The sequence below is a fragment of the Sprattus sprattus genome (assembly GCF_963457725.1).
Source record: "Sprattus sprattus genome assembly, chromosome: 2".
Classification (NCBI taxonomy): Eukaryota; Metazoa; Chordata; class Actinopteri; order Clupeiformes; family Clupeidae; genus Sprattus; species Sprattus sprattus.
Window position 1 is genome coordinate 63288682 of NC_137921.1, and position 72089 is coordinate 63360770.

Sequence of the window (72089 nt, forward strand, 5' to 3'; positions counted from 1 at the left end):
CTGGCCAGACTTCCCCGGACAGTAAATGTCTGTACCTGGGTACCACTGGTTTCTGCCAGTTCTGAGCTGATGCCACTGCTTGAAATCTTCTGATTTCAAAGGTAAATAGGCTTGATGTGTTTTTCATCAGCTGCATTAAGTTTCCTTGGCTGACCACTGCGTCTACGAACCTAAACGTCTTCTTCAAAAGAGCTTGAACTGCACATTTTGAAACCCCTGTCTGCTTTGAAATCTTTGTCTGGGAGAGACCCTGCTGATGCAGTATAACTACGTTGTGTCTTGTTGCTGTGCTCAGTCTTACCATGTAAATGGATAAAAAAATAAACATTTATTGTTTACATTTTTCAAAGCATTCTTAGTTCATAGCATTTTTTCACACCTGCCTAAAACTTTTGCACAGTACTGTATATTACACATAAAATTATTAAAGGCCAAACTTATCAATGACACTGGTCATACTAAGGCTGGCTGAAAATATTCCACACAGCCTACAGCTCATGCAAACAAGATTGTCATGAATTTTAGACCACCATTGCAAGTAGATTCAGTAGGCATATTGACAAGAACCCACAATTAAAGAAAAACTCTGGTGGTAGATAGGCCTGAAATGGCAGACAGGAACCATCACTGATAAGAGACCGTTACCTCTAGCAGCTGTAAGCTGTCGGCTATACATCTTGTGGTGGAGAGAGTAGCTTGCCTTAAGTCAACAACTACAGAGACCAAGCTTTCCTTCTCTTGGCTTTCGCTGTTGAAGGAATAAAACGGTTAGAGCTGCATAAAATGAATGTCAGGGTGAGGCTACATGTAGGTCAGCATCAAGCAGCTATTATCTGAGGCCTCACGGTCATGCAGGCTAGCTTTACATACTTGTGCAAACGTAGAAAGTAGTTTATGAAGCCATTAATGTCTTCCTTGGTGAGATCGGAGAGTTTGTTTTGTGTCTCCACTGGGAACACCACCAGTGGGCATCCTTGTTGATCGAATGCACCTGTTAAAAAAAAATAGCCTAAATATTATTGCATTGCAGATGTAGGATAGGCTACTGCAGGACAATTGGGTTACCAAATCGACTAATGAGATACGAAAAATGGACACACAGAAAACATTACAGACAGAAAATAAAATGTATTCTAGTGATGAAAACAAAGTGGAAATTTTACCGGGAAAGTTCACAGCTCCCGAGTTCAACACATGATCCGCAGGCAGTGGTATAGAGGAGGAGGACCTCTGGATCGCTGAAAAATATTATGAAAACTTTTTTCCCCAAACTTGCCAAAAAGGAAAATACCTCGGCTACCCCCACCCATTCCTCTCCCTTCATTCCATCTTGAATTTTGGCGACGACTACACGTTCTCAAACCACAATTGATTTGGCTCTTCCGTGACCCAACATTTGAGAGCATTGCAGCAGCATTCAAGAACGAATCTCTAAAATATGTAACGGGACAAACTTAAGTCACCATGTTAGATAAAGAAAAAAAATTATGTAAACCAGCTTAACAAAACAGAGACATATAAAGGTCACAAGAAACAAACTAGCCAATCGCCCAACTCATCAAGGACGTTTCACAAACATGATGCACTTGCCTCGGCTTCTTACCTGTTGCAGGATTACTCATCTCAAGGGGTTTCTCAATGCGTTTCTTCTTCGCTTAAATGTGATATTGGCTTCGTGGTCCGCGGGAAGAAATAAATATGACTAGACATATCAGAAACTTTCGCTACGTTTTCTTGCTTATCCTCTCAAAGCAATAACGCGTTTAGTGCAGGGTTCGGGACACTGGGTCGAAATACTTGCTAGCCCCTTAGTTTCCGCCATGTTGAGCTCATTCCGATGAGAATCACACAGCTGAGCGATCCCATTGAGTAAGGACGGAGAGGCTAATTTATAACTTCACAAACAGAAGGGGCGGGATAACGTACGCTCACATGATGCGTGAGTGAGAATATAACTCCCTCCAGTTGTAAGTAACCTGATATATTTTAATATTTTGCATATAAGCCTGCATTAATTGAAGAGAAATCCACCTTTTACACGAAAATGCCTTGATTCCCCACAACCCAAGAATTACAACAGGAGGCCAATATAGCCTACAGCTTCAGATGATCTGTTCCCCTCACATACAATTGTGAGGAATGTGAAACATTGTACTATATGTGAGATTTTAAGTCAAGCATGTCTGCCAATATGTGAAGTCATCAAGCTCAGGAAACAGTAGGCTACAGGCAATGCCAAAGGAAAGTACATCTGAAATTAAAAAGCAGATGAGAGAGAAACAGACGTGCATTTCACAGTCTGTTTTGCTTGTTAGTAAAATAAAGATAAGTTAGCAAATAAACTCTTGAAAGAGTGCTGTTATTACCTTATATATACCGGTCAATAAACAGTTCATGCAGGTTCTGGGGAATCTTTTCTAGAATGGGAGAGCATCCTGGTTGTGTGTGTTTTGATCACAGATCTCCCATTTCAATGTGGAGAAGTTGGGAGTCTTCCTGTTCCTGCCTTCTTGTTAGTTCATTTTCCTGGTGATGCTACAGAGTAGCACTGTTAACATTTCCACTAGTTCTAGGAAACATCCATTGTGATCAGGTTAAACATACATAACTGAATTTTTAGCTTACATATGCAGTCAGAAAAATACCTTTCAACCTTTAAACAGTGATGAATTTGAACAAAGGAACCTTTAAGGCTTCATGAGTAGGCCTACACAAGTAGTAGTGAACATATAAACCAGACAAGCAATATTCACTATAATCCCAGAGAAAAGATTAACAGGCAGGGGGATCCAGGCTAGATTTATGGTGGCATTTTTTATTAAAATCGTTACTGAAATGGTGGCTTTTCCCTTTTTTTCCATCAAGAAGAAGTCCCATGTTGCACCTTTAAAAGTACTATTCGGGTGAAGGAGTCTCTGTCTTGTTGAATCTCACTGTCCAAAAAACAACAAACAAACCCTCCATTGTTTACTTCCCTCATCTTTGAATCTTTTCCAAAGTAGTGGCTGCTTCTCTGGATGCCTGCTCCTCCTCGCTGGGAGCTTTAACCACACACTCTTGGCACACGCTCCTGCAATCCTTTTCAGGGCATGTTAACTATCTTTCCCATGGTTGTTCATAGTCTATACATTTCAGCCATAGCCAATGAGTCCTACTTTGAATTTTTGCCACTTTCAGTTTCCATCATATTTAACGGTATATGAATGTGAGATTTCCATAGAGAAAGTTCCATTAAAGGGGAATGACTCTTCATAACGTAAACATGTTTAAAGTTCTAAAAGGCCTCGGCCTACAGTAACTGGAAAAAGAATCCATTAAAAGATACTCTGAAGCCATGAAAAGATAACCATTTTGTGTCAAATACCACTCCGTCCACTTCCAAACGAGCATTTGTGTATCCCAGTTGCATTTTAACTACTTTTGGTCCTCTAATTATAATAACAGTAATTACAAATTCCTTTTTCAGATTTTTTTCTTGTACAAAGTAAAATTATTTCAGTGGATTCTTAGGATGTGATTGTGTTCATGAACGGTATGTATTTACCAACACAGCATCAGCTTTTGCTTTTGCTTTTGCAAGAACTATCTCCTCAGCAACCTCAGAACTCCGCTCTTTGCCTGGTCACTGGGGGAAGGGCAGGTCATGGAGGACGTTTGAGAAGACTTAGACACAAGTCATATGGCACAACTTGTTAGTGAAGGTGTATGCAATTAGTAAAGAATTATTTAATTAAGTGATTCATATATAGTCACCGATGGTTAAGGTAAGGCGTAGGGCTAAGGTCTAGGATATGACCATATGAGTTTGGGTTCATTGAAAGATTGTGCTTGGTCAGTAACAGTGACGAGTTAGTATGGGGCTTCAATAAGAAGGAACAAGGCACTCAGCACAGTCACCTCCAGTGGCTAACATTCCCTTCAGGGCCCAAGGGCCTCTTGTTGGTGCACCATTATGATGTGTGTCAAAGAAGACACAATGCGTAGTCAGTGAGATGCAATGAATCTGTATTAGTGAAATAAATCAGTAATTTTAAGGCAGAGTAGATTGTTACATAATCAAATCAAATCAAACTTTATTTGTACAGCGCATTTCATACACGAAGGTAACACAATGCGCCTCACAGTAGGAAGGAAAGAAAAGGGGGGGAGGGGGGTTTATAGATACTTGTAAAGAGACACAGATAGGAAATAAGTCAACGTTACATAAATGTTAAATAGATACATTTTACCTGATACCAGGGCACCACACTTGATACCAGTGTGGTGGGATTTAGGGACAGAATCATTTCAGTGGTGGCAATAATGTATATGTAACAGTCTAAACACGCACTTATGCTGTGCAGGAAGAAACGAGTCAATCAGCCCAAACCACACCAAAAAGAAGCTCTCAGCGCACCTTTCTTTTTCCACAACAAGCTGGCACATGAGTAATTGAGTCGGCTCCTGGCCACGGTACAGCATACGCTGTCTATAGCCCAGTTTTGTTGGTGAGGGGCAGTGGTTAAATTGGGCCGGGGCTGTCCGGGGCGGAGCCCCGGCACATAAGCGGCCGGGTCTGGAGTTCTCCTGCGCAGCAGCTCCAGCCGATTTTGGCAGTCTGCCTAGTCAATTCACGAGCAATGTTGTCCTACTCATTTACAACTTTTCCAGTGCAAATCTATGTTGTTTTAAAACACAATTCTAAATAATGGTAGGGATAGGCTGGCCTAGACATCTGGAGCATTCATATGGATGTGAATCAATCAATACTAATACAACTTTAACGGTGATGTGTTTTTTGTTTAATTTGGCAATTTATTTACTGCATAATCCACGAAAAATGTGTGAAATTTGCCCCCCCGGATCAGAGCCCCCCCACATAGAAAATCCCAATTTAACCCCTGGTGAGGGGGGTATTGCATGTCTTTAGATGTGTTTTAGAATAGGCACCACATTAAACGACACGGATGAGTAAATAAATAAATGTTTCAAAAATGTTAAGTGAATACCTTTTTACAGTGAGTGATAAGCCAGATCAAAGAGGTATGTCTTAAGTGTATGTTTAAATGTTTCAACCGTTTCAGCCATTCTTAGGTATTCTGGCAGAGTATTCCAAAGGCTGGGGCATAGAAGCTAAAAGCTGCTCTCCCATGTCTCTTAGTCCTGGCTGTTGGTACTATTAGGAGATCAGTGCTGGAGGACCTCAGGGTTTTACTGGGTGTGTACCTTGAGAGCATGTCTGTTATATATTTAGGTGCTTGACTATGAAGTGATTTATAGACTAGTAAGAGAATCTTGAAATCTATTCTTAAACTAACAGGTAGCCAGTGCAGGGATTTTAATACTGGTGTGATGTGCACTCTCCGTCTTGTTTTAGTGAGGACTCGCGCTGCTGCATTCTGTATCGTTTGTAGTTGACTAATGGCTTTTTTTTTGGTAGACCAGACAAAAGAGAGTTACAGTAGTCTAGCCTGCTTGTGATAAACGTGTGCATCAGTCTTTCGGTGTCAGCCTGAGCAAGGAACGGTTGCACCTTAGCAATGTTTCTTAAGTGATACATAACTTTGCAAACATGTTGCCTTTCCAGACATAGTCCTTATTCACCCTCCTCATCAAAGCATCAGGCTAGTCAAACTTGTCAAATCGTTTTTGGAGCTAATGAGTATGAATGTGATGGTAAACTCAATAAATTAGGACTTTCGGAGGATATTTGTTACACAATATGAGCATCTCACCATGTTTGAGCCAGCCATAAAAGAAATCTAAAATCAAAGTCCTGTCCACTGTATCCTTCCCACCAGTCTCAGGCATATTGGCCACATGCCTGGGACTTGTCACAGCCAGGTGGGCCTGTCCAGATAATGACTTTGGTCTTGAAGTCACAGGGCTCACTGTAGCTCACGATGCTGCAGTACTGACAAAGTCCCCGATGGTGTCTTCTGGAGACTGATTGCAGGTTCCCATTCGACTCCTGGCAAACATCAGTAGCCTTAATGATGTCATTCTGCTTCCCTTGCTGTGAGGGTTCCCCGATGCACAGTAGAATGTTACCACCCTTGCTGTGAGGGTTCCCCCATGCACAGTAGAATGTTACCACCCTTGCTGTGAGGGTTCCCCCATGCACAGTAGAATGTTACCACCCTTGCTGTGAGGGTTCCCCCATGAACAGTAGAATGTTACAATCCTTGCTGCCGTTCTGCTGATTGCTGCCCTTCGCTGGTTCGAAAGGAGCCTTGGAACTCAAAAAGGTTTTCATCTGCCTCCTCTTCTCACTGATTACATAAATCTGGCATGATTACAATCCTGCCTGCATGTGATGCATTGTGAATAACACTACATTTTGATTATACCTTGGCCATAGCCATAGCCAGTTTGAGATCTCACCATACACCAAAAAAGTAGAGTCAAAATGCATAGAGCCTATATCAAGGAACACATATCTGACAGGTTCCCCAAGTGACTATTTATTTATCCCGTACAAATACAGAACATTATTGAAATTAAACTGTTACGGAGATCTCGTGTTACAATGTTTCAAATGTTCATCGACTCGATCTTCCTCCTTGCATCTTGTTTTCATCATTAGGCAAGTTCAGTCCCATGTTTTCATCATAAGGCAAGTTCAGTCCCACTTTGTGGTTTTTCTCCTCATGTACCTCTCCCCTTCGCTGTCAATCGCTTCATACAGCTGTTGATCATTCTCTTTAGTTGCGTGAAGGTAACCAATGTATGCTACGCAGAGGGAGATTGTCACCAGTCCAAAAGCCATGACTGGCTTGTTCTGCAAGCAAATAAAACACATTAAGCTCATTAAAGGAATAAAGTAAATAGCTGAAGCACAGAGCGTTTATGTAGATTACTGACGCATGTCAAAAATAATGGCTGACATTCTAGATTGACGATGTTTACTGCTTGGTGAAAATGTGAAGTTGTCTTACGGGTCTGATGAAGAGCTCCGGGTTAATGGCTCGGAAAAGAGTTGTGGTTTGAGCCCCCTTTAACCCTGGGGTTCTGAAGCGGCTCTCTTTGGAAGTTGCCTTCTCAGTTTCTTTTTCTGGAGATGACATCCCAGGTCTGCGGCACCTTGACCTTAGGCGAGCGCTGAAGCTGAAAAGGTTTATTTAATGGTGTTCCAACTCAACAGCCATTCACACTGAGAGGAAATAATAACTGAATCTAAGCTAAGCATATACGAAAACAGATTCTCAAGATAGTTATTAGGAGGACACGATCAATGCTGTCAGCATAGACATGTATGTATGGCTGTCTGGGCTGAAGGAACAACGACTTCAACAGGGAGGAAAACCTTGTTCATATAAAATGCATCACATAATGTCACAGCGCCGCCTCCTGGTTGGTGTATGCTATGAATGCTTAACAACCATACAATTATCTACAGTACACTATTACCACTGTAATGATAGAGATAAGTTAATTGTCAAATTCAAAAAATTCTGTTGCTATGTAAGTAGGCTATGTATCTGATTTACTGAAGACTAATGTTATAAAGCCTAAAACGACAGCACCATCACAATTGCCTTTTTACCAATTCAATATGGGGTGTAGATCAATTCCATTCCAAATTAAGCCCTTTTTCTTCAAGGGAAATGTCCAAGTGCAGTGTACTTCAATGGAACATTAAAAAAGCTCCTCTGACACTCTCTCGAGTTGTTAAGGTCATTAATAATTGACCAATCACCTAGCCACTGTCATGAAAAATTCAGTGTCACACGAGTGAAACTTTATTGTAATTTTTTGTACAATGATTATTTGGTCCAGGCCTACCACAAACAACTTCTCAAAGTCCTCAAAAGCAAAGTTGCTAAACGACACCCTGTAGCTTGTGGCAGTAAAAGGGGAAAAGACATAATCAACAATGCTGTTTATTTAAAGGCTTGGTCAGTAAGCCTCTCTAAAGAGGCATCAACTTTCATGTTGAAAAAAAATTACTAAATGAGAAAGATTTTTTTTTAAATTCAAGATTTCAATGACAACTTCTATAAAAATAAAAAGCTTCAGAAATAAAACAATTGCAATTTAAACTTAAATTCTTGAGAGGTTTTATGCAAGTCTTGTTAGTTCCAGCGTGTCGATGATGGCAGTCACTAGGAGGACCTTGGAAAACAACTGTGTCATCAAATGAAGCGCAGAGAATGGGAAAAGATAGTCTGGGTAAATAATGGTGCTGTTGGTCGTGTGGGTGTTCACGCTCTCCCCTGACTACAGGAATAGGTGTGGCCTACCGACAGGTGTATTTGCATGCACACAGAAGGACACACAGGCTAAGGTATCAAGCTGTATTGCAGTTGAGACCATCCTCAGTTTTTGCCAAGGCTTTTATAGAAGACCTGGAGGGTGGCAAGCTGACCGAAATCAAGGTAAGTTGAAATACAATAAAGTGTAAGCTGTTATGCAGGATTATTGCACTTTATTTGTTATTGTACTCAAATATATTTTCAGTTAAAAAGCAAACTGGAATTTAATGAGATTCGCTATTTAAACAAGCTTCCTGTTCCCTCAAGAACTCTATTCTAGAACACAGGCTAAATATGTGCGGCTGTGACCTATCTCAAATATGATGTATTCTCCTGTACAGCCAATGTGCATAAACTGTCACATTTGTCAAGCCAAATAGATAGTCACAAGTTTTAGATTATGGTACGATGGAACAGTACAGTTGATTCAAAGTAATTGAATCTGTTGGTGACCTTGCATTAATAATCTGAGCAAACAAAGAACACAAATGAGATTATGAACATGTTTGTTTTCAAACTACGTAGGTATTACAGATGCCCTTACGTTCTGTTTTGCACTTTTGTAGGTAAAAAGTCTAGGCCTTTTAGTACCACCATCTTTAAAACCAGAGCAAAAAGAACTACTTTAGCATTGTCTCTATATTGTAAAATCTTCAAATTGGTCTGTTATATAAAATGTTTCAAGGCTCTGTTTTACTCAAGGCTGCTGGTTTATCTCATTCTGCTCATCTTGCTGATGACTTCCTTGTTATTCATCAGCTTGCTCAGACAGAATCTGAACCTGCACAATTCCTACCTGATACACTGATAAGGTCTAAGTCAGGATGAACTGGGGTTTTCTGGAGAATGTGCTCACCGGGGTCAACAAATACTCCACTGTGATTGGACGAGTGTGGCTGTCCATCCTATTTGTCTTCCGTATCCTGGTTTTTGTGGCGGCAGCCGAGCAAGTATGGAAGGATGAGAACAAGGACTTCACCTGCAACACCCAGCAGCCTGGCTGTGAGACCGTGTGCTACGACCATTTCTTCCCCATCTCCCAAGTACGGCTGTGGGCCCTCCAGCTCATAATGGTGTCAACGCCGTCCCTGCTGGTGGCTCTGCATGTGGGCTACCGTGAGCACCGAGAGGCCAAATATGGAAAGAAGCTTTACGATAACAAGGGCAGGCTTGATGGAGGTCTACTCGCCACCTACATTATGAGCCTCATCTTCAAAACTGTGTTTGAGGTTGGGTCTCTGATAGCCTTCTACCTCCTGTACAATGGCTTCACTGTTCCTAGGCTGCTCCAGTGCAGCCAAAGTCCCTGTCCCAACACGGTGGACTGCTACATCGCAAGGCCTACAGAGAAGATGATTTTCCTCTACATCATGGGCTGCACATCCATCTTATGCATCTGTCTTAATGTCATAGAGATGATGTACATTATCTTCAAACAGTGTTGGAAGTGTTTCAGCAAACGCTATGTGCCTATAGAAGAGAAAAGACGTTGTCACTGTGGCAAACCTCACACACTGCTAACAGACTCAGTAGGGGCACTGGTATTGCCTCAGGCCAAAGAGGTGAGCTCACAGTTGGAGTTGAAACAGGAAAGTCCTTCCTGATGGGTGCGCTTGGGGGACTATGGTTGTTCTTCCACGGTCTTAATTACTTTATTAAATTATATAATCAAGGTGGCACATATTCTGAGATCTGACATGGATTCATTTTGGATTATGAAATCCTACATTAAATTGCTATTGTTATAGTATGGATAGATCTAACATTTGCTATATAATAAAGCAACAAAGGCAAGGTTCCATTTTCATGAATACCTAAACTGCATTGTAAGTTGATAAAAGAGACTGCTGAATGAATACATGCAATGTCACTCCTGGAATGGATCTACAACATGAATTGAATTGTGGGCCTTTTCTAACTACTTTGGATATAATTGGAAGTACTAGAGGTTGAACTGTTTTACATGTACAATACATCTGGTTCCCAGCCCAGTTTGACAAAGGCTCACAAAAAATGGCAATACTTTAACATTTGGTTAGTGAAGATTATACACCGACCTCTATGTAAAACGTTGTTCTGGGTCCATTCTGACCTTGCTTTGACGTAGGAATAGTACCAAAATGTTCAATTGTACAAACAGTATTCATATTGTTTGAATTACATATACAAATGCGAACTATTTGCACAGTCACAAGGAAATGGCTCAACTGAATGTCACATGTGCATCACTGTTGGATTATTTGGTTGGTTGGTGGTTGTCATTAATATTCATGCAAGTAATAAATGATCATCTCTCGAAGTTAGATCTTTAGTCTGAAACTGGTCAGAGAACCCACCCTTGTATTCCTGGGAATGTTTGAATATAGAAGCCTTTGGTTGGAGTCCCACCCTTGTATTCCTGGGAATGTTTGAATATAGAAGCCTTTGGTTGGAGTCCCAGCTATCTCATGTTACACAACGCACCTGTGAGCATATTGAACCTGAAAGACTGGCTTTACAAAATAAGAAGTGCAATGTATTTAGCAGAAGTTGACAGGAACCGACTTGAATACAGTCAAGTTGTGTTATAAATAAAACAATATTATTTATTATGATAATATATCTATATTTTTGAAAATAATGTATTGTCTACATCGTGTTGATATATCAACGTGATACTAATTATTTCACAGAAATGTAAATAAAGAGCAGATGGAATAATGAAACAGGACAGAAATTCTTTGAAACCTTTTTATACATAATAAAGATCTCTGAAATAAAGCATCCAGTGTGTACTGTTTTACATATACAAATGGAACCATTTGATTAAAATAAAAAATAAACCACCACAGTCTTCAGGAATATATAAAAATGCTGGTGTATTGCCATTTTGGTGATAAATAAGAGAGCATGACATTGCCATATACTTCAACTCAGGACAATATTTTGCAACTGCACCAGACAGGAGTACAGAAAAATGACAACAACCAACCGAGTGATACTTGAACGAATGTTTTAAGACATCTTCATTTCGAGGAAGGCAAAAGACCATAAAAATAAAGGCTTGTACAAGATGGACATCTGTTGTGTTGACACAAGTGAACAAAGGGGTACCAAATGCAGGATGTAATAAAATTCATTTTCTTCATATTACAGACTGCTGGTGGATGCAGTGGTCTCATAGCCAATATGTACACATGGACACAGAGCACTATCTACAATAATACATTTACATGGGTTATTCAACAGGAACCACCTAAGTACCTATACATAGTACCACAGAGCCCAATTTGTACACCATAGAATTTTTAAATTCAAAAGGGGTTGGACAAGGTAACGAGTTATTGAAACCGAATGATCTCAATGTTACCAAGGCAACAAAATGTGCAGAGAGTAAAAAAACAAAACATGCTTTACATTACATATCTAGAGTAAATCCAGTAACTACAGTGCCTGATTAAATATCAAATTAATCTATGATCCATTTTAGTGATTGAATGTTTATATTTAAAAGTATTCAAAACATCCCAATATACATTAACATGATTAGGCCAAATAGCACAGGTTGATTCACAATGATGGGAACATTTCAAACATTATTATTGTTTATGGGCACCGATCAGCAGCACATGTCATTGTCCAAATCCTGAGTACTGATTTCATATTGAAGACATTCAGTCAGTCCCTGTGAGCTTTGAGCTATTTCTGAAGAGCGACAGTGGGCCGCATTTCGTGAAGCTGCTTCAGCAAAAGATCTGCCACACCTGCGAAAGATTTGTCTATTGCAAATGTTACACTCCCGATTGAGGTCAGCTTCTCAGGATTTCTAAACTCCACGTAGCTTTGAATGTCTTTAAAATAGTTGCTAGCGATAGTTCGTTTGCACAGGACAGTGGCATGTTTCAGGTGAATGCTGGACGTTCGTTTCAATGGAAGGTTACTCAGAGAGTCATCACTAGCCCGCCTTTTGGGAGAGCCATTGGACGACTTCTCTAAAAACTTAAGGAAAGACACCTCAAAGCCCATAGGTTTGAACGAGCTTATAGCTGCATTCTGCTCTGCATTGTCCTCAGTTGCCGGGGCAGGGCTTGAGATGTTTGAGTCTGAGCCAGTGTCAGCATAATTAAGAGAGTGATTCCTTGTTCGTAACCTACCACTTGTCCTTCGCTCTTTAATTTGCCGGCGCTCGGACTTCCGTGGACGTCCCCTTTTGCGTTTCAGCTTCACTGAGGAGTCGGAACCATCAGTGGTCCCCTTAGCATCTGAGAATTCAGGGTCCTCTGTGCTTTCTTTCTCTGACGTGGGCTTTGAAAAATCAGACCCAGTTGCATCTGGACCTGTGTCTTCATTGTCAGAGCTCTCTGGAAAACCCTCCTCCGATTCCTCTGTATCGTCGCTTCTTGTTGAACTGCGTCGGATTCTGGATCGAGGGATTTTCTTGCAGAATATGAAGTGGCTCCTCTGCTCTTCTAAGTATTTGTCAGATAGACCATGCTTGACATAATGCTTTATGGCATTTCTTTCAGAGCTCATCACTGACTCACAGCCTTTGATCATACATGGATACTGCAAGGGAAATCTCTTTGTACACATTGCAGCTGCCTCGTCCTTCCCTTTCAAAGATGGCTTGCCGTATTGTGTCCAGTGGTTTTCTTGTGAATCCTTTCTTTTTTTGTCACTACCCTTCTGAGCTACTTTCTTGTTGTTCTCAATATTTTCTTTTCCATCAGAATCACTGTACTGGGACTTTCTGGAAATTGGCCTAACTCGTTCATCAATTTTCCGTTGATTCATGAGCTGGACTTTATAAAGGTCTTGGTGCTTTTTCATGGTGTGGCGTAACAGATTAGACCGGGTTGTGTATGCACAGTCACAGCCTTCAACTTCACATCTAAACATGCCTTCTACAGACTCAGCCTTTGCCATTTTAGTTTCTTTGTGATCTTTGTCGATATGGGCAATATATTTCCAGAAAGCTGTAAAAGATGTGGTGCATCCAGGCTGGTCACACTGAAACCTGCCCAAGTTTATGCTAGACAGGAAAGCACCTGCTTTGTCCAATTTGAATTTATGGAGCTGGAGGTAGTGTTGTAGTAGACTCGTCACCTCCTGAAAAATTCTAGAGCAGTCTTTAACCTGACATCTAAATTCTGTGAGCGGTGTTACCTCACCCTCTGGCTCTCCATCTTCCTGCTCTTCATCTTCTCCATCGGCTTCTTCATCATCATCATCATCATCATCTTCGCCTTCATTGTTAATTTGGGGTAAGGATGACTGATGAACAGCTCTGTAGTGAAGAATTAAGTTCTGCTGAATGGTAAAGGCTGCCACACACCCCTGATGGACACAGCGATAAGGCCTGTACGGGCTGAACACATCATCTGCTTCTGGCTTCTTCTCTTTGGCCTTTTTAGGAGTGTCTGTTCTTGACTTTGCCACTCTTAGTTTCACAGCTTTGGGTTTCTTCTCTGGAGACTGAGCAGCACAGGAAGCCAAGGGAGGTGCAGAGGAAAATTGGACCAGATTTGGAGATTCTGTTGGTAATGTCCCTCTGCCTTGCGTGCCATGAAAGAGCTGATTGTGTGCTCTACTTGACTGCTGCTCTACCTTTATATTTTGTACTGGGAACTGTCCAGTAAAGGTTTGTTCAGACTCTGGAGCTGTCTGTGCGACTGTCTGACTGGCTGTAACTTGTTGCGCAAAGTGTGGACCAATTGGGTCAATCTTCTCCTGCATTAGATCCAAGATGGCTGTGCTTGGCGCAGTAGCATGTGCGAATGGAGCTGAAAGACACTCTGGTTTGATTTTCTCCAATTCAGCCAATGGGTTTAGCAGAGGAGGACAGTGACTTTGCTGATACCCTTGTCCTAATGCAGAGGGGTTCTGAATGGGATAAGAGGTCAGTGCATCAGCACCCTCCATTCTTTTGTTATACTGACGCTTTATTTTAAGTTTAATCATTTCCTCCTGTGAGAGACTGTGAGCTGCTTGACAATGAGCCCGGAGATTTGAATTACGAGTGAACGTCTTGCTGCACATATGACAGCTGAATGGAGCAAATTTCAAGCTTTTCTTAATCTGGTTTAACATCTCTTCAGTGTAGTTATGGTTCTTGATGAAGTGTTTAAAAAGTGCATCTTTTGTCATAGCTTTATACTGGCAGTCTGTGACATCACAGGCAAATGGTTTTTGGAAGTCATTGGGGACCTGCAAACCTTTATCACCAGCAGCTATAAAACTTGAATCTAAACTGTTTGTGATGAGTGTATTGCCAACAGGCTCAATGGAAGACTTCGATTCCACAGTGTTTAAAGTGTGGCTGTCTTCTCTATCCAAGTCCATTCTTTCAAAACATCTCTGAACATCAAACATGACATCCAACGGGCCTTCAGAGTGGGGGAGGTGTTGATTGAAGTTTGTCTCTGTCACAACACTTTGGGCAGAGGGTACCCCATGGGTTTGTATAACGCCAACCTCAGGTTGAGGACAATTCTGCAAAGGAGATGTAGCATCAACTAATGGAACTTGTAAAGAGGGCAACCCTTTATGATTAACCACAAGTCTCTCGTGATTTTGAAAGGCCATCTTAGTCACACTAGAGGCCTCAGCAACCTGACTGATTCCTTTTGCCTGATTAGATGCAGAGGAGGATCTCGAGCTGGAGCTGGACTCAGCACTAGGTGTCTGAGATGAGCTGTTTCTTCTGTGGATCCCCCCGGAGAGGATTTGCTCACGCAATCTTTTCTTAACATTTTGTTCGGCGTGGTCCTTCTCCGAGTCAGCTGATAGAGTGCTGACGGTTGAAGATGAAGGCTGAGAGTCAGGGGAGTTGATGAGCTGGAGTGGGTCTGTCATCAGGTTTTGTGCAAGACTGGCCATCACTGACAGGAGCCCATCATTTGAAAGACCACTTGCATTAGGGATGGTGGTCTTACCCTTTATCTCCTTCATTTTCATAAGGGTTTCTGCTCTCAGTATTTGATTAATGTGGTCTGCTGGAAGACTGCTGAGGGAGGATAGCGATTGGTTTTCAGATAGCAATTGAGTGAGAAAAGGGTCTGAGATCTCATCACCAAATAGAGAGTCAGAAGACTGTAGGTAGTTCTCTCCATGAGGCTGACAGTCAGCTTTCAGCTGGTTATCTCTCGTGTGTTGAATTACTGTATTGTCAGGCAAGAGTCCATCTGACGAATAGCTACCACAGGGGTTTTGGAAGGCCTGCTGTTGCCCAGGAGTCTCATATAAACCAGGGACAGCCGAGTGATCCAATACTTGTTTGAAGACCTCACCATTCTGATTTCCATTATTGGTATAAGAGTTAGTGTTTGCTTGAGGGAAACTAACATTGGGGAATAATTTGGGATCGAGCGGACCTTTGGGAATGGGCTCAAAAGACTGATCTTTAAAACTGATATTGTACTGTGGAGATGGGGTAGCCTGTGGTGGATTCATAACATGTGGTGAATTTAGCAAATCAAGGAATGAGGATGGCAAATCTGCAGTTAGGTCTGTCTCATCTAAGGCTTTACAATGAGACCGTTTTGACAAATGTCCTCCAAGAGATTTGGGACTCTGGAATTCTCGGAAACATCTACAACAAATGAACTTTCCATCTCGAATAATAGCGGGCCACTTTGTTCTTCTGTTTCGCTTTCGCTTTGTTTCCCCATTATCAGAGCCTTCTTGAGAATCTTTGCCAATCCCACCACATGGGTTAGAATTGCCTTGCAAGCGGTTGTCTGGCATCATTTTATTCTGCGTTTGTGTTTGTTGGCTGTACGGCGCCTCAGGAACCTTCTGATGCTCAGTGAGAACCGGGTTATTCAGATTGTCCACATACGAGGGCAGCACAGGGCCAGAATCCGGGCCCAGGTTTGACTGTAGCAAGGAGTTGTTTGCCCCCTCTATGTTTGACTGACGAACATGACCCATTGCATCCAACTGTGTCCTTGCGCTTGGATTTCCAGAATAGAACTGACCATTTATAGGGTGAAATCCTTCTCCTGTTTTGTTATCACTTAATTGCTGACTGTTCCCTACCTGTGATGGCATATGGGTGCTTGCAAGTCTGTTATGGGGTTGTAATGAAGAGCCATCCATGTTTTGATGATGGCTGTCTGTTCTCTGACTGGGCCCAGCTGTGTCCATATGTGAAGGATAGGAATTATTATGGACTCCATGCAGGCCTGACATTAACACTTGCGAAGTGCAATGGTTTTGCTGTTGAAGACTAACATTGTCTTGCGGTGCAGCATGCCATGGCGCGTCAATATATGATGCAGGTAATGGATCCAGCTGGTTGGAGGAGTTCCCCAACTGGGAGAGCAGGATGGGGTTCAAAAGGTTCTCCATTTCTTCAGCCAGAGCTTGACCTGACAGTGGCACTGAATGAGAAGACGCTGTAGGACCATTCGAGCTCTGGCAAGGAGTGGGATAAGGTAGGGGTTGACCAAGCGCATTTCTTATCTGCTGGGGTGGAAGAGGAATTCTGCTACCATCTTGTTGGTGTGAGGGAGGCAAATAATTTGACTTAGCATTGACGGCAAAGCCTCTTGACAGAACTGTGGAAACCCTATTGTTCTTCTTTTCGAGCTTCCATTGAAGATAAAAATCTGGATGCACTGCCTTCATGTGTTTGGTTACACTCCTGTATGAGCTGTAAGTTCGACTGCATGACTCGAATGCACAGCAGTGTCTCTCCTTCTCTCCCTCTGGCTGGGTCTGACCATTGGTGCCAGGAGGAGGCACCATTTGGTTGACTGTACAATGTCCATTGAGAGGCTGAGGAGCCATTCGTGCAGGAAGAGCCTGGGAAGCTGGTGGGAGATTTCCTGTCAACACTGCCACAGAATTAGGAGCATGTCCCACAGAGGGCATGTGATTTGCTGACATACTCTGATACTGTGCTGGAATCTGTCTGCTGATGTCAGGATTGTGAGGTCTGTGCACTTGACTTTGGGAAGTAAAAGGTTGGTGCGTGAAAGGTTGAGGATGGTCCTGTAAAATATCAGGGAGAGGAGCTTGTTGAAAGTCTTCAACAGCACCGTGATATGAAGTGGTTGTGGGCATTATGATATTTGGTACACTCTGGATCTGATCATACATGAATGGCCCTGAATGAGGTTCCTGTGGTCTACACTGGTTCAGATGTGAAGGATGGACGTCCATGATGGGCTGATTCATGGGTGCATCTGGGTAAGGGACCTGCTGTAAGGTGTAGTGTTCCTGATCCGGGGGCTCAGATTTAACTCCAGGAGGATGATGAAGTGTGGGGATGGAGTCGAATTGATTTAGTATGCTCTCAATCGAGTGCTTCACCTTCAAAGGTTCTAGGGACTGAAGAGAGGCATCCTCTGCTGTGCTGGACTGGGACGTGTCTTGGGATTGAGTCAGCTCGTTGTCATGGTGATGGTGCTGCTGCACAGGGCTAGCATGATCTGAAAGTTGTTGTGTAGAAGAGCTACTATGACCGGCCTGAGAAGTAGTGTGGCTGTCGGTGAGCTCATTTTCCTCCACCTTCTGCACATGCTCTTCCTGGTGTTCATCCAACTGGGCCTGTGAGTGAAATAGTTTTCCGCAACCAGGAACTTTGCACGTAAAGGTTTTGTAATGCTGAGCTTCATGGTCATAAAGCATGTAGGCCTCATGAAAAATCTTCCCACAGCCAGGGAACATGCACTTTGCCTTAAAAGAAGCATGTTCCTTACTATGCGCAAGAAGCTCTGCATTAGAGTTGAAACTGGCTTTGCAATGCAGTTGTATGCAAATGTAGGGCTTGACACCACAGTGCACCTGCAAGTGGTCGTTCAGATGGGCCACACTGACAAACTGTCTACGACAATACTGACAAACCACTTTCTTGCTGTGCATTTCCAAGAAGCGCTTCGCCTCGTCATTGTCTCCGTGGTCCTTAACGTGAATAAGCAAGTTTTTGAAGTACTTGAACCCTTTTCTGCAGTTTGGTACAGGACACACATTTTCCTCAGCAAATTCTGCTGCACTCCCATTTTCCCCCATGTCCATAGCATCCCCAAAGTATGGTCCAAGGGAATCGCCATTCGCACTGTGTTTCATCTTCACCTTACGTTCCTGATTTTCGCCTGTTTTAGATTTCAGAGCTGCCACTGCTGGTGAAGATGTTTTTGACTTGGCCAATTTTCTAGTGGTTTTCATTGCAGCTAGACGTTCTTTGCATGACAGTTTGACATGTGACGCTACGTGTGGTTCCAGTGTCTCTTTAGTGTCAAAAGTCTGTGCACATATTGGGCAGCTGTACTGTCCATCTTTGAAATGAGTCTGTGCATGCCGTACGATCCTATGTCCGAGAAATTCCTTGTCACACAAAAGACAGTACTGCATGTAGGCCTGCCAGTTCCTAAACCTGGCAGACACGAAACCCTTCTCTCTCAGTTTTTTTATTTCTCTTTTCTTCTGTTTCTCATCAGTCATTTCCTTCAGTTCATTTGTAGTGTCTAAAAAGCATTCAGTGACATCTTTGAATTCTTCATGATCTTTGTCATCCTCAACGGCAGGTTCCTCATCATCATTAAGTTCATCAATGGATGACACGATAGACGCTTCCTCACCCATTAGAGCAAGACAATTGCGTTTCAGTGTCTTCCAATCCCAGAATTCTGGGTCAAAAGGCCACTGGGTTTTGAAGACCAACAGCAGCTCACATCGGAGAGAGTTGGGAACAGGCAGATTCTCCTCCTCGAGTTTCTGATCGGGTTCATTGTAGAGAGTCTCCACGGCGTAGTAGGAGTCCACTGTAGGCTCAAGGAGGAATTCAGTAAGCTGGCAGGCCCGTTTAACCTCCAGATCTGTCGGGAGCAGACACGAGATGGTTTTGCAAATGGTGGCCTTCGTCTTCCCATCTACAGATTCCATCTGGAGCGCCCTTATGCACATTTCAATGCACACAAGCAGACCAACATCATCCACCTGGAAAACAACCACTTTTGATTAGCCTCACATACATCTTACAAAACACAGTATCACTATTCAAGTAAAATGAAAGTAATCAGCAAAAATAAAGGATGTATTCACCTCTGACTGGATGACCTTGATGAAAAAAAGGATGTGGAAAACAGTTTTGGATAACTTCGACATCTGGCGACATCGGTCTAAGAAACCTTGTTCTGAGGAGTCGAGTCGCTTCAAAAGTTTACTCCAAAACAACGTGAGTTCCCTATAAAACACACAAAATAGGCATTAAACAAAACATTCTTACAAAACTGCATTTCAGCTTAAAAAGAATACTAAAACACAGCACCGAAGCCAAATCCAACCAACAAACACAGCCAAATTGACCCAGTGCACACTTAAAACAGTCATGGGCCCTCCTGTACTGCAACAGCCATGGCGCTTTAACTGCCCCTGTACTGCAAGACTATACAGGACAACAACAGTATCTATTCAAGGACACATGTGCACAAAATCACGCCGATTTGGTGACCTACCATGCACAGTAGGTCTCCCCCTGGAGGAGTTGGCATGTCAGGAAGGCAGAGCATAGCGTAAAGGCCCCCCTCTCGTCTCCGTCAGACTCCAAATTACAAATCATCTCCAAGGCATCCCGACAATCCACCTTGGAAATCTGTGAAGAATGAACACAAAGATTCCTTGCATGCCTGACTGATTCCACGTCACATCATATTTCAATATTTGGACAGAGCTCTGTGCTCTGGGAACTCAACCCACACAAAAGTCATAAAATGACAGCTTTTGAAAGTGCATTTTTTACACTTTATGTCAAGAGAAAAGAAATATACCTCCTCCATCAAGGGCTCCTGTTCTGCCACACTGGATAGGCTGACAAGGTACATCTGTTTAAAGTGCCCTTTGCCTTCAAACTCTTGGAACTCTGAACAGGCCTTTGCCAACAGGGCAGCCTTGCTCCGCTGGTTCTCTTTGATGAGTTGCTTTATCCTCATCCCCAAGAGAGTGGGTCCCTCCAGGGTAAGGAATGCATGAACTGAGGAGGAGGAAAAAAAACATCAAAACTAGCCTAAAATTAAGCAATAAGCCCCGCGAGTCCGTGCTTTGCGCTGATTTTAGAACAGGTAAGGGAGTTGTTAGGCACGACGCGAAGCGGAGCGGGGCTTATTGCTTTTCTAAACCTGTTACTACACATATTTGATATGGTTTCATAAATAAAGACAATTCAATTTAAGAAACAATAGTTTAATGATAAACCGTCATTCTTCCGCCACTAAAAATTATAGTTCCTAAATAAATCGTTGCCACGCAACCCTTGAAGCAACGCAACAGCCAGATGGAACACTGGGTATGAAATGCGCTATATGAATGCCTTGCCATTCGCTGCGCAGTAATATGGAATGTAATCAGGTCAAATTGTAAGGTAATGCTGGATTTTACAACGGCTTTTAGCCAATCACAATCAAGGATTTGAACAATCAGGTTTAGAACAGTAACTCTATCATGTATTCAAGCTCATCAATATTTGCCGTTTGTGAGGGCTGAGGTTTGCTTCCTTGAGCTCAAAATATTCTCATACATAAACTCTGTTTGAATTCATTACAGTGAGTGTCAGGGGATGAGTGTAAATACAAGAGAAGATGGTGTTGAATAGATGTAAATGAACCTCTTTCAGTTTGCGGCGCCTCGTTGGAGAGGATGCCCTGTAGTGTGTAGTTGCTCCATACACCAGCCTCCTGGGACAGGCAGGAGAGCATGTGCAATTGGAAGATGCCACTTTTCTGCAGCAGGTCATGGGCTGACTGGGGGGGGGGGGGGGGGGGATTTAAATCAGAGAAATCAACCACAGTGTATTTGAACACACAATTCTGAGTGAGTAAATAAAACAAAATACACTGGATCCTTATTTTGGTGTTAACATCCTTTGAGTTTAGTGAGGTTGAGTTAATCACAGATAAAATCAACAAAAAAAGATGAGTCGTTTTGATTTACAAAATCACAATTATGGTTGGATGGTAAAGAAATAAAATCACAACTTATTCTGTGGCAAATAACTGTCTCCATACCTGCACCGAACGTTGGAACTGTAGCCATAGGGATTGTGGAACATTGTCTGGAAGTGATAAAAGAAGCTCCAGATAGCTCCTGTGCCACAGCAGGGGGGGAAAGGCAATAACACACGATAAGTTTCTGCTTGTTGGTATTCAATAAGCACCCCCCTCACAGCCCTACTCCTCAAACACACCAACATACTTCAGGACTAATACTGTTTCAGAACGGCCCTGTATGACTCATCAAAAGTTTCATAGTTAGAAGTTCAACCAGGTGCATCATAGGAGGGGAATCTCACACAGTCTTTGTGCAGTTTAGCAACGAATTAGTGTCTTGTCTAGAAGAAGCAGTTTCATACAGAAAAGGGCAAAGGCATGTGGTGGGTTGGTCAAGTTGGAAGTGGATTTTAGTAAAAGGAGTCAGCCTTGACAGCATCATCTAAATAAGTCTCCACACTACTCTCGTCAAGAAGTGCTGAAGTTGTAAATGCCTGATGAAACTTGTTTAAGTCAATCAATGAATATGGGTATAGGAAAATCTACAGACACACAGCCCATGTGGGCTCCTTGTTGCACGACTGGACAACTTTGATTCTGTAGACCTGTGGCACATATAGGAATAGGAAAGGTTGGGGGTTTTGGATGCTCATGCAGGCTCACATGACGGAAGAAACAGGACTCACTGCCAAATGAAGACTGAGACATTAAAAAAAGTCTCCATGAATTGAATAAAATCTAGTTGTGGTTACTCTCAGATATATCAGTCACATCAGGGTTTTGCAATTTACATTTATTAATATATTTTCCAATATTTCCGGGAAAAGACACATTCATAGAATGTATGCATCATGTCCGATTGTACTGACCTCAGCAGCAAATTCAGTTAATTTTAATTAAATTTTGGCCGCAACAAACCACCTTGAGATCCTGGTGGGATCAGCAATTTTGAGAATTCCCACAGCAAATTCAGTCACTTTTGGCCGCAATAATCACAACAAACCCTTGCACAATCCTGGTGGGACTGATATCAGAGAGCAACAGCCGTGGTGTTGGAGAGGTTCCATAGGCTGATGGATCATTTCCAAAAAGAGTGGAATGCCAGTGTTAATGGAAGCGGTCTCTTCTTCCTTTCGATCAGCTTTGAAGTGAAGAGCTTGCAACATTATTTTCAAATTAACATAGCAGCTCTATGAGACCGGAGAAACGGAGACGTAGCCTCTTAATGTGGCTCTTGCTAAACGCTTCAGATTGACCTGACCTATAAGAACATATTATCTTGTAGTTTACGATTTATGCGGTCGTGATATGCAATATGAAAATAAGCTGCAAGCTAAACATACAAAGAGAATCTGGATAGGCCCCCCTTTTGTTATTTGCATTTAACCACTGATCTCCTGAACCAACCATCTACTGCATAAACACACACTGTTACTTGTGATATGGATATAAAAAAAAAACAGATTATTATTGTAAATCGTAGTTATGTACAAACCGAGTACCACTACTTAACAGTGTCTTTGTCCATTGCAAATCAAATTTCCAACAAGGTCTTATAAACTGGCCCACTGAACCTCTGACCCTCAACACCACTGCCATGACGCTCCAATACAACAACAAGTTATCACAAGGGGACATGACCAGAGCAGTGTCATGGGATCTGACGAGCGGTGACACAAGTCTTGGGATGTACTCACAGCGAGAGCCTCTCTGGCACTAAGGAGACGTTCTCACACTGGGTGGAGAGGAAGGCTGAGGCGTGGGCGTAGCTTAGCAGTGCTACGGAGTAGACCTCCACCAGAGGCAGTGGGTTCTCGTCGATTCTCCAGCGGCCTGCATATTCCACCAGTGTCTGGCAGGAGAGACGAAAAAGAGAAAGAAAAATTGAGTACACATGGTATAACAAATAATGGAAAGACTCAAATGAAAATGAATAAATAAACAGAGGATAGTGCAGGTATTTGAGGCATACAAACAAAGAAACCAAAAAAAGACACACAACCAAAAACCATCCACTTTAAATCATCAACCACATGTAGCCTAACTGCGATGGGAGACATTTAAGAATTGAAGATTTCAAGAACATTTCTATGTGGACACGGCATGAAGCCACAGCAAACAGTTGACTTCTGAATTTAATCTGGAAACATCAGTGACATCAGCAAACATGGTAATTATTCTCATAATTCAAACTGCAGTGCATTGAAGTGCAGTAACCTGTCGTTTTTGTGATCTGCCACTAACCCCCCTGAGGGCATGAGAATAATTAATGATGATGGGATTTGCTGTACTGTAGTGTGATTGACACATCAATATATTTCAAAAGTACTACAGAGATGGCTTTTGACAGGCATGAGGAGGGCAATGGCCATGAAACCGAAATAAGCAAGCCTTTTGACCGTGTACTGAGTAAATGGACAATCTGAGGGTTTGCTGTGTGAAAGCCTACCATTACACTCTGGTTAAGTGCCTGCCCAGAAAGCCTATTCTAGCTTAAAGGGCAGAGATCTGTTTATACCATTGATAAAATGGGAAAGAATTCATTTATTTTCTGGAAAGCCTACACTGTGACCAACAACCAGGCGGCACACCTTTCGTTTTACAATTATGGAAAAGAAACCCTTTCAAACATTCTGATAATAACTAATAACAAACTGTCTGGCTTGGCTAGATTAAAAAAAAAAAATAAATAACAGTGTTTTTATTTTAGATGATGCCGCTGGGGCGCAAATGAGTACATACTTCTGCTTACGGAAGGAGGACGTCAGCTAAGTAGGCAGACCTTCAAACGAGTACATACTTCTGCTTACGGAATCTGGCCATATGTGTCCCAGACCACCTCTGAGAGTGGTCTTAATGCAACCTCAAAACATCTTCAGTGCATTCACCCCTTTACTCACAGCTGTCCACGCATGTTAATACCAGGTGTGAACAGGGTCTGAGAATACACTGCCTACTAGGGGTTGTACGACTAGAGAGTTCAAATTTGTTTGGAAGCGCCAACTGAAGCAAATTCAATCACTCAAACTTTATTAAACAAAAAATTATTCAAATACACAAGTCTAGCCAACTAAAGATTGTGAGATAGCATTATGTAAATATATGTCTGGAGCCTTTCAAAGAAATATTAGCACCTATCAAGCAGAGATGACAAGACTTCTAACAGTTGTTTGTAACCTGACAAACCTGCCTTAATGTCTTAAACTGTGGGTTCCATTAAAGAAGACTGGAAGACATTGTAGGATTGATGAGACACAAATTCCCAAGGAGGTCACCAAGAGTTTAATCGCACAAAGCTCCCCCCTGTGGCTGAAGGGGAGTAGTGTATATGACCTCACATGACTTCAGACTGGCAGTAAGAAATGTGCCATCTGCACACATCAACATGAAGAACCAGAGGGAGCATTTATGCCATTACTCTGCCTGCCAAGCACAGCCAAGGTCAAGCACTGTAAACAGCATAATAATAATAATACAATGGCCACCACAATCAGTATATGACACACCAAGATGGCACTGTGCTGCTTTTCCAGAAAGCAAGACTCCACTCACTACAACAATAATGTGATGGGTTCATTAAGGAGCAAGCAGACATTTGGCCTTTGGGGGGAATTGTGTGTGAGTCAGAAAGGGACCAAATAAATACACAAACATAATCCACAGCAGGACAGACAACTGGTAAAAGCAAGAGAGGCTTGGAGTCTGTCTCAAGTTCAGCATAGTCAGGGTTCCTGTTGAGGAATCAATCATGTGAAAGCTGGAGCAGGTCTTGGCTCTTGGAGAATTTGACCTAATGCAGTCAGTGCCTTGCATGCACTCACAGCAGACCTTACACAGGCCACAGGAAGAGAGAGAGAGAAAGGGAGAACATGAGAGAAAGGAAGGAGAGGGGAGAGACAGAGAGATCAGACTAAGTGAGACTCAGAGAGATGATCCGACGCCTGGGGAGTGGCATTGATTACTAATGGCGCACAGCTACCCTGCTCAACCAATCCCAGACACAATCCTTTAATCATCACACACACTCACTTTTCCATTTCTCTAAGACTCCTGCAAGGTACCTTCCTATAATTCACAATGCTTTAGAATGCTATAGCCTACAGCATGATCAGTAGAAAACCCTGTGGTGCTATAAGGCTGCCAATAAAACCTGTTACAATTTAACTAAAAATATTTCAAACAAATTCCTGACAGATGAAGGTAGTGTAGCAGTTTAAATGGCAGTCGTAAGACAAGTTCATTAAAAGCTTCAGTCAATCAGGGAGCTCGATAATCAAATGAACCCAACAAAAACAAGGCTCCATGTCACATTACAACACATATCTCACACACACACACACACACACACACACACACACACACACACACACACACACACACACACACACACTAAGTGCTTTTGGAGTGTGCAATGTTGTCTCTGTCAACATGTCTATAAAAACTCAGGACCATCCCAAGTGTATGCTTTAAACCAACAAGCAGCCATCCAATGGATTTCTATCCATCCATTCTCCATATGCAAAAGCCAAACTCCAGTCTGTATCTATGATAAGGGGGTCTACAGCTAACACACATTTGGACATAATTCATCACTCATGCGTGAACAGCAGCAGCTTTCAATTACAAGCACATTACAGATGCCAATCATGTGGCCAAAGGCATTTCATTTGGAATGTCCTGGCCCACACTATGAGAACTCAAACCTGCTACAATGTCTTTGTGCTGAGAGGGGTTGCGATCCATCAATAGCCAGACGTCTTCAGCAGAGACCATTTCTCCTCCAAAAACACTTAAGTAAGGAGCTCACAACTGATTAATCGAACCTCAAACATTAAACTAACACACACGCAGTCAACACACACAAAAACACAACCAAACAATTAGACAACCATACAGATGAACAGGCTATATAGAACATACTTCCCACCCAGTCCCAGACAGATAACTGCAGGCCAAATAAACCATAAGTTGACTGCACCGACAAATACAGTAAGGCCTGACCTGCAAGGACACTCAGATAGCAGGCTGAACAACCAGCCATTGTTGTTGTGCTCTGTGTTGGCATGGGTGGGGTGGGGTGGGGTGGGGTGGGGTGGGGTGGGGTGGGGTGGGGCGCCGGGGGAGGCTCTCCCTTTCATAATCCTCCTGATTTAAAGATGAGGGGGTGTGCCAAACTCTATCTAACAGCTGGCACAGTGTGTGCTTAGCAAGAGGCTCACACTCTCTCACACACACACACACACACAGACACACAGCTCCCTCGAACCGGCACATACATATGCAACAGGCTGCAGACCTTACTAGCCTGAGGAAGCTCTGGGGTCTCAAATGTCGGCAGACTGAGATATTACGACTGTCTGCGGGAGAGGGCTCAAGGGGGCTGGGGGGGTGCCGGGCTAACATCACACAGACACCGGCTGTGGGCAACACTACAGGCTCCAGCCCTGCCACGCCTGGGGAGTCATGTGGCATGTAGAGGGTGTCAGGGCATGACAGGGGGGGGGGGGGGGGGGGGATGACAAGAAGCTCTTGGAGCTTCATCCAGAGACCTTGCAGGGGATGGAACAGCTGAGCATTCCACAAGAGGTCCCAGAATGGTGGAATAATCCTCTCCTGTCCCAAGCAAAACTATGCAAAACCTGGTGGGGCTGGGTGGGGCTGTATACATGCAATGCAGGCATGTCAATGGGCAGACAGATAGATTTACGGTAGGTCCATCGCTATTCACATAACATGACCCCTCTGATTGCTAGCTAAGCTCCAAATACAAAAATCTGGCTACACATAGGCATAATGCATACAAAACAACACATCCATCCATTCTCCATGCAAAAGCCAAACTCCAGTCTGTATTTACAATAAGGGGGTCTTCAGCTAACACATATTTGGACGTAATTCATCACTCATGCGTGAACAACAGCAGGTTTCAATTACAAGCACATTACAGTGAATAGCAGATTATAAGAGTAAATAACCAGTGCCTCCCTCTTAAGTGAATTTCTGGTGAGAGAAAAAGACATTCACCAGACAACACCCCCCCCCCCCCCCCCCCCCCCCCCCCCCCCCCCCATCTCTACTTGATAGAGAACCCCTTTGCAGCCTAGTCTTCTGAAGTGCTTAAGTACAAGCTTTGCGGATTGTTCTGCTATGTTCTTCCCCCTTTCTTTTTGCTAGAATGTATGCAGAACATCTAGGTTGATGGGATAGTGGTCCTGAACTGTACTGCCACAGTAGGACTTTGATCAGGGCTCTGCTACGTTCACACTGTAAGCTGCTACGTTCACGCGGCTCAATTCAAAATATATTGCTCCGATCATATTTTTTTTGTTTGGCTGTTCGCATAATTTATTTTTTAAAAAGGTGGATAATACCAGATCCAAGTGTCAACTAATCATAAACAATGTTTTATTGTGGCTTTTTGTGGCCTATAAAAATCTTGGTGGGGGAGCAATGTGTGGACAGTGGTGAGATATTAACTGGTCACAGAGGACACCACACATCGCTCCCCCCCCCCCAAGATTTTTAACATTTGCAACATTTCAGTTTTTAATATATTAATTTCCAAACAAATCACTAATATATGAAAGCATACCTGTTAACAATAAAAATACTGTCTGAGACATACTTACACATAGGCCTTATCTTTTGTTATATAAAAATCCAACTTATGCAATTAAGAGTTTATCAGGCTAAAAAGTCAAAGTATAAACGTTCTCCTATGTGCTAGCTTGAGATCCTGATAACGACTTAAGGTGAAGTGTTCCATCAAGCATAAAAAAAACCAGGGATAACAAGAAGTTCAAAGGCCTTGCTTATACTAACTGGAGAAAGGAAATCAATGCACTGTTGCATCTTCTACCACACTATGCCAAGTTGAAAAAGAAAGTGAAAGTGTTCTACTTTAGTTCCAGTAATTATCTTGTGAAATCTATTACCTCGGAGAGCCAGTGCAAGAGGGTTCCAGAGTTTACATTTAAGCCATCATGACTAAAACCAGGAAGAATCACTCATTTAAACTGCTTGTCAGGAAATATTACATTGCAATTTGCATAATACACTGTCAAATAGTCATTGCTCGTTGGCTTCTTGTAAGGTGAATTAGCCTACAGGACAGCTCTGGGCGCTCACATGTTACACATGATTATCCCCAAGGATCTGGACGATTTTTTTCTGTGTAACCTAATGGACATTAAATTGGTTTTCAGTCATTAACTGACCAAACCAGAGAAATGAACAACTCCATCAGCGGGGCACAGATGTCCCATTATGTGTGAGGGGCCAGCAGGACAGTACACTAACAGTCCACGTTACCAAAGGATGTCGAGGTATTAGCCATCTAACAATGTACTTCAAATGAACACTGGAGAGAGGAATCTACATGCTGGAAGGCTCAGATGACAGCAGGCCTTTACCTAACCAGTTTTTCTTCCATTTATCCGATCACTAACTTCAGTTTATTCAGAACGGGATGCGTGATTTGCTTAAAAGGAATGATAAGATAAAATGACTTCATTCAAATCACACACCATATGACACACAAAATGGTCAACGGTTGCAGAAGAATAGATTTCACTTCTTCATATAAATAGGGGACTTATATTGAGGTTTCCGTTGGAATAAAATCAAACTTTAAAATCGTGATTGCCAACTTAAGCTAAACTCGAATCAAGCAACATGTTATCAAGGTGATGTTACACTGACGGATGGGTGGTTGAGAGTGCGTTGCTTTGACAGCTCAAATGAGATACATTGGAATTCGTATGGACAGCATTTTTGAAAACTTAACAACTTAATACAACAAACTCACGCCCATCATCACCACCACCAACACCGTCCGCCACAAAGCCTACTAGACAGACATTGTCATGGTTAACAAGATCTCAGCTTACTGTCTAGGTAGCTTGCTAGTTAGCTAACTTAGCATGGCTACACTGCTGCAAATGAACCCAGATAGAGGATTTCGTTTAAGTGCACCACAAACAAGTCTGCATTAGACAATTTTCTTAAAGTGCAATATCCTTGTTAATCTGTCACTCAAGGAACTGTGTTCTTACATTATCACCGGTGGCAGTGAGCAAATTAATGATTACTGTTTTCATTTGCTGTAACATCAAGAGCTACATCAGCTTTCCAATAGCTTGATACGTAGCTAGCATGGCTTTATTTTGGTTTTCCAATTTTGCACAACCCTTAGGCATTAGTCGGACTCACCTGGCAAAATGCTTGGCAGTACAGCGATGCAGACTGCACAGGAGAATCCACACTCTCCTTCAACGCAGTAGAGAGTTCCTGGAAGCGTTCTCGGAGCTCCTCTATCTCTGCACTCCAGCCGCTCTGTCCGCTGCAGTCCTGTTCGGCCTCTTCGTCCGCCATCTTCGCACCGAGCTCCGCCGCGTACGCACACAACAGCATGTGATCAAAAGCGCCTACGTCCTCACGCAAAGTAGGAAAACTAAAGCACGTAGAAGGAGAGTGAAAACTTACGCCCCTAGTGATTGCCTTCCTATCGGTGGGCAGATTACATGTCAAATCCTATAGACCGAATTGAAAAACTACTACCAAGTAGTCTCAGTGAATTTATCGGAAACAACCATTTCTAGTGTTTGTAAAGTAATAACCTACTAACTGGGAACATTTGAAGCGAAATGTTGCCCTCTTTCAAGATTTTGAAATTGCTCCCGTTTCATAAACTCGTCCCGTGTCCTGCTGATCACCCTTGCATATGCCATGTTGAGCTGACGCCACCTGACAGCTCTCCCGTGGCGCTGCTCCACACGCACTGACCTACAATGGTTATCTCTACGCAGTGAGTTTGTTATAACAAAAATATTAAACCAGCCAATCAATACAAATAGGCATTTTGATCAGCTCACTGAGGCGCTCAAACCCGTGACGTAATGTAGCCTATACGACAAATGCATTGTAGTTTCTTACCACCCCCTTACTTGTGGCTTAAAATAAACTATATATAACAATAATAATACAACTTTATTTATATAGCACCTTTCATGCAAAAGAATGCAGCCCAAAGTGCTTTACAGCAAATACTTAAAAATAAACATCAAATAAACATAAAAACTAGGATACAGTGCAAAATAAATAAATAAATAAATAATAATAATGATAATAATTATTTTTTTAAATAAGTATAAAACAGTGATAGAGTGCATAACGATGAGAAACAAAATGTAATACATAAAATGCATAGCATAAGATAGAAAATAACACTCTGCAGAATTTATTTCATCTAACCCCTTAATATAACGATGAAAATCAAAGTAAGACACAAAACATTTTTATATAATTAAGTTTTTAATATATATATTTATATATAAGTTGAGATAGTTAAAGGCTAATGTGAATAGGTATGTTTTTAGCTTTCTTTTAAAGATGTTAAGAATGGCTTCCCTGATGTCTATAGGCAGTAGGCCTATGTTCCATAACTTTGGGGCGTAATTGACAAAGGCTGCGTCCCCAATTTTCTTACGGCTGTTGCTGGGAACCTCCAATAAACCAGCATTCGATGATCGCAGTGTTCTTGAAGGCAAGTATTTGACTAGGAAGTTTGCAATGTAACTTGGTGCTAGCCCATTAAGAGCTTTGTATATAAGGAGAAGGACCTTTAAGTCAATTCTAAAGGTTACTGGAAGCCATTGCAGAGCAGCTAAAACTGGACTAATGTGCTCTCTCCTCTTGGTTCTGGTTAATAGCAGAGCTGCAGAGTTTTTAATGAGCTGAAGTCTCTCAGTTGTTTTATTTCAGGAGGCCAGTAAGAATTGCATTACAATAATCAAGCCGGCTTGAAATAAAGGCATGAATCAGTTTTTCTTTTTGATTTATAAACGGCTTTTTGTTTTAGGGCCAACTAGTAGGATCTATTTTTTTTACTCGTTTAACTTTAATAAATTATCGCTCATCCACTTATTTATCGCCAAAAGACAGGCAGAAATGGAGTTTATAGCTGCAACATCATTTGGTTCAGCAGAGATGTTCAGTTGTGTGTCATCAGCATAATTATGGAAACATACACTGTTCTCTAATGATGTCCCCAAGTGGCAGCTGTATAGTGAGAATAATAATGGTCCAAGGCAGCTCCCTTGTTCAACCCCAAAGCACAGTGAACTATGATCACCTGAATCAATACAGATTGTCTCAAAGCTAATGCCTGGGAAGCCAATATGGACTGTGAAAACCTGATGGAGGGAAACAATGTCATGGCTTACCTCCCAACTGGATTCAGCACATTTGATGCAATTCCTTTGTTTAGTGTAGAAAAATACCATGGTTGTATACAGTGGTGTGGTCACGTAATGTCAGGCAGAGATATCTCGGTGCAGAGCCGAATATCAGGTCAAGCAGAGAGGCCTGTTTTCTAAAATCATGAAAGTGCAGTTTCTACAGGTGCAGGCTTTTAGAGCCAGCCAAATATCAACTAAAGGGTTTCTGCATAAGGGATGCAGCTTAGACAAAGAAAGGGAGCATTTCCCAAAACAGTCTTAAACAGAGTTTTGAAAACATAACAGTCATAACGGACTTTTCAAAACATGGACAAGGACACAAACCTGCTCATTATAAGACGTCATTGTCTTGAAATGTACTAATATGCAGAATATTCTGATTGGCCCAACTTTGATACGTTTTTAGTTTTTGATTGGAAAAGCTTAGTGATGGAAAATGAAGTATAAAGTGTAAGTGCACTGATTTTCGCAGAGATGCTCCATGGACCGCCCCTCAAATCGGATGGAAGTCTGCAAGATTGAATAAACCAGTTCATCGCATTCTGTCGTCTGCCTCTCATTGAAGTAGCAACTTTAAGATTTGAAGGGATTGTTTTGCTACAACATTAGCTTCACACTGCCATGAGCTCAGTCAGTGTCTGTGATGTCTGTTGGAACATGTCAAAGCTGGGGAAAAAGCTGGACTGTTTTAGTAAGATATTCACATTAAGGACATTGTATTTTGATATAAGATATAAAAAATACACAAAAGCATACATTAGGCCTGTATAAAATATTTATATATACAGTATATATTTTAAAAGATGCTTAAATGGCAAGAAGAGTTCAGCTTTGTCAAAGTTAATGTCTATAAGCAGAATTTTATAGACAAGGCATATTTAATGAGTTAATTTTTGCACCTTGGAAAATCCCTTCTCAATTGTGCAGGGCATTTTTACAAGACCACTCACTGGGTCCTGTGCACAAAGAGACCTCAGCGAGACATCACAGCTGGAATGTAAAGTGTTCAACGTAGCGTGTTGTGTAAATGTATTTGTGTTTAAATTACATGCTGCATTACATTACCATCACAGCTTTCAATCTCTCAATATCTCTCAGCAGATCACAGATCAAATGATCAGATCTAAACACTGTCAAACCCTGGGTGGGAGACTGGGAAAGATGTTGGCGAAAAGCGTGGCAAGTAGCGACCTGCATGGCTCCCAATGCCCCTGCCCAGAGATGGAGGAACAAACTGCAACTGATCTTTTGTTAAATATGTAAAACCACTGACTCAACTTTTTGAGATCATGACCGATCTAATTAGTATAGAGTAAACTTTGTTCTGGCCCAAATTGGCTCCCTATTGTTGAAGGTTCTCTAACGTCCACCATACACAACCAATTTAGTTCCCTGTCAGGTTCCACAAAGCAGTGGGTGTAGTTGGGAGTAGTGGCGACTCCTATCATCGGTGTATATGTGTATATATGGAAAGCACTTTGGATACTGGCAAAATGTTAAATAACAGTAATCATTCATTTTATTCATGTTTTGCATAAATTGAAATCCACTTCTTAAGAACCACTCAGAAAATGGGCAACCTGTGGTGCTTAATTGTTTCCGCTCTGGCAGACTGTGGCTGCCTTCCAGTCACTGGTTATTGGATTCATTCATCACACCTAAAAGGTAATTCAGACTCCTTTTTAGATGTTTGAATATCAAATCAGCCATAACGACTGTATAGTCATGGTATTAGCCAAAAATGCATTCATAATCCATAGTTGTTGTGTAATTTAGTAGTACACTGTCTCTTCAAACACAATTATTTTTCTTGCATCAGTGATAACAAATAGGAGGTTTCATAATTTAATATAAATAAAATGTAGTCCCACACAATCCACTCCATAAAAATGGTATCAAATGCACTGGTGTCAAGTGTAGCATTTCACAGAGCAATGCTATATGTGTCTTCTAGGGTGCAGCACATGTTGACTTTGAGTAAATTCTTTCATTCAGCGCATTTGTGGAACCACGAAGGCATACTTTTAAAAATCAACTTCATAATTTGCATCTGCAAAGATCTGCACTTACACCCTGGAATGTGAGCCTGTAATGATAGCCTTACTCTATGAGCTACAGAAGTCTGAAAAGCTTTTATGTGTGCCCTTTCCTTCTGATCAGCTTCTTAAAAGCCAGCTTGAAGTCTTCATTGAAGCTGGTGTAAAGGAGAGGGTTGATGAGGGAGTTGATGTAACCAAGCCAGGTGAGGAGATCAGACACCTGCGGGGAAGGGTTGATGAGCTGAAGGCCCACTAGGACCTCCTTCACGAAGAAGGGGAGCCAGCAGAGAATGAAGGCCCCCAGGATGAGCCCCAAAATCCGAGCAGCTTTCCTCTCACGCAGGGTGCAAATCTGGTTCCTCTCATCTGCCCCGTCGAGGTCCGTCTCGAAGGACGGGATGCGGATGGTGACGTTGAATCGGTTAAACTCGACAGCGGGGTCGGAGGTGGAGAGGTCGGACACGCAGAACGTGTGCACGACGCGGACGTGATTCAGCGAGTGTTGGCTGTCCGTGCTGCGGCTGCTGAGGTGCCGAGAAGACCCCCGCTTCTGGTAGAGCGTCCTCGCTGCACTGTAGATCCTGTAATACAGGATGAGGATCAGAGTCATGGGGATGTAGAAGGCTCCGAGGGTGGAGTAGATGGTGTACCCCACATGGTCATGCTCTATGATGCACTGGCTAGCCACCGTGGATTTGTGGCGGTGCCTCCAAAAAAGAGGGGGCAGTGAGATGAAGATAGCGATGACCCACACCACAGCCACCATCACTGCAGCCCGCCGGGCCGTCCTCTTGCGGGTGTACTCGATTGCCTTGGTGATGGCCCAGAAGCGGTCCAGTGCAATGACACACAGGTGTAAGATGGAGGAGGTGCAGCAGGTCATGTCCACGCTCAGCCACACTTCACAAACCGCCTGCCCCAAGGACCACGTCTGCATGGTGATGTACACCGCGCTGATGGGCATCACCAAGATAGACACCAGGAAGTCAGTGACGGCCAGCGAGCAGATGAGGTAGTTAGCTGGCAGGTGGAGCTTCTTGGTGGTGCAGATGGCTGCGATCACCGCCATGTTTACCAGCGCCGTGAGCAGGGTCAAGACCCCAAGAAGGACCACCACCACAATCCTCTCGGTCACCGTGGGAACGCGAAACACTGCCCCTGCTGGCCCGTCAGTGCAGTTTGTTGTATTTGGGGGCACCTCCGAGCTCTCCCACAAGTACCTCTCCATCTCCATCTCTGCCCCAGCCTGGCTGTCTTGCCAAGCTGGAGACACTCCAGAGCTGTGGGCAGGAGCTCCAGGTTAACAGCAGCCCTGAAACACAAATACGATTTAAAATTTCTCTTCACTGAAGGAACACAAGTAAATCTGATAAACCATCTCTTAAAATACTTTCAGGAGACAGCTAAAACCATAAGGTATACTTTAATGAAAATGAGAGTTGGCAGAAAAAGTTAAGACAAGGTCATCTGCAATCAGAAAAATATCTGCACGATGGAGAAGAGGCTGTGATCTACTGAACTGTTAGTATGCACTTAACTTGGCAATCACCCAGTAAAAATGAGTCCATTTCACACTTGAGATTTCAGTACTTCAAAAAACGGTTTCGACCTCAATGTTTATCGCAGAATGCATTGCCTTCTGTATTGACCAACTTTGAGGCTATTAGCATAGAGGACAGATTAAGAATGCCACATTCAAATCCACAGGGCCATGGTGTGGAACACAAACACATTACAATAATATTAATTTATAATTATAAACCAGATGCTCAGGGGTTTTGCATGCATGTCACGCCAACATCTATGTAGATGTGTTTTCAGGGGAATGAGATACATACTGTCCACCTGCAGTGTGAGATATAACAAAGATGGCAGAAATTAAACAGGTACAATAAAATTCAATTTCATTCTGAATAGCGTGTCCTTAAAGGTCACAGCAGCTTCTCGCAAATGAGGCATGTCAAGCCAAACAACAACAACACATGGGAATTCTTTTAAGCGTGGGATTCATTGACCTTTATTTTTCACAAGCTGGTGACAGCTGCCATCACCGAAGGACCATGTGTGCAGACACCAGTTCATTTAAAGCCATAGAGGATGGCGGGTTATATTACAAAAGAAGCTTTCAGCCCTGATGTGGTTCATTGTGGCTCAAAGTGGCACTCTGAATACAGTCCATAAGGCAAGGATGACAGGTGGGCCATATCATGCAGGGGGAGATCAGGTGTGAACTAGTGCGGGTGCGCTGGCAGAACCAGAGCATATTTCATTCCACTGCGATAGGAAGACTCAATCAAGTTTGATAAATGTGTATGAGACTAGACTCTATCATGTGGAATGGTGCTTCTGTTTCTGATTTACCTGGGCTACTCCCTATTTGTCTGTTATAATGTGGACTCTAAAAATGATCCCCAGTTATGATTTATTTACACATTATACCACTAATTGTGGCCTTGGTAAGAAGTACAGTAGTAGTAAGAGGTTAGAACGAATTGTGACATAAGATTGCATATTTGAGGCTAGGTTGAAACTTCTCCTTTTGTCCACATGGTGGCAGTAAAGGGAGAATACAGCATTTTTAGGAATTCAAGTAGATTGGACTAAGGCAATGCACTTTTTTACCAAGGTTCATGACTAAGGAATGAAATCACATTAGGACCACATAGTGTAATAGACCAAATTGCCATCTGTAAAATGTCACAGGGAGACCTAGACCTTTTGTGATTGTGTGAAAGATGTACGCAAGTGCTGAACATGAGTTCATTTGCATCTAAAAGGGACTTGATTTCATGGAATACTCATTCTTTAATTAACTTTATGGGGGGGTCTCAAACTTCAGAGCGACGGGTGAACAGTCTCAGTGTGCAAGTGATGGCTCATTTCTAGCAGACAAGTCAAAGGTGGTGTGAGGCTTTTGAACTAAAAGGCTTTTTTAAGAGCCATCAGAATAAAATTACAATTCTTGAAGATTCAGCTTTGGAAGAACAGAAATCAGCTGCAACTCTGGACAAGTCATTGAGGAAAACAAATCGTATTATGTGTGTTGCGCCTCAAAGCTCCTCCTGTGCGTTACATGGATAAAAATGTTCAGAGGTTCGCACTCTCTGTGAACAGGATTATCAAAGTTCAATTTAAATGACAAAGTATTACTCTGATACACACACACACGCACACATAGACATTCCTGTGGAGTCCACTACGCTTTCACGCCCCTCTTGCTTCACTAATACACATCCACACACACGCAAGCACGCACGCACGCACGCACGCACGCACGCACGCACGCACGCACGCACGCACGCACGCACGCACGCACGCACGCACGCACGCACACACACACACACACACACACACACACACACACACACCGACACACACACACACAAACAGTCTCAAAGGGAGCCAGCCTCAGCATGTGACAGATCAATGATGCAAGGGGTGGACGAGCTCAGTACGCCACACATTTTAATTGCATGACCCCTGACATTGTAAACCCGTTCTCCATATAAGATGGAACACTTTAATAAACTAGTTAATTTGATTACTGAAGTATGCACCAGTTGACGAGCATGCCGAGGCCTTTCATTCACAGAGAGGACGTTGTGTCAGGTCTACCATTTGCTAACGAGGTTCTCTCAAGTCTCCTGTTTTCTGGCACTTTCACATTCTTTGAGAGTAAAGAAAACGAAGGGGAGGGGGGTCTATTCATTCCCCCCCACTGTTGGAATTCCTTGTAATATTTTACTTTCAGCTGGGTAGGTATTGGCTTTGATTAATTTGAATGAGAAGCCATTGCAAGTAGACGGTGATAAAGTCAAGAACTTGGGATGGCTTCAAATCCCTCTGTTCAGCTCAGTTGCTAGATTCTGATCATATAATGAAACGATCCAATCAGACGACCCCACTGACGGTCCTCCATAACCTGGGCCAGTTGTTTTGAACTCTTACCAACCGTGGAGCTCAGTTCAACAGTTATAAAGTCTTATATGAAAAAACCTACACCATTTTCCCTTTTGGACATTCTGTCATGTGTCCGTTTCCATGTTGAAATAAGGTCACAATGAAGTCACTCGACCATGAACTGCTTCCACAGAGCAGGCTGTAGCAGTCAGATAATTCCTATTTTGGTCTCTTTGCACACTGACAGAAAGCTCATCATTCGGTAATGAAGTCATAATAATAACTAGAAAATGCATTTCCTGAAGGAAATACCAGTGCATGAAATGCAAAGGTTAAGAAAGGAAGAAGAAAAGAAAGAAGAGTGAAAGAAGGAAAGAAGAAAGGAAAGAAGAGTGGAAGAAGGAAAGACAAAAGGAAAGAAGAGTGAAGAAAGGAGAGAAGAGCGGAAGAAGGAAAGGAGAAAGGAAAGAAGAGTGAAAGAAGGAAAGAAGAAAAGAAAGAAGAGTGAAGAAAGGAAAGAAGAGTGGAAGAAGGAAAGAAGAAAAGAAAGAAGAGTGAAATAATGAAAGAAGAAAGGAAAGAAGAGTGAAGGAAGGAAAGAAGAGTGGAAGAAGGAAATAAGAAAAGAAAGAAGAGTGAAAGAAGGAAAGAACAAAGGAAAGAAGAGTGAAAGAAGAAAATAAGAAAGGAAAGAAGAGTGGAAGAAGGAAAGAAGAGTGAACAAGAGTGGCTCTGGATGAAGAGATAAAGAGAGAGTGAAAATATTGAAAAAAGGAGATAAAAATGGAGTGAAGAAGAGAGATTGAGTGTGAGAGGAAGTTGACTGAGAGAGAAAGATGGAGAGATGGAGAGAAAAAAAAGTAGAGAATGGATGGTGTCTTAATGTTCCTAGTTACAGTTAAATTGAGAGGGACAGAGAGAGTAGAGGTTCCTTTGATTTGGTGCAGCTGTCAGTGAAGCACAGGTGCAAGCCAGTTTAAAGACCCTATTATGATGTCATAATGGCCCAATGTAAGTCAATGGGAGAAATGTATATTTGTTTTTCTTTAATATCTTAAAAAGTATAAAGTTTAGAAAAGTGAAAAATACATAGCATAAGTGTCGTTTACAAGACCTACGCGTCAAAGTTTGAATAAAGTTTCTACGTTAAGCGGTTCGGGCTGAATTAATCGCAGAAAAAGGTAACAAGAATAAGAAGAAGAAGAAGAAGAAGAAGAAGAAGAAGCCTAGGAATAACAATACAGGGCATTTCATGCACTGTAATAATGCATTTTATTTGTATAGCACACTTTCACATACAAAGATGTCTCAAGGTGCTCAACAGGGTCACAATAGCAATTTAAAACAGTGCATTCAAAAACAATACAGAAAAGAAATAAAAAACAGAAACCAGGACTTTAGGAGAAGTGCGCTGTGTTTTGAACAAAAGAGCTGTTAATAAATAAATACCATATGTTAATCATCTCAAGGACATTAGCATCAGCTATTGCTTATCTGCTCTCATCTCGTAATTCATTCCATGGAATCCATGCTCATTTTGTTCTACCTCGTGAAGGGGGCCGTGCTGCTGCCCTTTGGGGGTGATCTGACTGTTTCCTTTCCTCTTCAATAGTCCTAACCACTCTTAAATATGAATCCCCCCTTGAGAGTAACCTCTCTCTAAACTATGCTGCACAAATGCAAAAATATCCTATAGAGAGATTTTCCCATTTTGTATTACATTTCTTAATCATTAAAAGTGAATACATTTTGACCCCTATATGCATGTCCGTACACAGTATGTGACAAAGACACTCCCTCGAGCACTCTTGCACGAAAGATCTCAGCGTACTACAACATATGTCCTACTTTGAGCCATCAAAGGCATCATCTCTCCATGTGACTACACTTAACTCAATTCCAGGATGAAGTCACACAGGATGTTAACTGGACTGACCCTTTGAAGCTCCTGGAGCTCCAAGTTAAAACAGAGCGCTGTCCACGGGGAGTCAAGGATGCCTGGGACAAGAGTTCAGCGCATGACGAACACTTGCTGAAGGCAGAGGAGGGTGGGAATGCATCCTAATTTGCCCAATGCTCCGTGATGGGTGTAATACACACTCCATGCGTCACACATGCTGTGGATCATGTACTATGCCCTGGTGTGAAGACCCAGGGGGAGCCAGACAATAATTCAGCTCGACACTAAATATGCAGTTACCACTACCTCTACTCTACAAGCATAATGTCATAAAACTAAAACTACATAGCAGCCTTTGTAACAGCCCTATTGTCACCAGTGTACTTGTATACACATTGTGTTAACGAGTGATTGTTTCTACCAAGTCAGTAGGCTGCTACTTAACAGTATACAAGGGACCTTCAATATGTGTCTGTGGCTTTTGAGATGCTATAATAATACCAAGAGGTAGGTTGCCAGCGTTAGCTAGATTGGTGTAGTGTAGTACAATAAAGGCAAAGTCAACGGAGGAGCCGCAACATAAATGTCTGTGTGAATAAGCTGTCAGAAACTAATGGGATAGCTGACTGATGTGACTGTCAATGAGTGTGTTCATTCACACAAGTGATTCAGTTATCTGATAATTGAAATATCCCTTTTCTAAAGGATTATGAATGCCCTTGTGTTCTCCAAAAACCTGTATTGGCCTAGAATACATCATTTAAAAAATCCTTGTAATTCCTGTGTCTTTTGTTTATAAAACATACAGACAGATGACAAAGATGAGAAGAGAATGATCACCTATTATCTGTTGAACAAACACAACGCTACTGGCAGAATCATGTGAATGGGTGCAAACAGAGAGATTGGATTGTTTGTAGCATTGTGAATCATTTCACTGTAATCTCCCATAAATCAGACAACCTGACCTACCCTGAAGATTAATGGTCAATAAAATCTAATTGAATCGCTTGAATGTTCATTTAGGAGATCTCGTTTAATTTCCCTTGTAACATACCAACATACACATCCAATTCCAAACATAATTTGAAATGCCTGCTATGGTACTAAGTAAGCTAAGTACTGATCTGAAGATAATGAAATAATATCTTGAAGTGCTATAAATGTCTAAAATGAATAACATTCCCTGGTCACAAAACTGTATATGAACTTCATGAGTGCTTAAACCAAATCCCTTTCTGAAAAGGCACAGATCACAGAACTCAATATCTACACATCTTTCACAGTCATCTATTAAACAGTCAGCTAAGGCTTACGGGCTACAGGCTATGGTCTACGGGTTATGGGTTACGGGCTACGGGCTACGGTCTATGGGCTACGGGCTACGGGTTACGGGTTACGGGCTACGGGCTACGGGTTACGGGCTACGGTCTATGGGCTACGGGCTACGGGCTACGGGCTACGGTCTACGGTCTACGGTCTATGGGCTACGGGCTACGGTCTATGGGCTACGGGTTACGGGCTATGGGCTATGGGCTACGGGTTACGGTCTATGAGTTACGGGCTACGGGCTATGGGCTATGGGCTACGGGCTACGGGCTACGGGCTACGGTCTATGGTCTATGGGCTACGGGCTGCGGGCTATGGGCTACGGGCTACGGTCTATGGTCTATGGGCTACGGGCTACGGGTTACGGGCTATGGTCTATGGGCTACGGGCTACGGGCTACGGGCTACGGGCTACGGGTTACGGGCTACGGTCTATGGTCTATGGGCTACGGGCTACGGGTTACGGGCTATGGTCTATGGTCTATGGGCTACGGGCTATGGGCTATGGGCTATGGGCTACGGGCTATGTTCCCAAACTCCAGTGGCAGCCAATATTGGAACTAAAGGCCGTTTTTTCTATTGCACTCTTGACTATAGAGGATGCCCACTACAGATTTTCCGTGGTGGATATGGGCACCTACAGTAGGAGCAGTGACACACCTGGCCTGCGTCTGCCTTTGGGATGAAAAAGGCACTCACTTGACATCCCGACAGACATGGCAACATCCCCCTACGCTCTTGAATTAACATATTGATCATAGTAACACTTTGTTGGCCTCAATGACACCGACATGAATGCAAGGTAGTTGAGTTGTAATGTTATATCTTCATCATCGCTTAGTGTGACCACTTGTTGTGTGGTCAGTCTGGACACTAAAGAAACTGCTGAGAGATGTATATGAAGTACATGCAAGTATAGGTGCAGTGCTGCACAATGAGTAAACCTCACTTGCCAACACCTTAAGAGATATGCTAGCAACAGACTCTAGCGCCCATGGGTTTTACCCTCCTTGCCAGCACGCCCGCCTTCCATGCCTGGTGTGGACCTGTGCTTGTCTTCACAATTCAGGTCACAAGGCAGACACTTAATGGTCACAACCAGTCCCTAAACCATTACACACAGATCCATCAGGACAAGGACAAGGGAGCAGGCAGAATCCAGTGTGAAGGCAGGCCGGTGGCAGGCCGGTGGTCGGAAACAGAAAACAGAGCATCAGTGGCTTCAACTAAACACACAAGCCAGGCAGGCAAAAATCCAAATACTACAGAATCCAAATACAGAAGTCCAGAGGAACAGGCAAAATCAACACTTCCAGAAATCTAACTTGACATAAACACATCAACTAGAAACAGTACTTAGCATAAACACAAACATCTCTTAGAAAATCTAAAGACTAGTTAATCTAGCAACAAAATTCTTCTGTTCTTTAAAATGTCTCCCAGATATTTCTGTATACATCTCCTCTCTCTCTCTCTCTGCTATATAGCTTCTGCATGATATAAAAATACGTTGTACTGTTTCTGGTTGTTTACACTCCTCCTGGCATTAGAATGTTTTCCTATAACTTTAAGTGAGCTATTTAGATTAGGATGGCCAATTCTAATTATTGTCATAAGCACTTCCTTTCTCTCCCATCCTCCTCCCCTGTTAAGTTCTACCGTACTATTCACTCTGCTCAATAATGAGAATAGGTGACTCCTTTTTAATACTGTTGCCACTCAGCTGGCCACTTCTGATTTATCTCCTTCCCGTTCCCCCTCACCTTTGGAAAGATTTATATTCGTACATGACACATACATGAGCTACAGGAACCCACATCAATGAAAACTCAACTACCTTCCTTGCTACTCCCCCGATTACTAACAGAATCTCATAAATGAAGTCTTGTCGACTCCAAGAAGTACCCATCCCTAGACTTTTAATAGCCGATACTTAAGGGTGATATATGCTCCGTTTTAGACGCAACGCGGAAAATACCCCCCCTTACGTGCTTAAGTGCGTCGCCCAAAATTTCTGACTATCCGACAAAGACACTCCGGCCTCACGCAGCTCGCAAAGACGGTGTTTGGACGGCTAACCACAGCCTTTCACAGAGTCTCACGTTTCCGGTTTCATAGCATACTACAGTCTTTTTTAGACCCAGAATTAGTTTTAATCATGAATACCCTGCAGACCGTCTCACAAGCCTTTTCTTGTGGATTATGAACAAACATAACAGATCAGGTCCGAAGACTCCTTTACAAACCCTCTTTAAACACTTATAAGGACGCTCAAATGACCTCGAATTTATGGAGAGAATATCCCATTCTCACCCGCGTTTGTTTGGAGAGAATGTGCTAATAATACTTCCATATTCAATTCTTGATCTAATCACAAAGACATACAGTATATTTGCTTTAGTTATTCAGTGTCTGCTCCCCATTCTATTCCAGCAATGCATCTCATAACATTTAATACCTTTTTACATTTTCCATTTATTTGTTTCCATATTAATCTGGATGAATTACATCCTCCACAATCTTCCCATAAAGTGTTAGTTGAACATACTCCGCAAAAAGTCTTCTTGTAACAAACATAATCTTTGTTTTCTCAACTGAAAATCTAAAACCCAGTCTCCTTCCGCAGTCTTCTACATGATTTATCACTTCCTGAAGATTCTTCACTACATAGTGCATAATGTTAGCCTGGCCGTTACCAGACTGTGACTCCATTTCATTCCGTCAGTCAGTCTGGGCCAACCCAATGCATTTTGGTTTCCGAGATGGGCGGGTGCTTATCTTGAGGTTTAAAATCTTTGGAGTTCCCTTAACCAATCAGCAACGTTTAGTAAGCATTCGGTAGATTAAACTCTTCCCAAAGCCAGTTGGGAGAAGAGCTACGACGTCCTTTCTCATCATAAAACTTACAAGACAATCCTCTTGTTCTCCTTTTAATTGTCTGATGTTCTCGAGAGTTGAGACAACTTCTCCGATAGCTTTTCGTGTCTCTTCCTCCGTAGCCATTTTTGCTATACTGTTAAACTACAAACTCGGCTGGACTACATGCAACTCGGCAAGGCGAGTTTTGCGTCACAGCTCTGAACTGTTCGCTGATTGGTCCGGCAAAATTTTGAGTTCTGGAAACGATTGTCAATGGGGCTGGGCCAGACTGAGTATGAGCTTGAAATCAATTCAGGCGGAAATACGTAGGCTGGTGTCACCAGGCTAGCATAATGTTACCTCTTTTTCATAAACTACCATCATCTGCAAACATCCACCACTCCTTTGAGGAGTCCCATTCTCCACTACACACTGTTTGAAAAAGAATCCTATTTTGACTTGAATGCTTCTTCCATTTAAAAAAAAAAATCATAAGCCAAATAAACATATTTCCCGTATTCCCATCAGATGCATCTTGATGAGTAGACCTATTTTCCACAACATATGCTTTATCCACATCGAACACTACAGCAACCACAGTCTCTTGGGCTTTGGGCTTTGGGCTTTGGGCTTTCCTAACTTCATCCTCCACACATATTATTATACTTTTTTTTATTTTTTGGCTTTTATGCCTTTAATCAGATAGAATAGTAGAGTGAGACAGGAAGTGATCTGGAGAGATATCGGGAGAGGGATTGGGAAATGACCAGTAACTCTCCAGTATGTTCTCTTTGTCTTATAGTCTTCCTCACCACTTACTCTTATGGAGTTTTACTCAATCCTGTGCTGGTAATTAGGAGTCATCTGTAATATTCTTAAAGCTCTATTCCTGTAATTAAACAGCTTATTTACACTCATCCTCCCACCATGGCACTGCCTTTCTCTCTTTACTTTTAGGTGTAGAAACCATTGCAGCCTGCTCTCTATTTCATTCCCATTTGACTCCATGTCTCTTTCATCTTGAACAAATCTTAAATCAATATCACTATCTTCCATAAGCCTTTTTCAGTTTGCCTTCCCATGAAGTAAGAAATGGATTCATCTTCCATTTCTGATTTCTCTAACCAGTGCTTTCTTAATATTTATTTTACGTACCGCAGGGTGGTGAGCTCTTCCAATCGTTCCCCTTTCATATACGTACCTCCCACTCACACCTTGGGGCCAGTCTACTGGAAAAAAATTACCATCTTGGTCTTCTTACCATCATTTAAACACACTAAATTTCTTTCATTTAACATTTTGTCAATCACACACACACTCACCAGTTTCTCCATTCGGTCTAATTACAACATAATCAAATAAAACAGAATCCAAACTAGGTTTCTTGGATAAATGTATCTGATTTCTCTCTTCTGTCAATTAATTGTTTGAAATCTTGTCTATTGCTAGAAATGTCTTGCATTTTCAATGTAAGATTTGTATAGTCATCCTACAGCCATCCATCCATCTCGTCTTGAATGTATACTAAAACTCTCAAATATTTTGTGATGTAGCGCTACCTTTGTAATAATTTGGATCAAATACATAATTGGGAATAATTTACTGCTGCTGTAGCAATTTCCGGTCAAATTTCCTTTTAATATTTCCTTCTATCTTCTCTCCTAGCTACTTGTCTTGCTCCCATCTAATGTTCCCTTCATTCACCCGTTTCATAATTGCCATCTTCTTGACTGCTTCTGCGTCTGTGTCTTTATCTCTTACTATTTGTCGGATCTCAGATTCTTGTTTCATATCTTCACATCCCCAGAATGCAGCACTCTGTTCCCCTCCACAATTACAACATTATATAATTTTGCCCAAACATCTAACATTTAAAGCACTTCGTTTTGGTTTTGGCAAATATTCTCTATGCCTAAATCTTATAAATCCAAAGGACAGTTCTTTTGGCATGTCCTTGGTTTCAAACTCAACACGAATGGACTTCCTTTTTCTCCATCTCTTTAGCCATTCTTTTGACACTCTTGATTCTCATCTCATCTTTCTTTTCCTTTGAGCTCCTTCATACCAACTGGGAGAGGATTCCGTCAATCACTCCCTTACACCCTGTTCTCTGTTCCCCTTCTCTCAATACTTTGGTTACTTAAGAATTTTCTTACTTTCCCAATCTGCCCTTCAGATTTCAGAGTTACACCCTATTACCATTATGACATCATCTGGAACACTAGCATATTTCACCTCCCCTACTTGATTTCTGGAAACACATCCAACGCCAAACAACAACCAGTCTCCTGGCAACTAGTTCCCATCTTGACAGGGCTATAAAGCTGTAGCTGACAAGGTGAGTGGTAACAGGTGAGCAGGCAGGAGCGCTGGCGATAGGTTCAGCAACCCGTCAGTCTGCCAGGAACCAGGAAGCACAGGGTCTAGGATAAGACATGGAGTGCACATACAGGAAATGGGAAACACAAGAAAACACAACATGACAGGACATAGGGCTAACATGGACTAGGATCTGGACAGGGCAGGACCATGACATTAAGCTTCCAAGGCGACACCAGAGAGCCTGTTTTAGGCTAAATGAAGCCAAGTACTGAAACAAAGAATCTCAAAGAGCTAAGACAAGGAATAAGACACAAAATCATAGTGGTTTACTGGTTCCAATCTATTAATCACTTAAGACAGATGACTTCTGCCAGGGAAAGATCAGAAAGCAATGCTATTACTCCCAGTTCATCTGAGAAAATGTATGACCTTTCACAGGAGGAGATTGCTCTGGCCATCCAGTATTATTAGAGAACCACCTGGAGGCAAGCACCTCCATAAAACAGGCATGGGGAGCCCATCCATCAGTGGGCCATGAAAGCTGAGGACAGCCAAAGACAGTCAATCAAAGCCTCAGATTATTTGGCCAAAGAGAGAAGAATTTGTAGAACTTCTACGCCTGAACTTTTAATAACAAAACTAATTGAAATGAGCAGTGGTTGACTTTCAGCGTAAACAAGAAGAGCAAAGTGGTTCATAAGCATGTCTAAGTGGGGTGCAAGCTAGCAGAAAATCAAGAGAGAAAATGGGAAAGTGAAAGCTATTTTGATAATCATAGGATGATTGCACAGGGTCCACACTCATTTCTATTTTTAGCCCTCCATTTGCCAGTACACGGTGTATTAGATGCAGAGCTCACCTGTTCCACCTATGTCAATTTGGCACCCTACTGACTTTCCTGAGCAGCTCAAAATGGAAACTTTGAGGCAATATTAAATAGCTTTCTGAAAGGATCCAGGAATACTTGAGGGATTTGCAACTACATACCAACAGACTGAAGAGAAATGAAAGGATGCTGTATTGTTATAGGCCCTTTAATACACTTAAAAAGAGTGATACACTTTTTCAGGGTTCATTAAGATGAATAGCAGTATATTTTAAGGGATTTTAAGGCCTTGAGGGAATAATTCTCAGTAGAAACAGATCTGGGTAATTTCACACAAATATTCTTCTGTGAATGTACATGATATTCTCTGCAGTTCATACCACACCGGGGCCCCATAGAACTGCTGACTGTAGTCCTATGCAGAACTGGCACCTCTCTTCACTGCTGCCAAGCTTTGTATTGAAAAAACCCAGCGGTATTATGTCCAAAAATACATATTTACTGACCGGTGAGGTAAATCCAACAGGCATCTTTTTAATACATGCGAACAACAAATGAAGGGGGAATTTTTGAGAGGGGAGAACATCAAGGCTTTCTTTTAAAAGAATCAAATGCATATTTGGCAGAATGTATTAATGTTCGATGATATGAAAGGCTTTTGATCTAGATGTTAGAACATCACCTCCTGTGGAGCAGCACATCATGATTGCAAACTGTGTGCTGTTGAACCTTTCCATTAACTTTTGAGCTCCATCTGTCTGTATGTATGACTGGTGGAGTGGTGTAGTGTGGCGAGTGTCAGAGGCGATACACAAGGCAAGAGTATTAGATCTCAAATCAATGACATGAAGTCTTATTTCACCTCAAGAGAAACACAATTAGACTGTAGTTTATTTCCCCATGACATAACTGCATCGACAGAAACAGCAGTTATATTTCCCCATGCAAGATAAAACACAAAGAACATAAATATAAACGTGGGTCCCTCCACACCCGTGAGGCGTCACATCAGATTTGTGGTCTTGAGTAGGAGGACACTTTGATGGATGTGTGTGGCCAGGAGGATCTGTCAAACAGAGACAGTGATTGACAGCTGGTCCAAGGTCATAAATCTTGGAGTAAGGGGACACATAAGTCAGAGGCTAAAAAGAATACAGTATACTAAAAAAGGATACATCATCTTCTTTGCCCAACTGACCCACCTTGGTGTAGTTTCAATTTGAAATTAATTTACAGTATAAGTCATTGTCAATGTTACCCTAGTTATTTATTTATTAACTGAGATGGCTTTGTTTTTGAGTTTAACATAAAAGTTCTGGAAATGTGATGACTTTCTTTTACATTGTTTATTAAGGAAAACCTTATTTATATTTGTACAATAAAATATGTTTAAAGATCTTTGGAGAGATTTGTTTGTGTCAGATTTTTGCACCAAATCTTTTGTAAGTAAAATAATACATGGTTTTGGGACTACTATAACTACAAAATCGAGAGGAATACAGTACAGAGGCATTTTGTTCTCATAACAAGAGCAGCATTTATGAGTTTCCAAATTGGAAATGCCCTTAAACCCACACCATACTGTTAGAATCTAATGAGCACGCTGACCTTGAAGAATGGAGTGAGAGACGCAGTCAGGATTTTTTATTGTTCATTTTTTTTGTTCATTTCAGCGAGACACCATCTAAGCGTGTTGCTCAAAGAATGGCTTATCTGACAGTAAGAAGATGTTGGCATTCCTACCATTCAGTCAGATAGGAGGATACAGTGGAATGGTGATAAGACCACACCATATCTTATCATGCAGCCTTGCGCTTCCTTCTTATTTATTCCCATGTCTTTGATATATCGCTATCACATATGCAACAAATCACTTTAATCTGTTTATAAACTTCTTTCTTTAAGCCCACTGCTTGCAACACTGATGACTGTGTGAGCCTTGTCCTCCACTGTTATATTTCCAGACGCCTACTTGGATACCCAGTTACAGTCACTCACTATGTCCCAGTCTAGAGAAGAACCCTACTTTAACCCTTTAAGCTAGACACCTGGAATGAGACAGAGTGCCATCTAAGTGTATGGTTCTCCGGCATCTTAGACTTCTTAGGTAGTAACCACAGGACGACAGTTAAGCGTTCACTATGCTGTAAGGCGGATAAGGTGAGTATTGGCTACTCACTCTCCACCTCCTGAATGCATTAGCATTTGTGTATGAAAGCATGCATCCGTGGGTAATGTGCCCTTTAGTTATGCAAATATCTTAACTTCTGTATGTTTTCTAAAATGTATGTATTCTGGAGGAGGTGATGCATGAATGATCTGCCCTTTCTGTCTTACAATATCCACTGGAAGGTTCAAATACTTTAACTCCCATGGAATAAATATCAATGTTCATCCAGGGAATGTAATCAAAGATCACATGATCTAGTACTACACAGAGGAGAAATGTATGCAGGTCGAAACTGAAGTGTTTGAAACTTAATTGCTAACCATAAGTCATTTCAAATCTAAAAAAAGAACCCAGCTTTACTGTGGGTGGTCATAGTTGCATTCTCTTACTGTCTGCCCCCATGTTTTTCGGATTTGCAAGAAACTGTTGACCAAGGGATAAACCAGATGTGTTGGGCAGATATCATGTTAAGTCCTTAAGGCTTTGTTTAGCACACCAATGCTGCAATGTTTGGAGTGTCTATTTACCAACTCTGATGGAGTAAGGGTAACATGCTTTAAAAAGCATCAAAATCACATACCACATAGAAGCACATACCAGTTACAGATTCAAGGAAGAGATATGTAGCCCTCCTCCTGAGTTGGAAGCTATGACCCAACCTTAATGTGCTGAAGCATGGCATATCTTAACCTTAAGCTTTGTCTCCAACTCACACTGACACAAACACATGTGCAAACCGTCTGTAGCAGCAGTCCTCACAGCACTTCTTACCCTAACTGAGGTAGGGAAATCTCAACAACCCTCTACAATTGTCTACTGTAAAAATCAGATAAAGATAAAGAAATTATACTTAAATCTCACACTCGATTTTGTGTTGTCGTGTTTTGTGCCTGGAAACTCTGAATGCCTGTATCATTATTTTACAAATATAGTTTTGTTCTAAAATCACAATAGCTGAATAGCAAGTGAGAGTGACAATGCTCCTGAAATGACACTGAATAGCTTGTTGGTTTGGAATGTGGACCAATGTCTGATCCATGATTATAGGTGTAACTACGGCACTGATGATTATTTAAAATGTTTTGATGTACAGTGAGGAATGATTGTTCATGCTGTACTGCAGAAACCATGGAATCCAGAAGTCAAATATACCTGTTCTCACCAACACACCCACACACGGACATAAACGATAGGTAACTGTGGATTCACCTACCTTAATTTCCCTCGGGATCAATAAAGTATCCATCTAATCTAATCTAATCATCTTCACCTGTGTACTGCGGCACATTGAGCTTTGTAAATAGAGCAACAGATAAAATCAACATTTGGTCTGGTAACATCTTGAAATTATCAAAAAGATACCTGAGTTTTATTACACTTTACCACTGCTGGCTGACTTTAGATGTGGCATCAGGTGGTGGTTCCTCCTTAAAAGCAGGTAATATCCCTTGCAGTTATTCAGCAAAGATAGTAAGCAAAGCCTGCATCTAGTCTCCTAATAAAACAAAAAAAAAATCCATGGAGGGATATTCAGAATGTTAATTGACAAAATGCAAGGCCATGCTTCATCTGTCTGGACCTTGCTCTGCCAAAGGATTCAGGCAAGTAGACTATTGATTTTTAGCTTGATGACTCAAGCCAGCCAAGGCGATATTACCTGGCAGGGATCTGCCTCAGGTAACGCAAGGTGTAATCCCCAGTATCCCTCACTCATAGACACAGCTTTTAGGATCAACTCACGTAGGACCGTAAAACAGTCAACTAGACCATTGATTTTCCTCCCAGCCAAACAAACAAACAAAACAACTAAGTGTCTTCTCACACAGATGGCAGAGAGTTCAGTGCTTGCCACACACAGGCTCAGCAATGGAAGATTTACGAAACGGCATAAGTGCCGGCAAGCGATTCTTGAGGCGACACAAGGACTGAGTGTGAATAATGAAAAGCATCTTGTCTAAAAATAAGCTGTCTTGAAAGTCATCAATCTCAAGACACATTTGCAGAAGAGTTCAGTCCAAGATGTACGAGAGTCTTAAATCAATCCGTTACATGTAACTGTTATGCACTCCAACACCCCCCATACATCATTGTGAGTGTCAGCAGTAGGGCTATGACAGGGTGTGCCACAGGGCCCTGAAGAATAGAATACTGTGAGATAAGAGCGTTCAACTGGCAGAGCAGTTGGCAGAGCACCCGCCCACAGTCAACACGGCTTCAATACACTCCAGGATGCCTGTGGAAGGCGCTTTGGATAAAAATGCCTGCTAAACACGGGACCTTTATCTTTTATCTACCCTGTTGTGATCATTACATGTAATGCGACACAAAGCTAGAAAATCATTATTTGCTAATGAACATAATCAGAATGAGTGTAAATACTATTGGTTCAGAAAGGTCTCCTTTTCATGAACCTTTTGAGATTTGACAGTCTTCAGTTTGGGAGATACTGACATGGACATTCCAGAGGTTCAGTTAGGTAGGCTACCAGTCAAGGATTCATGAATGAATAGTTAAATACACTAGCCTAAATTGGTTTGCAGGTAGGCCTACTCATTTACCTGCAAACCAATTTAGGCTAGTGTATTTAACGTGTACATTACCCCCAAAATCAGCTTTTATGTATGGCATGTTTAGATGTAAAAACAGAAGCTTAGACAATCACTAGATTTGAATGTGAATAGTGATTTAACTACAGAAGATTGGGTTCAGTTGGGGCAATGATTGTTACCTTCATTACCCCTATATTAAAATGTTTGGCCACCCAGAGTCGACCTTGTAAAATGTACAGTAAGCGTTCTCAAGAAAGAGGAACAATTGATATTACCCATGTCCATTACCTTTTTCTAAGTGAACAAGCTATACGGTGTATAACTCTGCTTAGATAAGAATACAAACGACCAGTATCACTGGGATTCACACGGTCTACTAGCGGCTGGTGCGTTCAAAATGAATACATGAATTGATGAAACATCCGAGCTGTTGATTTTTGACCAAAAGGCAAGGAATACAACTTCGGTTTCCATGACAGGTTCAGTCTAAACGCGGTTTTAATATTGTGTGTAACGCCCCTGTCAACATGATAGCTTAACATCGAAAATGTCATCATTCACAACTTGTGATTTTTTGTGAATGAGACAGGGAACTTGTTTTATAATTTAACTGGAGCAGATTCATACGATTGTTATAACTAGGACAGAATTCAAAGGAAATGTTCCACTAATATTTCTAACGTAAACATTTATTGTAGGCTACTATTTGCCACCCCTCTGTCGTTGACGTTAAGCACAAAAAAAAATCGTACATGGATAAAATGAACAAACATAATATTAAGATGACAAATCATTTAAAGTGCTAAGACTGTGAGTGCCAAAACACCTCGAAAAATTCGTAATTACTGACCAATTTAGTAGTCAATCATTTGGACAACAATTACATAATTGTGTTGAGCATAACTTAAATAGCCTACATTCAGTGATGAACTCTCTCTCCCTTCAGACACACACACACACACACACACACACACACACACACACAATTAACAAGCTGAGGCATTTGAGACACAATGGAGATCAAAATAAAAACTATTGCAAATGTTGAAACATTACTCACCTTTGATTTCTTTGCTACGGGTTTTAATCCGTTCATAAGAGTCAATGGATATTTCTCTCGTAATCACACAGCGTAAAACAAAAAAAATCCCTTGTTCTGTGCCAGTTGCTTCCAACATACATCAATGTTTTTTAAAGTTCATGCCTTTCCTTGGGCTTGCAGTTGTGGATTCCAGGAAATCTTACACTTTGGCTTGAACGGACGCACTGAGCTGTGCATCAGGTGTTTTTTTTGTCATGGATGCTCCTCATCTATATGGTTCTGGCGCCCACATCACTCGGCAGCATCACCCACTCCCTTGCGGTTGCGATCTATGGTCAGGTATGGTCAAAAGCCGGGTCAGCCGTGTGGAGCCTGCCACAAACGGCATATCGTTACAGCCTAAATCAGACGCTGCCACTCGTCTAGGACTCCCGAGTCATATGCAATCGTCAAGGTTATCTGCGTTGGTGAAACGAACTACAACACCAGGGGGCATGTTTCTCCTGGTGGCTTACTAAAGCTTACATTATCTTGTTTTGCACAAAGTAACGGATCCCAGCTAAGAGTTGTCTTGTGTGACTTTGGCTGAAGACTGCAGCAGTGCGCAATGCGAACCACTGACCTTCCTTTATATTTGATGCAGATCAACATATGGCTTGTCATGCAGCCTGCCACTTAATTACTTTAAAACCCACCTGGTGGCGGTTGTTGTCCCCAGCAACCTTGCTTTAGCGCAAACTTGGGAGATTTAACTCGAACATGCTTATATTTGCTAATTTCAAAAAAATGTAAAGAGTTTCTGCTGTTTTGGCATGACTGGACATTATTTAAATCTGTTTAACAATTAATGTCATTAATGTTACCAAAGGAAAAAAAACCTAACATAAACACAAGAATGGGTTTGGTTGTGAAAGAAAAACTATTCATGCTTATATCATCATATAAGCATGCATGGCTTCAGTTTGGCGCAGTCCCAAAAGATGATCAAAAGGAGAATACTAAAATCACATAGATAGTACCCTACAGTCTGTTGTCACTAATTATGACCATTTGCATCCGGTCATTACACGTTGAATGGTTCTGTTGGCGTGAGGGGACGCAGTCAAAATTTGGAAAGTCGAATAGCATAAGGATGGGGAGGGACACAGCAAAGCAGATGGTCTACCAGACCAGAGAGACAGATTTGCCCTGGCTTAGAGCAGACGGAATCTACTATCGGTCCTTATGACCCATTCCCTTGTGCAGTCTCACACAGTGTAAACACAACACATAACACACACTCTATCCCAGGGGAGAGCGCCACTTTTTTGACAGCTTCCAGTCTTGCACTTCAAAGACATATCAATGAAATACCCCAAAATAGAGTATAAGTTGTGAATGTATTTATTGCATCAATGATGCAGTCTGGGATTCTCAGTTTTCCGAAAGGTTGTTGATATTCGAGCTTGACAGCCAAATGACACCTCTCCCTTCGGCGCTCCTGAAGCATGGTGTTGATGGGCTGGGATTGTTTATGGCCTCGGTCTGAGCGGCTCTTTTTGTTTCCCTTTCACAGGGGCCAGGACTGTGTACAAACACTGGAGGTTTTTTCAACTGACAGCTAGATGACCATGAGGAGAAATCAGCCGAATTTGACTAAAAGTGTCTGGGATTAATTCAATTCAATTCAATTCAATTCAATTTTATTTGTATAGCGCCATAACAATACAATTGCCTCTCGGCGCTTAACAGAGCCCAGAGCTTGAACCCCCTTAGTGCATGCACAACGGCAACAGGGGCAAGGAAAAACTCCCTGTTGGGCAGGAAGAAACCTTAAGCAGAACCACGGCACATAAGGGGGGACCCATCTGCTTGAGGTCGGCCGGGTGGAGACAGGAAGGTGGGACGGGGGGAAGGGGGGAAGGGGAAGGGTAGTGTGGCAGAAGGGGAAAGGAAGCAACAGGGGCAATACACAGCCAGCATTTGGTCACTGGACATATGTGTACATACATCTGGTGGTAAATACATGATACAGACAAGGCCAGATTACTGTGGCAATAGGGTTACTGTTACAGGGGTAGGGGATGTAGGGACAGAGAAACAATTCGGTGGAGGCAATAATGTATATTGTACATAAATGCTAGCATAGGGTATTGGGTAGAGTAGGTGTACGGCAATGCAGTGGCGGTGGGTGCGGTTGGCTGAGGGTTTCTCTAGGTAGACCAGGTAGAGAGACTACGTGCAGAGTGGTGGGGGTGGGGAGGGAAAGTTCCACTTCCATCAGCGATTGGAACACGCCTGGCTCCGGGGAGGCAGTGGACCTTGCAGGGGCCGCTTGTTGAAGGGGGGGGTGTGGACATCTCGGACCATGGAGCTGCCGATGACCAGAGTGGGGGTCGTCACATCCAGCGGGAGAAGTCGTCAAGGGGATGATGACTGAGTTGAGGGCCCAGGATGGGGAGCAGGGCGGCGTGGGCGATGCTGGTGTTGCTCTGGAGCCGGTCTGCAGGGGCGTTTCGGGGCGGGCTGAGGAGGGGAGTGATCAGGCCCAGGAGGCTCCTCCTGATCCATCTAACAAACAGGAAATGACGAATCAGTCTGCAGGTCTGTCAGTCGGGAATCAGCACAAGCAAACACACAGATGAATCATTTCACCAACCAGGGACATGTCACCCGTGTGACGGTTTGCCTGTTGCATATTGCAGTACTTAGATATGTTTAGTTTTTCTGGCATTGAACATTTTGTTTTTTGTTGTGATCTGTGGACTGTACCTTTAAGGGAATTCACTGACCAAATCATGAATGGGTCTCGGAAGGTTAGGCCCCGAAATGGTATACCCCTTATACACACACATTCCGGATCAAACCAGAAACAAAAACTAAATGTACATTAAAATGCATTGTCTGATGCTACTCCTTGCTATAAGGGAGTGTGTAACATTACCCATGTCAACTGGTGACATTACCCATGTCAAAACAAATGTGGAGGTTGCACAGCAAAATACTCATGAACAGTTGCATGGTTGAAGGAACGCTGGTTTTAGATTTGTCTACATTGATTACATTTGACTTAATTTCCATCAGGGAGCTCTCAAGCTCCATCAAAACAATCAAGTCGTCTCTGCAAGATATACATGTGTTCAAGAGATCTCTCCCCTATCGCAGCCTGGCAAGCTGGTACAGACACTAAAAAGAGATATCAATAGACATTTAGGCCTCCATTAATTAGATTTAATAAATGACATTAGGAAGTGCCTTGAAACAAATTGAGTGCTCACTGTGAAGACATGTAATCATTAGAAAGTCATTAAGATGTTAATTACTCCTTTCTATGGAAATCAACAGTTTTTTTCCACTATCTGGATGATAACTGATTGAAGTTACACTCTCTCTCTCTCTCTCTCTTTCTCTCTCTCTCTCACACACACACACACACACACACACACACACACACACACAAACACGATTCCCATGTTCAAGCTACATTCAACACCTGAGGCTGTAGGTGGTGGGGGAGGTGGCTGTAACACTCACCCTGTGATCCTTTTGTAAACATGACACAGGCGTCCTCTGGAGAGGGGTAGCTAGTGTGCGGTGAAAGACACAAGACTGCCCATGAAAGGGAAGCGTGGGGATATGAAAGAGATCCTAACAGGACGGCCAGTGAATAAATGAGACACTTAGAAAGGGCAGGACAGAAGAAGCGATGTGGCCCATTGAAGCGTATCTGTGGTCTGCTAGCAACTCATCAAGTAAGCATCTCTTCTTGAAGACTCAGATGTGCATACATAATGCCTATTGTCTCTCATGCTCCATGCTGGAAATCTGATGCTAATACTATGGTAATGCTAAAAGTCTAAGGGTGACCTCAAAGACAGAACTGTGGAGGAGGATCCTCTCGCTGTAAAAAGCTTGAGAGAGCAGCTGGGACTGGGATATGCTGCCATGTATGTCAACCGAGATTCTATTCCTTCTCTGTCAGCAAGAAAGGTATGCTGCATGGACATTCACCTTCAAAGACATTAGTGCACATTTCCCATGTTCTGCATTTTCTTATATGCACTGTGAGTGTTTCTGATAGGAGTGGAGAGAGAAAAATTCATGAATATCTATTCAAGGGTTGAGATTCATGTTCAGCAGGTATTAGGCTAAATTCCGAATGTGATGAAGGGTCCTCGTAGTCTTAAGAGACCCCTTTAGTGACAACTGCACTTTCCTGCACAGTTACACTTAAGAAATTGCGGTCATGGAGAGGATTAGAAGCCATTCATCTCATGCTAGCGACCTGACCCAGTGATGAGTCAGCTAAGTGCTGAGCTCTCGCAATTCCACAACAGCCCCACTGGGGTTAGATGCCGTCAGTATCAATCTATGTGGCGTGACATTGGATGTCACAGTGAAACACTGGACTGTTTGTGGATTGCCTCTGGATACCCATTCAAGGATGCCAGTGGTCAGGATGACATGGGGAAGGGTGAGAGACCACTGCTACTTGTGTTCACTACACACAGAAACTGGAAATATATCTTTATGAGGACATGTATGACTACAAGTCGAATATGCAATATTTCAATTTGTGCTACTTTTCTGTGATCGTGTTATCGAAGCAATGTGGCAAATCAATTACCATTATCATTTTCACAGCTGTTCAGCAGTTTGGTAGCTATTACACCTCGGAGAAAACGTCCACTGTTGTTGACTTGTCTCACAGTTTTGGCTCTGACATGTTCAACATGCTGAATCACTTCTGAATTATTATGGCATTTAGTTGAATGGAGAGAAAAAAAGACTCCCCCCAGCATTCATTTCCCCCTCAGATCAAGAGGGAGAAGGGGAAACTGCAGAAAGCACTTAAGACAGACGTGATGGTAGAGCAGGCCCTCTCTACAGCCTCACTACAGGGGCCAGTGACTGCAGTCATCAGCCCTGTAAACCCTTCAGTCATCCCCTCTCTGGAGGTCTGGCTCGGGGCCAAGGCAGCAACCACCCTGATTAATGAAGCCATCGAGAGTGGGGATGGGTGGATGTTTGGAGGAGGGGGGGGGGGGGATAAGTAGGGTCATCAGACTCTGACAGCTGGAACCTCATTCATCACCTCCTACACATAGGACCAGCATTGTGATCCTGTTGACACTAGAAAAATGCTTCCACTTCTCAATATTCTGGTGGTGTAGGACTGGTGCCAAGTTCCCATTGGGGATTTAATGATTGTGATGCTGCTGTGTGATAACTGCGTTGTTTTGTGAGTGTGTCACAGTGGCACTCCTTGTTAACTCCCTTTGCAGGTCACTAGTGAGATGTCTCGTTGTGTCAGGTCAATTTAGGCGCCCTAAAAAAAAAAAGGCTATCATCACTTCTCTGGCTTCCCCTCCTCTATCACTTTCTGAGGATATGCTTTCTTATTGATTGCTCCCAGCCAGATGGTAGAGGGATGGCCAAATTAGGTATGAGCAGATGAAACCATATTTGGTGTCATGGTTGCTTGATATAGTTTCTTGCGACAGAGTTGATATAGTTTCTTGCGACAGAGAGTTATTTGTATTGCCTCTGTAACATACTACACAGGAATCAGGCTTCACATCTATAGTGGCAGTTGTGGGCAGTTCTTACTTTCTTCTCCTTAGTCCTCTCTTTCTTTCTTTTCTTTCTGTCTTTCTTTCGCTACCTCTTGATCTCAGTCATTTTCCAATTGAATGCAATTTAACAAATAGAGTCTTATTGCAAACAGCTAATAAGTTCAGGACAAAGCCTATTCATTAACATACTGACTCCTGACCTCTATCTTGGGCTGCTGACCCAAATTAGCAGCTGCCCCTGGGTAATGTGCAGCAGGACTGACAAAACCAATCCTCTCAAATCCACTGTCTGCCTCATGACATATCTCAGACAACTGTGGAGCCTATACCACTTAAAAGACATAACAAATCAATATCAATATTTCAAGAAAAGAAAAAGCCCAGTCTTTCTGAAAAATAGTCATACGTGCTCTACAGTACACATCTAGGTGATTTGATTTCCTCTTGTTTTCAGGAGGCAGTAAGAGTACACACAACCAGAAATAATAGGGATGACACACGTTCCAAGACTGAAGGCCTTTCAATCTGGTTAAGTCAACAATATGGGTTTAATCACCCAGAATCACCCGGAGAGTGAGGTAGCAGGTATAATGTGTTGATTTGATGCATGAGTACCAAACAAGCACAGCATGAAGTTTCGTCTGAGACTTGGAGTTTCCCACCTTTTTAAGTTCAAACTAATTAACAAACAAATTAACAAATGAGAAAAAATTGCCTCAATTCATGTTACATTAGCATTGGTAAACCACTTAAAATGATGCACTGGAAAACAAATAAGAGACAAACATATTTAGTAGCGTCTTTTTCTTCTTTTTGAAAGGATAAGAATAAGAGAACAGTAAGAAATGTAAACTACATTATTTGGCATGGTTTCATCAGAACTGGTGTATTGTAAGTATTGGATTAAAAGGGCCATCAAAGAATGACTGCTGTCTTTTCAGAAACATCCCCTGCATACAAGAAAGAAAGTCAGTGTGATGGAAGTTGAGAAAACATCTCTCTATTTTTCACGAAAGTGCATCCTTCTGTTCTTCTTGGAATAAATAACCCAGCAAGTGCATAGAGGGATGCCGTTTTTCCTATCTGACACTCGGAATTCTTTCCATCAGAGTACTGTAACAGTGATGAAATGTCAGTGCTTGCCCCCTAAACAACATGCTCAAAAAACTTCTGAAAAGATAAATGGTAAAGCCACCCAACTGGCACATGTGAAAATTGCTTCATCCACTTTCCAATTAAGCTCAATGAAGCACATCTTTGAGAACTTTCAAAGATCTTATTTAGTATAAGTATATTGAGGTGAGGAGGTATAAAAGCAGGCAAATGGTCATGGTTCCAACAGGCTGTTTCATCACAAGAACATGATTAACTAGGTGTTTTCATAATATATAATATAATATATAACATGTATCTGCAAACATTGCATTTATATAAATGTTGATGTAGCTGAAATACAAAAGGTGGATTTATGGGTTCCTTCCATTTTCAGACAGTACATGTTCAAATATTCTATACCTTCCATCAAAATGATATTTTACTATATTGTTATATTTTTATTACCCGGGCAAGTGTATAATTAACCTTAAGATTATGAAATCAAAAAATTCATTTCAACACACGCTGTGTATTTTCTGTGTTGAAGTGTGTGACAGAAAAAAACGATCTCACAACTTTTTTTTTCTTTTGTTCTCATGAAAGCAGTCGGTTTCTATTCAAGCAGAAAGCATGAATTCAAAAACTACTGCCACTGCACTGGTAAACAATAAACATGTTCTTTGTGTAAAAACATCCTAGAGATGGAGCTGGTAGAGAAAGGGGCTGGGGGGGGGGGGGGGGGGGCTAGGGTTAGTCTGCAGACAATATTGATGACGCTCTTGAGTGCTCTAAAGACACACCACTCTTCTCTCCCAGTTACCAGCTGTCTTCATCACTCTGGGGAGAGGGGGGGGGAGAGAACAAGGTTGAGTGTCAAAGCTCTCTACTGGTACATGAATGGATTGAAATGCCTTTGGCAGGATAAATACAGATCTGTCAAGCTTGACATGCTTACAGTGTAGAGGAGGAGGAGAGGAGGAGGAGACCGGCCCGTCAGTCTGTGAGAGGCTGGCGTTTCCTCTACTCAGACCCACAGTGATAAGACAGACAGACAGAAATGGAGGTGGATAGAGTTGAAGAGATAGTGTTCCTGCGATGGATGCTCGGCTACATTTCTGGGACAAAAATTTAAGTGAGAACCCTTTTTCCGGGACAAAAATTGAAGTGAGAACCCATTTGCCCTCTGAAGGTAATTGCTTTTTTCCCCCCAAACTGTTGCTGAGTTCACGCCGCAGACTCCTCTGGGGGTAATTGTGCGCCGCGGGGAACCGGAATAGCGGGAGCGATAAATACCACAAGCAGGTGCCCACATAGCTGCGCAGGTCAAAACATTACAGCCATTCTCAACAGGGCTTTCCTTTAATGACCTCCCTGCCCTCTGCAATCACACCATCGAAAATACAGACTTGCTGCCACAAAACAGAAACTGAATGGAATGGAAACTGATGGAATTCATTCACATGAGAGTATGTGCTAAACGCATCAACCTTTTTGTCAAAACAAAAATAACCAATGACATTTTTCAAAACTTTCATCCAGCACATTCAAAAGAGATTGTAATTATACTAGTCTTAATGAGATGGTAATTAACAACCTCTGTCATATCTACTGTAGCCATGCAACAAGCTTCCATGGTGATCAGACAAAAGGATTATCTTCTTCAGAAAAACAAAAGATGTAAGGCCACTGTTTGCAGAAAAAAAATTACCCTCAGCAGATTTTGAGTTAAGCTGTAGGTATTTCAAGAAAACTAATTTGTTTTGGCAAAATAATTGTGGAGGGTGGGAGAGAATGTCAGTGCCAGAAAATGAATAAAAAGAGACGAAAAGATGAATGTCAGCATTACCATGATGTTTTGTTTTGTCCTGTATTCACCCCATCCCAGCAAAGCTGGATGTATTCATGGTTAATAAGTTGAATGATAAATGTCGCCCTCCCTCCCAAACCCTATTGTTATTGATATTTTACCTCCAGCCAGTTGAGAAGGGACATTAAGACCTGATCTAAAACCCATAAAATATGCCGCATATCTACTCTGTATTCTAAAGTGACCATGATGTCTGGTGTTCCACAAATACTTGGCCATATCATTACATGGGCCATCTACTCTGGCTTCCTATTAAGAAGATCGATTAACAATTGCACGTCCCAAAGTAGCACAATCATAAACAAGGCCTGACAACAAAATGGGCACCAGTGTGTGATCTGTATCAGCCCTCCACGCTTCTCGTTTCTGGAATGATCTTTTGAATAAATATATCTTTCCTTCTTCTTCTTCTTCACCCATTATTTCTCTTTTTTTTCTCCCTGTATCTCTTTCATCTCTACCCCTTTGAGCCATAGATAGTTCAAATTTGCATGTGCCATTCATCAATAACTAATATGGCCTCCTTAACTTCAACCTAAGGAGAACATGTATGAAGTCATGTTTCTTTTATTCATGCATTTTTGTACTCCTTCCTCTCCTCCTTCGATCGTTCTGGGGGATATCAGAGTCATGTTCCTTGGCTCAAATGTCCTTGAGAAATGATTGCAGCCACTTTCAGTCCACCTCTATCTCCCAACTTCACTTTATCACAAACTTTGGTAGCAAATGACAGCTGCTCGAATGAAAGTGAGAGGGGGAAAAATAACTCACCTCTCACCAGGAAGACATGCTTCCCCGGGGACGGAGGTTGGAATTGTAACCTTACCTGATTCACAGGCCCACTTGTCACGGTCACGGCGTAAGCGAGTGGTCTCTGTACTCACTCTAGATTTCTTCGGCCACCACATGCCACACAGGTCTGGCAGATGGACTCCCCTTATTTGCATTCTTGCTGAGTCACCGCTGTCATTTAGCAAGGTGAGAGTGGAGAGACCTCATCCTCAGGGCTCTCTCATGCCTTCAGCGGCCAATATACGAGAGGCATCACACACAGCTTGTCACAGAGACAAGGGAGAGTCAGCTTTTAATGGAGCATTGCTTAAGCTGGAGGGAAACCCACTGATAATAATGCTGAGGCTTAGATTAGTATGTTTAATTTAGTAGAATGTGTGGGATATTTTTCAGGGGATATGAAGTGCACTTTTTCAGTGTAGTGCACTTTTTTGATAGAATTTCCTCATGTGATTAAATGGCCTCACTATTTGTTTTATGGTTTATCATGTTTTCTGTGAAAAGGGTATTCTGTTGTAGTGGTTGACTGTGAGGTGAATCATACTGTGGATGAGGTACATGTCACGGCATGGTTGCCATGCCGTCTGCTGAATAGATTTGAGAGCCTTTGTCATATCTCTTTGTATCAAGGTCAGAATACAGGTTTCTCCCTTTTAGCACCTCTGCCAAATACCTCACCTCAGCTTCACCAGACACATTGACTTGATTCTCTCTCACACTCTCTCTATCGCGGTGCAAATGCGGGAGTGAGTGTGTGTGTGTGTGTGCACGTGTTTGTGTGTGTGTGTGTGTGTGTGTGAGTATTTGGGGAAGGTGGACAAAGAAAGGACACTATGCCCTTCAGTGTCTGCACACTGTCCGCAGTGGACCCAGGTGGTGTTCTTGCAGAGACACCAGGTCTGAGTGAGTGCGCAGGGTATGCGACTCATCTGTCTTCCTCAAGCTCCTGCTGGGGGTGGCACTGAGCACGGGACTGAGCTCCAGGCTGTAGGCCCTTTGGGAAGGTGAGTCCTGGCGACAGCTCATCTTCATCTTCCTCGAAGTACGGTTACGTTGACCTCACTACATCACTTCCGGTCCCCAGTCCTTTTGGGTAACATTCCGCATTGCAGCATTTTTGAGAAAAAGTCTGAAGAGAAAGATTTTGTGAGCATCCTTGGATTTAAGAGTTCGTGGCTTTTAAAGGGGCTGTTATTTAGTTAAAAGTGTTTGAGATGAAAAGCACACACTCTGAAAAAGAGTCGACTAAGTTGCTTAAGCCAGATGTGTGTCAAAGTGGAATGTATTCAACCTTGACAAAAATGAAACAGTGACAGGAGACTCACTCATGCAGGTGAAGTTGGTATAGTGGCCCTGACCTGCACCTTACAGCACACAGACGTTCAGTCAGCCAGCAGTTCAGGCCAGTCGTCAGGACACACTCTCTTCTCCAACCTTATGGGGTGATGATGGCCTGGTGGCGATGAGGGCAATTTGACTCCGCTGGGTGATAGCAGCTTGACCCCAGAGGTGGCAATGGATTTAGAAGAGCCACAACTGAGTGTGAACCTCCTGGGAGTTCAGCGTGGGGGACTGTCAAATCCGTACTGCTCAGACTGTTGAACTCAGGAAATGACAGGCACCCATCAGGATCTTTCTTTTGTTGCTGTAACTTCATTATTAGTGAGTGGCAGGGGTCTGCACATGTTCTCTGTTTGTTGTTGCGTTCGGTTGACAGCCGTCAATATTCATTACTCTGACATCATTGTTGTGGTGCTGGAAAAGTTCAATGTGATTTTTCATAGTTTTTTTCATTTTTGGCCTCTCAGAAGACCTTTTGGCTTTCAGAAAAAATAACCCACACAAATCTGTCGAATTTAAAATGGTTTGGTTAATTGCTCAGTGATTTCCCACATGCACACATTTAATTTGCATGTTGATTGAAATGTTCAAAAGGGCAACTTGTAGCTGTTCCAATTCTTGGGAGAAAAAATGAATCAAGGGGACCTATGCTGATTGGCATGAAACTAAAGACCCAGGCGTGTTGCCAGCGTGGGCCTCGACAATGCTATATGTGTTGGCAGTGTGTGAACGATGGCAGCGTGGCTTCTTTGACTTGTTTGTCCTTGTTTGCCCATTTTGGACAAATGGCTTGTGACACATTTCCCCCTCTGGCCAGAGTTACTGCACATGCTTCGCTGCAGGGATCCCAGTGGTGCCACGACCCCCCCTGAGCTGCTGAGCGACGCCAGGCCGAGGGACCGCAGGCATCTCGTGCTGCTTTGCACTGTCTACTCCATCCAAGGGAACTCGGCCAACAAACTGGCACACATTCTCACTGCAGTAGGAGCTTTTTGTGTGCTTTTTTCCTTTTGATCTGGAGGAGGGGTTTTCAATTGGTTTTGTCCCAGGGACCACCATTCTGACGAAAAAGTAATTCGCGGCCCACTAGGTTGCCTGGACGCGCGTCCGTGTTTGTAACCGCCACCGCCACGCCCCCTCCCCCTACATAGATATTCTGCCTATAACACTGAAATATGTGAAATTGTCAGGGTACATTGCTAGCCACTGCCATACCCCCTCCCCCTGCACAGATATTCCGCCTGTAGCACTTGTCAGTGTTATCTGGAAATATGTTGAAATATCAAAGCGAATTTATATATTTATATGTTTGTGTGCTTTTTTCCTTTTGCTCTGGAGGATATCTGAGCACCCAGGCCGACTGTGGAAAAATGAAAAAAATTGTATTTTTCTATTTGATAAAAAGCACACAAGACAACTCTTTACATGAAAAGTCACTAATGCAAAGCTTTGGATTATCTGTCCCAGTCATCAAAACAGTGCCATTCTACAGATTAGAATGATGATGATGATGATGATGGAGATCATGATGACGATAGTGATGAAATCTTTAGAAATATCAGAGAAACAAGGATGAAGTCTAACAGACGTTGTTTTCTAGTCCAGCTGCGCGGAGCATAGGGTGGTGGCTTATGAGGCAATCTACACCACTCCGAAAAGCGCTCTCGTTCGGAAGCACACACCCACTTGAGGAAATCATGTGTCGTTATGGCACCCCTGCAGAGTGATCACCTCGTTACCATGACTTTCAAAGCAGAATCTTCAGCAGATCTTCTGGAGGAAAAAAAAAAATCAGGGCGCTTGCCCATTTTAATTGGATTCACATAACCTCACAAGGGTGCACAAGTGTTAAAGCTAAGTAAAGCAGACAGTGGTACACGGAGAGTCGCACTCCGCCGTGTTAAAAAGCAGATGTGGTGAGGGCATCCACGGTTCTCACACAGCTTGCCGATGGGGATTACCGCCTCTCTTACTGGCCTGGCAGGCACAAAATGGCAATTACAGACATAATCCGTCATTCCGACGCGGCCGAGGCCTGCCGGGAGTGACAGTGCATGGCAGAGGACACGATGCGATTGATTACCGGCTTCTTCCCGGCGCAGGACACAGTGAGAGGAGGTGACAGCATGCTAAATATAAAGAACTCTGCCACGCACTCTACATGCAGGCTAAAACTCAAGTCAAACAGAGAAAGACAACAGAGAGGGAAGAGAGAAATGTCATCTGTTGACTTAAAAATGTTCCCCCGATGCCTTCGGAACATTTATGTAGACATGGCAACAAAACATTTTGACAGTGTGTCACTGGCCTGATGGTGTGTTTTGATTTTTCATGAACTACATATTTTCTGGCAGAATTCTCCTCAAAGGAGTCTCGTTCCCATTTCACTTCATTTCCAGGGAAATATCCTTAGATATAAGAAGCTGTGGCAGTGAACTTGATTTCTTGTTCTGAGGAATATTGCAATATTGTTCCTTGAAGCATCTGTATTGACCGTGGAGGAGTCATATCCATTTTGATAAAGGACAAAACATTATTCGATCAAGACAATTAGGTGTTTTCAAAATGAGATGTTACCAGAAATGTAACAAACAGTTAAACACAGTTCAAAGTCAAAGGCATCGTCTAATTGTAGACACATGTACATTTACCCCAGTTGCTGCCAGAGAGGTCCGCAACTCTTTAGAGGTGATGTGTGGGTTGTCTTTTACCTGATTTATTATTCTTCTGGTGCTTCTTGGTGATGGTCTTGATGGGCGTCCACTTCTAGGCAGAGTTGCGGTCATGTTGAATGCCCTCCATTTGTAAATTGTATTTGTCTTGCAGTGGATGGATGGAGCTGGAATCTTTTGGAGATGGTCTTATAGCTGTCCCAAGACTGATGGGCTGTCAGTACCTTCTTCCTGGTGTCCTCGGATATCTCCTTTCCTCTCTGCATTGTTGATCTGTGTGGGTACACCTTGGCACTACAGTAGTTTGGTTGGTTTCCTCTCTCTTTTAATCCATGTTGCCCAACCCTTTTCCTAAGGATGTCTGATTTGATTGGTTTGCTTAATTGACTAATTAAGCACTCAAATGTGTTTCACCGAATCTGTTACCTACTTCACCATACCAATGCAGCTGGGGGTTCACTTACTTTCGCACAAACACTAATACCAGGTTTCATGTAGTTTTTTGGCTACTCAATTACCTCTTAACAAGTACATGCAATTCATAAACATAAACCTGACATTTCATGTATGAAAAACTGGTGATGATTAAATAGGAAAATCATGGTGAAACAACAGAAAACTCTTAACTGTTCAAGGGGTTCACATACTTTCAAGCAGCACTGTATATGGATTCATTTGAACTGTTTTGTAATTTATATATGTATGACATTATTTTATGGATATTACGTTAGACATATTTATATTGTGCTGTGTCTGACAAGAATCTTGACATTCTCTGTTTACTTCTAGGCAGCACATCTCTCTCTGCTTCGGAGGACAATAGCTGCCATTATAAATCCAGGTTCAAGCCTTAAAACAGGTCAACCCACAAGAAGCTGTCTGTGTTGAAATGTGTCGAATCAGATTTGGTCTTGGTATGAAAAGATAACACCTTCCCATCATCTGTCCTCTTCACAGCATCATAATGCTGAGTGACGGGTGGAATCTGTTAGCTTTTATGTGGCAGGCCCAGATCAATGTCCTGTGTTTTGACGCAGACGGCTTTTCTTAGGTAAAAGAAAGAACCAAGCTTACAAAAGCATTGGCCTCAACCACCACAGTGAGCAGGTATAGATTTTTGAAGCATCCATTTTCTCCTTTCATTGTCTGTGCTTATCTTTCAGGGAGAAGTCAGTGAAATGGAAAACTTGTGCTCTGAATAGTTATGTGTTTTCAAGGAAATGTGTTCTTTGAATGTACCTTCATTTAATACAGCAACGTTCACATGTTATGTGCGGGTGTGTAATTGAAGGCCTGATATTGAACTACATAAAAAAATAATGATACGATAATACAGATAATACAAAAAAGGGGTCAATCTTCTTGACTAATTGCCTTACTCTCATACAGGCGCTAAGTGGCAGTTGTGAAACCACTTCAGCCTAGTAAGCAGTTGTTAGCACTGTTTTTAACATTAAATTACCACACAAGCACATGATTGTCATGTGTGTTAATGTAAGAGTGTCTTCCACATTATACAGAGCAGGCTAATTTGTTTCACAATATACTTACTATACAGTTGCCCCATCTTCCCCTGTTTGTTGTTGTTTGGTCATATGTGTGAATTGTGTCCACACGTCTGGGCGACAATACATCGTACAACATATTTTGTTCCAGCATATTTTGTAATGTCTAGTACTTGTTTGGCTATGAGTTGCTTGGGCATTAGATTTTCATGGCCCTGGAAACTTCTGTCCATTTTAGTGTGAAAAACACTAATAAAATAAATGGCCACTACAATGTAATAAAGATATGGCTATTTGCCATGTAAAATGTTCTCATCACATAAATGACTCATAAAAACACCGCAATGTATCACAGAATTGCAAGTGGGTAATACTGCAGTGCAGTCCAATTTCATTACAATTGACAAATAACATAATTCATGGAATCTGTGCTCACCTGGAAAGGTAGTATGAATCCACATTACTCTGACTATGTATTTAGATGACCCTCTTTTCTTGCATTCTATTAGTTATCCCAAAGAGGATTATTGTTTTCCGACCCAAGACGTTTCACATTAAATTTTCTGCCTTCTTAATAGGGATGGGAACCGAAACCCGGTTCTTGTTTAGAACCGGTTCCTAATGAGCCGAATCTTTGGAATCGTTAGCCAAATTCAAAACCGGGTCTGTAAACGGACCTCTGTGCCGTTTGCGCATGCGCGAACTCTTCCTTTAAAAAAATCAGACCGCAGCAGAAATGGCAACTAGAAAGAAGCGATCTAAAGTGTGGCTTTATTTCACTCGAACAAATGCAAACATGGTCACTTGTAACGTCTGTAAAACATGTATTTCGTCAAATGGAGGAGGTACATCTACTATGAATAAGCACTTGAGCACACAACATGGTATTAAATTACAAGATTGTCATGTTTTTGACTAACTAACGACGGCGCTTCATCCCTAACTTACCAAGGTAAACTCCTCAAAATGTTTTATCATAACGGTGTTACTCGTGTGTTATCAGCAAACGTTTGCGTTGTCGTGTTAACCATAACTAAACTTAGCATTTAATTGCTTAACAGAATGGGCGATGATGGACATTGTCATATAACGTAGGCTAGCTTAGCTGTAGAATCTTCTATTTTCAGCCGTTGGCTTGAGGCAGAGGCAGTGCTTGCCTCCCCTCTGTTGGTTCTAGAAAGTTTGCTGATAACACACGAGTAACACCGTTATGATAAAACATTTTGAGGGCTTTACCTTGGCTTGGTAAGTCAGGGATGAAACGCAAAAGACTCCGTTAATAATGGCGTTGCCTAGCAACGCGTGCAGCTCCCTAGATATGGATACGTTTCTCTTTCAATTCAGTGGCAGCAATAGTTAAGTTTCAAATACGTATGTGAGGTATGGCATGCCGTTCAGGAAATTAACATTTGAATATATATATACAAAAGTCTGAATATATATACAAAAGTCTGAATATATATACAAAAGTCTGGATATACAAAAGTCTGAATATATATACGAAACTCTGAATATATATACAGAAGTCTGAATATATATACAAAAGTCTGAATATATATACAAAACTCTGAATATATATACAAAACTCTGAATATATATACAAAACTCTGAAAATATATACAAAAGTCTGAATATATATACAAAACGAAGTCTGAATATATATATACAAAACAAAGTCTGAATATATATACAAAACGAAGTCTGAATATATATACAAAACTCTGAACTCTGAAGCGCTCAAGCCGTCTTTGTCCGCCATATTGGATTGAGCGCTTCCTATTAAATCAATGGTACCAAAATGTTTGTGATTACGTATTTTCTGCTTCATGAAACTCTGTTTTTCTGTTATTTTGTTCAATTTAGACATTGATTTCTCACTAGAAATGCAATAATAACACGTTTATTTTACACCGTTTGACTTCACGAAGGATATTTTTAGAGGCAGGTTCCCCATTGATTTGACTGGGGTCTTGTCAAAACCTTCGTAATTCCTTGTTTTCTGCTTCATGAAATACTGTTTTTCTGTTCATATGGTAGGGTGACCAGACGTGCTCTTTTTCGGACATGCCCTCTTTTTGAGACCTAAAAAATGCGTCCGGCAGGGATTCCCAAATCGTCCGGGATTTTGCCTCGTCGGGTGCTTCACAAAATGTCATAACTGCGAGTATGTAAGAACACACATTTAGAAACACAACCGCGACCAATGGTTAATTGTACTTCGCTGTTTTATAAAGAAGTACCTTATGTTTTTTATACCCTTGGAATGGCCAACCTATCTAGGTCATGGTGAGTATTATTTTGTAGAAGGGAAATGGTCAGTAGCAATCTATAACACAATTATATGCTTATCCTACATAAACTATGGAAACTATTAAAAAAAAAAATATTCAATTCAATGAATAATGTCTTATTTTCATTGGTATATGCAATGAGGATTTCTGGGTAATCATTTTTTGTCCAATGTCAAGTCCCTATTTGATCATGTGACGAGAGGATACGATGTAGGCTATCCCATTTAAACGTAAAAATGTCCTTCGTTAAGTCAAACGATGCAAAATGAACGTGTTATTATTATTGCATTTTTAGCGAGAAATCAATGTTTAATCAATTTTAGCCATATAACTGAAAAACAGTATTTCATGAAGCATAAAACAAGGAAGAACGAAGGTTTTGACAAGACCCCAGTCAAGTGAATGTGAAGTGAAGTCAAACGGTGTAAAATAAACGTGTTATTATTGCATTTCTAGTGAGAAATCAATGTCAAAATTGAACAATATAACAGAAATACAGTATTTCATGAAGCAGAAAATACGTAATTATAAACATTTTGGTACCATTGATTTAATAGGAAACGCTCAATCCAATATGGCGGACAAAGACCGATTGAGCGCTTCAGAGTTCAGAGTTTTGTATATATATTCAGACTTCGTTTTGTATATATATTCAGACTTCGTTTTGTATATACATTCAGACTTTTGTATATATATATTCAGAGTTTTGTATATATATTCAGACTTTTGTATATATATTCAGACTTTTGTATATATATTCAGAGTTTTGTGTATATATATTCAGACTTTTGTATATATATATCCAGTCTTTTGTATATATATTCAGAGTTTTGTATATATATTCAGACTTTTGTATATATATTCAGAGTTTTGTATATATATTCAGACTTTTGTATATATATATCCAGTGTTTTGTATATATATTCAGAGTTTTGTAAATATATTCAGACTTTTGTATATATATTCAGAGTTTTGTATATATATTCAGACTTTTGTATATATATATTCAAATGTTAATTTCCTGAACGGCATGCCATAGTGAGGCATTGTGTGCATGATACAAGTCAGTATGTTTCAGTACGTTATTGTGTTTGTAGTGGGTTCTACATTGCTATTAGAAGCGTTAAGCATAATAGTTCGCAATTAGCCATACAACCAAGCAACCTACAAGAAAATATACAGTCCTTCAGTTTACTCAATAACAAGGGCTTCATGTCAGATCAGACAATTCAACGATTTTGTTAGTGCCATTTTAATGCCAGATAGTTTATCTCAAGAGTGCAATGAGGGAGGGGTTTAGATTGGACTAACTTAAACTAAACCTGGATGCATTGTAATGTTCCAACAATTATGAGACATTTCCTGAGGTATATCTGCTCTGGAAAAGAAAGATCAGTAGGTAGCAGAGGAAGGGTTGTATAGGGGTTGTTTGCTATTTCACTCATACACTCATCTATACAGTATAGATGAGTGAAATAGCAATCAACAGTGCTCTGCAATGTCAATGTATAGCTTTAGAGTTGACACTCTCACCACATATGCATTTAAATATTGTTGTTTTATATTTAGTGGCAAGAATGTCTGTTTTTTAATAAAAGTTTTTGGTTATTTATGTAAACATTCTGTTTATGGTGTGTGCAGCATTCTAGAAATGTATATAAAAGAACATTAATGTAAAAAACCCGTTTGTGCTCTTTTTTCACCCCTTACCCAATAAGAATCGATAAGGAATCGAATCGATAAGCAGGAATCGATAAGGAACCGGAATCGTTAAAATCGTAAAGGTTCTCATCCCTACTTCTTAAGCTTGTGTTGGGGCACATTCTGTAGAAAAGTCTCACCATGTGGTTAATTAGTGGAAGCGTTTTATGCATACATTCAGCATGGTAATATGAATTGCTATCACAAGCTTGGCCTAATGCTTGTGGCTTGGGATTCAGGAAAGGTAAGATCTGAGTTTTGTAACAGATTTTGAGCTGAGGGAGGAGTGCGTCAATAGTTGACTGCGAAGAAGATGTGGTGAAGGCACAGCTAGGGGGAGACAGCCACTGAGCACTGACACATTCAGGTCATACTGTCACGTCACGATCATCAGGTCATTACACTAACATTTCTAAACCAGGGTTTTTTTATGGTTCAGCCAAAGTTCTATGCATGTTTCACTGTCTCAAGCTGAAGTAAAGAAACAGTAGTGTACCTCTTTTTGTGAATGTATCTGCTCCTACAATACTTTAGATGTCTGTGATCAAAATAAGGTTATGTGATAAATACCCTAGAAACACACTTGTCATGGGAATGAGATCATTTTCCTCCCTGGAATCATAAACCTCTTGAGTGTGCAGGAATGGAAGATGTATGAGAAGAGGACAAACCAATCCTCCAAGGCTCTCAGACACGCCTGAGCATTAAAACATAACAGGCAACATATGGACAACAAGAGAAAACATTATAAAACATGTCTCAGTAAGAGAGCAGGATAGAGTGATGGAGCACTTGATATTCAAATTCACTGTTGTCTGAAGAGGTTTTACCATGACAATTTTGTACATATGTAAATTACAATTTAGAGTGTCGGATGTTTTCATGATTGCATAAA

The 72089-nt window shown here is 41.8% G+C and overlaps 4 protein-coding genes across 4 annotated transcripts; 1 reads left to right on the forward strand and 3 right to left on the reverse strand.

The window, feature by feature from the left end:
• Positions 1-6397: 6397 nt before the first annotated feature.
• Positions 6398-7237, reverse strand: smim8 (small integral membrane protein 8). Its single transcript, XM_080832360.1, has 2 exons — positions 6918-7237; positions 6398-6760 (listed from the first exon to the last, which is right to left on the reverse strand). The coding sequence occupies exons 1-2, from the start codon at positions 7044-7046 to the stop codon at positions 6602-6604; spliced, it is 288 nt and encodes a 95-aa protein (XP_080688486.1). The 5' UTR covers positions 7047-7237; the 3' UTR covers positions 6398-6601.
• Positions 7238-9058: 1821 nt separating this feature from the next.
• On the forward strand, positions 9059-9838 carry gjb7 (gap junction protein beta 7; the record flags this gene model as incomplete). The annotated part of the gene is made up of 1 exon (XM_080860688.1): positions 9059-9838. The coding sequence occupies one exon, from the start codon at positions 9059-9061 to the stop codon at positions 9836-9838; it is 780 nt and encodes a 259-aa protein (XP_080716814.1).
• Positions 9839-10989: 1151 nt separating this feature from the next.
• On the reverse strand, positions 10990-29590 carry znf292b (zinc finger protein 292b). The gene is made up of 8 exons (XM_080832959.1): positions 29414-29590; positions 22900-23054; positions 21221-21299; positions 20821-20956; positions 19988-20190; positions 19676-19812; positions 19263-19404; positions 10990-19157 (listed from the first exon to the last, which is right to left on the reverse strand). Exons 1-8 carry the CDS (start codon positions 29573-29575, stop codon positions 11913-11915), a joined length of 8259 nt encoding a protein of 2752 aa, XP_080689085.1. The 5' UTR covers positions 29576-29590; the 3' UTR covers positions 10990-11912.
• Positions 29591-33573: 3983 nt separating this feature from the next.
• On the reverse strand, positions 33574-34713 carry htr1e (5-hydroxytryptamine receptor 1E; the record flags this gene model as incomplete). The annotated part of the gene is made up of 1 exon (XM_080860641.1): positions 33574-34713. The coding sequence occupies one exon, from the start codon at positions 34711-34713 to the stop codon at positions 33574-33576; it is 1140 nt and encodes a 379-aa protein (XP_080716767.1).
• Positions 34714-72089: the final 37376 nt, after the last annotated feature.

Bases quoted from the DNA above. Each gene is read 5' to 3' on its own strand.
- smim8 (XM_080832360.1), bottom strand. From the start codon at position 7,046: ATGTCATCTCCAGAAAAAGAAACTGAGAAGGCAACTTCCAAAGAGAGC. The intron at 6,761-6,917 runs GTAAGACAACTT...ATTTGCTTGCAG, and splicing joins CGGAGCTCTTCATCAGACCC to AACAAGCCAGTCATGGCTTT.
- znf292b (XM_080832959.1), bottom strand. From the start codon at position 29,575: ATGGCGGACGAAGAGGCCGAACAGGACTGCAGCGGACAGAGCGGCTGG. The intron at 20,957-21,220 runs GTATGGAGACAG...CCCCCCCCCCAG, and splicing joins AGTTCCAACGTTCGGTGCAG to TCAGCCCATGACCTGCTGCA. The intron at 19,158-19,262 runs GTGAATACATCC...GTTGTTTTCCAG, and splicing joins TCAAGGTCATCCAGTCAGAG to GTGGATGATGTTGGTCTGCT.